At 35.4% G+C, this 72089-nt stretch overlaps 2 protein-coding genes, 1 long non-coding RNA gene and 1 pseudogene across 3 annotated transcripts in view; 2 read left to right on the top strand and 2 right to left on the bottom strand.

Moving 5' to 3' along the window:
• Positions 1-17177, top strand: part of LOC138321794 (uncharacterized) — a 108284-nt gene extending 91107 nt beyond the window's left edge. The window contains exons 9-15 of the mRNA XM_069265760.1: positions 11529-11543; positions 11866-11889; positions 13109-13129; positions 13398-13421; positions 14193-14213; positions 15341-15815; positions 17053-17177. Of these exons, the coding sequence (XP_069121861.1) occupies positions 11529-11543; positions 11866-11889; positions 13109-13129; positions 13398-13421; positions 14193-14213; positions 15341-15418 (183 nt within the window). The 3' untranslated portion in view covers positions 15419-15815; positions 17053-17177. The remainder of the gene's footprint in view (positions 1-11528; positions 11544-11865; positions 11890-13108; positions 13130-13397; positions 13422-14192; positions 14214-15340; positions 15816-17052) is intronic.
• LOC138321792 (uncharacterized) overlaps positions 1-20932 on the bottom strand; it is a 39339-nt pseudogene extending 18407 nt beyond the window's left edge.
• Positions 20933-47469: 26537 nt separating this feature from the next.
• Positions 47470-50467, top strand: LOC138322525 (uncharacterized). The gene is made up of 4 exons (XR_011208414.1): positions 47470-47612; positions 48722-48736; positions 49132-49155; positions 50377-50467. It is a non-coding gene; the product is annotated as an uncharacterized lncRNA (long non-coding RNA).
• Positions 50468-52412: 1945 nt separating this feature from the next.
• Positions 52413-53324, bottom strand: LOC138322315 (putative acyl--CoA ligase YdaB). The gene has a single exon (XM_069266351.1). The coding sequence runs from the start codon at positions 53322-53324 to the stop codon at positions 52413-52415; it is 912 nt and encodes a 303-aa protein (XP_069122452.1).
• Positions 53325-72089: the final 18765 nt, after the last annotated feature.

Here is a 72089-nt window from a genome sequence, read left to right as displayed (position 1 = left end):
AATCAAACACGGATCTGTCAAGTGGGCAGAGATATCTCAACCTTGACCAGTTGACAGACTCATGTCAGATACTATTAATATCTTATCTCAGGCAGGGATATCCTACGTTTTACCAGTGTGGGATTTTTCTTTCTGTCCCTAATTTAAAGACAAGCTACCCGAGATCTTTGCACGTGTTCAACAATTGTATGACGTCACGATAACAGTATCATGACGTCACGACAATTAATATTATATCTTCACGACAAAAAATGAAATGACGTCACAACGACGGCGACGACGATAATTCATTGAGGTCACTCCATCCTCACATGTAAATTATGCATATCTGAAATGTAGAAGTTCTGTAGTTTGGTGGTATGTTCTGTAGTGGTGTGTATATGTAGGACTCAAACACGTGTTGGTAGCTTCTGGTGTTTATTCGTGGAGTCCTTAAGAGCGACTCCCTTAACTTGAAATCTTGGTTTATATAGAGATACATGGACATTCAACATCAATCAGTTTTATAATAAATGTCAGAGTACATATCCTTCTTAAGTAATCTGACCACTTCTTGTCACGAATACGCACTTAAGTAATAGTGTATCGAAACCCGATGACTTGGTCATGATAGCTACAAGGCATATACATGAATAACCGTCTATAATGGTCTGGTCACTGCGACCTGATGTCTAAGGCTATACATGTAACTATAATAGACTAAGTGTATTCATTGAATTATACTTAAAGTTAAATGAAATGTTGAAGTTCTGTAGTTTGGTGGTATGTTCTGTAGTGGTGTGTATATGTAGGACTCAAACACGTGTTGGTAGCTTCTGGAGTTTATTCGTGGAGTCCTTAAGAGCGACTCCGTTAACTTGTAAAATCTTGGTTTATATAGAGATACATGGACATTCAACATCAATCAGTTTTATAATAAATGTCAGAGTACATATCCTTCTTAAGTAATCTGACCACTTCTTGTCACGAATACGCACTTAAGTAATAGTGTATCGAAACCCGATGACTTGGTCATGATAGCTACAAGGCATATACATGAATAACCGTCTATAAATGGTCTGGTCACTGCGACCTGATGTCTAAGGCTATACATGTAACTATAATAGACTAAGTGTATTCATTGAATTATACATAAAGTTAATTTTCTAAATATTTAACATTTCCATATAATGGCACATTCGTCTCCATGTTATAAATTATAACAATTTAGCTATAAATTGGTATAATATATTATGAAATTTTCTAAATCTTTAACATTTCCATACTCTATATTATTGTCATTATAAATTATGACAATTATATCCTATATTAAAGAATTTCAAAACTTTTGTACAAACAACATATGTGTGTAAATAGCATACCATGATATTAAGATTTTAAAATAAGAATAACATACTCTTCCAAATCATTTCCAATATTTTGAAAATGAAATATATACATCATAAAACATAATTGATAATGAAAACATAGTGAAAGGAAAACTTCATTTGAACAACATACATTATAGTATGTAAACGTAGTAAACATATGAAATGTGAAAACACTGTATTCAAATATAAAAACAACTTTAAAATGTCAAACGTAGATATATAAATGTTTATCATATGCCGTCACGTGATGAAATTTAATGAGTGTTGACAACGATGTACAACCATCTTGAAATCAACGATGAAATCTCGCACAACAAGGCTGAGAAAAATAAAATGAATGAGTTCCATTAAAATGTTAAATATAAATTGAGTGTAGTAGTGGATCCTCTTCGGAGATGAAAATATAATACATGTTTCCCCTGGCATTAGACTGCATCAGGTATTTCCAAATCCGTTGAGTTGTAAGCGATGAATGTTGATGTGTTGACGTGGTGTGTTGATGTTCATGTCTTCGAGTACAGAGATATATAATATAAAATGTGCGTGAAATAACACGTCACAATCTCTGTACTCTGACATAGCCTGGCATAGTCCTAATTTACGATAAAAAACCTGGTGAGGAATCACATCAGGGGGACTATCCAGAAGATGTAAAATATGTTTGATGTGTTGGTATTGATGTAGAAGTTTCTTCCATGAATGTTGAAAATGTAGTAAAATGTTGTAAAAGTTTCTTCGATGAAGATGTAGAAGCAAAGTTGAAACTTGTGGTATAACACGTTCAACAAAAGTTTCTTCGATGAAGATGTATAAATAGGGAACTCGATGATAATACATGAAGACGGCATACATAAACAAGTCGATAATAATGAAGACATAATAAAGTTATTGTTATAAGCAATTACTGCTCCACTTCTATCGCTGGAGGTGGCATTAAAGATGTCAGGCGTGGATACAACGTTGAATTGAGGTTCTGGTATTCGTAGCGGGGTGGTATGAGGACTTCCGTTGTGTTGGATGAAGATGGTATTTTGATCGGACTGTTGCTTCCTTGCTTACATACACCATATTTTACATGTTTAGCAGATTGAACATTCTTTTTACATTTGTGTGAACATTTGCAATACAAATATAACGAAACTACAAATAAACAAATGATAACTATTACTGAAACAATTGGAATAATGTATTGCTGTATACCCGAAAAATTACTATCAACAGGTTCTATAGATGAGGGTTCAGAAATTAATGATGTCATTGATAGTTTGTCCATATGTTTTAGGTGATTAGGTTTGGTTATAGCTGAATAGTTTGGAAATTTCTGATGAAAAGGTGTCCATAAAGAACTCATAGAAATATTAAGGTGTTCGTGTGTAGGAAACGTAATATTCAGTGCATGCGTTGTAGAAGATTTTTGAAAAGAGGCCGCCAGCGGAGCATGAATAAGGCACATGAATAATTTGAATAGGAGGTTTAACAAGTAATTGGGAAGTTTTATCATGTTGCTGGCACACAATTGAAAATCTCATTTCTATGTTAGTTGTAATGGCCCAAGAACCATTTTCTATATGAAAACCCAACGGAAGTTGTGAGTCTGGTACAACAATTGTAATACAATATTTATTTATATTTATCTTATTGTTTGTAAACAAGGCAACTATACAATGGGTACTTAAATTAATTGGATATACAGGGGAAGTAAGCTGACACTGCTTATAAAAAGGATGAGAACAAATTTGGGTATTATGGCCTTCTAAAAACATATATTTAGACACTTCAGGGTTCATAGCTAAATAAGACGTTTCTAATTGATATTTGGCTACTAATTTACAAGCTCCACAATCTTGTTGATTTGAAGATTTAGAATTGGAAGGTAGAGGCATAGCGACTGGAATATTAAAAACTTGATATACACGAAATTTATTCACTGCATCCATTAATGGTATAGGTATAACAATTACAATTTGTTCCGAGTCTATTAATGTAGAACAAGTTGAATATTGATAGTATTCCCAGATATTAGATTGTGGATTGGATGGGAGCTCTAATGTGCGTGGTAGTCTGTTTTGAATATCTAAGAGTGTTTGTCGAAGTTGAGATGGTGTGATAGTGCTTGGTGAAAGGTGATTTAATGAGAGCATGTTGAGTTGAAGTTTTAGGTTTTGAATGTGAATTATTGCATTTTCAAGAATAAGCCTAACATGTGAAATAAAGGAAGATACATGAGCAAAGGTCATGGTGAAATAATAATTATTTGATACGGCTCTGTGTAAGAAATTCGTACCGGTAAGAACAGTTTCTTTAAATTTACGAAAAGAATCTACAAGTGAATTTATTTTCTGGCGATTAGCCTCAACATCAAATCGTGTGGCGTTTAAAATAGATAAGTTTGCTTCCAAAACATGTTTAATTTTTTGTTGATTTTTCGAAATGGTATTGATATGTGTCTTTATAGATGAAAGATCACTTTCGGATGTGGTGCCAAAAAGAAAACTAAGTGCACTACCTACAAAGGGAAGAATGGATCGTTTTGTGATATGTAAAGATTTGAAATCAGTGAGAGTTGATAGCAAGTCGTCGTGTTCTGTGGTAAAGAGATCTAACTGTTTTTGTAATTGTGAAAATATAATGGGTACTTCAGGTCGTGTGGTGTGGTTGATAGAAAGATGCTGTGTTGATATCATCAAAGATAACATTGATGAACCTGTGGTAGTCATTGAAATTTATGGCATATGATATTAACCATTTGGATTTTGTAGAAGTTATGGTATCAGTTTCTTTGAATACAACATTTTCATTAATTTTGATTGCTATTGCTACGGTGAGAAAGCAAGAAAGAGTTAACAGTCTCATTGCGAATTTTCTAATTTCTGTAATAAAAACAAAAAGTAAACTTAGTTAAAAATATATTATATCAATTACAATGTATAAGGCCATAATATGTGTATATGAGAATAATTGATTGACAGTTCAAGGTAATAAATTGAGCAATGCTTCGTGTGTTTTTAACATATGTTGCATCGCCGCCTTGTAAGATTGTGTATGTTCGCTATCTGTACTGCCTGGGGCTGTATTTGTATCTGTCTGTGTGGAGGTGTGAACTACCTTGTTCTGGCTGCAGTCAATGGAAGTGATGTTTGTGCTGTTCTGTTGCTTTTTATGTCTGTGACTGCGAAGTTCCATGTGGGGAACAGGTTCATCATCTGAGGAATTGTCACGTTGATGTTTAGTGCGATTTACAATTTGTGAGTTGTTTTTTCGAACTTGTGTTTTTGTGCGGGGACGGTTTGGTGGTGGTTGAGGAATGTCATTGTCTGTGTCACTGTCGCTTCCGTCATCGCTGGAGGGCGGACAAGCATAATGTGCTTTGCGAGTAGGTCTGTCTGTACTGTTTGGTTTGGGGATATCCCATTCAAGTTTTGCTGGCTGTAAATGTTTCGCGTGTGTTTTGTGTATGAAGCCATCTAGCTGGTTTTTAATGATAAATGTGGATGGAGATGTTTGTTCTATGATGCGATAGTGTGGTGTCCATTTTGGTTCAAGTTTGGTGTTGCGTTGGTGATTTCGCAAGTAGACTGCGTCATTTACCTTAAATGATGTTTCTTGTAAAGTGTTGTTAGCTTGTTCTGTGCGTTTAGTTTTAGCTGCTTTGAGATTTTTAACAACTCTTGTTATTGTGACGTGTTGATCTTGAATGACGTGTTTGTGAAAATCTTCACCTAGGTATTTCCTGGTTTCAAAAGTGTGTCAAGAGGCAATACTGGGTCTCTGTGATATAACAAATAGAATGGACTGAATTTTGAAGTTTCATTGACATGAAATCTCATGCTAGCTAATGCATGAGGTATGTTTTCATCCCAGTCATTTGAAGTTTCAAGTAGAAGTTTTGATAAAATTCCATTTAGAGTTCTGTGGCTTCTTTCCACCATGGAATTACCTGTGGGGTTGTAAAAACTAGTTGTGATGTGATTGATGTTTAGATAAGTCAAGACATCCTTTACAATTTTGTTTACAAATTCCTTTCCATTGTCAGAGACAATATGTAGAGGGCAACCAAAACGTGGAAAAATTTCTGTCATAATAATGTGTGCAACATTGACAGCTTCTTTTGTAGGAAGAGGGAAAGCTTCTACCCATCCTGTGAGACAACAAACAAAGCTTAATATGTATTTGTTGTTACTGTGAGTTGTGTGATGTGGCCCTGAGATATCCATCTGCACTTTTGCAAAGGGAAATGCTGGTGTATCTGTTTCTTGTTGGGGAACTTGTGGTGTAAATGTGGCTGTCTGTCGACATGGGAGACAAGCTTTGATGTATTTGTCTAGGTGTTTGAAAATGTTTGGCCAATAGTATTTTCTTTTGATTGCCTGATAAGTCCTATCTATACCTTGATGACCTGTACGATCATGATATTGTGTAATGACAGCTTTTGTCAAATGTTCTGGTATGTAAAGTCTGAGTTCTGCTTCTGAGTCTGGTTTTGTTATGTAATATACTATGTCATCACATAATATAAATTGACGTGTTTGTTTGTCTTCCCTTCCTTCTTGTATTTTTGTTTTGATATGGAGAATGTTAAAGTCTTTAGATTGTTCATGGGCCATGTTATAGTTTTTAAATGTATGACTGTCAATGTCTGGAATATCCTCAGTGGGCATTCTGAAATCTGAAAACTGTTTAGTGTTGAAAGTATTGGAATTCAGAGCATTGACCTGAAATGTGTTGTCAGAGATATCAACAACGTGTTCGTCATTTTCATCATTGCTATCAGTTATGGTATCTGTGTCAGGAAGTCTAGATAGCATGTCAGCAATAATATTCTTACCGCCTTTGATGTATTCAATGTTTGCATTGTGCGACATGATCGACAGGGCCCATAATTGTACTTTGCGATTCTTGACATCGGAGTTTAGCAAAGCCTTGAGGGGTTTGTGATCAGTTTTGATAGTAAATGTAGCACCATGCAAGTAATGATGAAGTTTGTTAAGGGCATAGTGAATAGCATAGGCCTCCTTTTCAACTGTGGACCACTTGCTTTGTGTTTTGTTAAGTTTGTGGGATAAAAAGTAGATAGGTTTCTCATTTGTTTCTCCAGGGATTATTTCTTCTCCAGGATCGCAAGGTTGTGTAAGAACAGCACCTATACAGTGATCAGAAGCATCTGTGTATAAGGTATATGGTTTTGATACATCAGGAAAACTGAGTAGAGGAACAACTGACAAACTCTCTTTTAAAAAGTTAAATGCTTGTTGGCATTCTGATGTCCAAAGAAACTTTGCATACTTTTTAGTAAGATTGATCAAAGGAGCCGCAATAGCTGAAAAATTGGGAATAAACCTTCGATAGTAACTACAAAGTGATATGAATGACCGACACTGTTTCACATCTGTTGAATGTTTCATCGATTTTATTGCTTCAACCTTATTGTTATCTGGTTTTACTCCTTGTCGATTGATTTGAAATCCCAAGTAATTGGTTTCTTGTTTAAAGAAGGAACATTTTTTCAACTTTACGCGGAGGTTATGCTTCCGAAGCCTTGAAAAAATTTCTTGAATATGTGACATATGGTCCTCTTCTGACTTAGAGAAAATTAAGATGTCATCAAAATAAGCTACGGCGAATGCCTGTGCACCGTTTAACAGTTTAGCGATGGCTGACGAGAAAACCTGCGGGGCATTCATAAGACCAAATGGACATACGTTAAACTCATAAAGACCCTTATGACAGGTGAACGCAGTCTTTTCTCTATCTTCTGGCTTGAGAGGTACTTGCCAGTAACCGCTTTTAAGATCAAGGGATGTGAAATAAATAATCTTTCCTAGTCTTGCTAAAATATCATCAATAACAGGAAGTTGAAATGAATTTGGTTTTGTGATAGCTTTAAGCTTCCTGTAATCTATACAAAATCTAAGACTACCATCTTTCTTTTTGACTAAAACACATGGAAAACTCCAAGGAGAACTAGAAGGTGAGATAATATTTGCTTCTAACATGTCGTCAATAGCGTCTGATATTTTCTCTTGTTGTTGTAATGGTGTACGATATGGACGTAGTTTAATGGGTGAATTGTTACCTGTGTCGATAGTCATTTGAACTAAGTCAGTGCGTGTGAGATCTGTGTCTTTTTCAGCAAAAATATCTATGTTGTCTTCAATTAGTTGTGTCATCAAATTCTTATGAGTGCTTGGTGTGTCAAGATGTTCAAGTGAAATTTGTGATTGCTCTGGTTTGGATTCTTTTGAACTATTGTCTGATATGACAGATGATATCTCATTATCATGTGTTTCTGTAATCCTAGCGATTGCACATCCCCTGTGTAATATGATTGTTCTTTGTGAAGAATTGACAATCGTGAGAGGAAGTTTTGCTTTGTAATCAGAAATGGTACAAATTGATTCAAGTACCTGTATGTCTGGTTCATATGGTGCTGATGTAGAATGATTGTGTTCTATGTGAAATAATTTAGAATCATGAAATTGTCTGTAATGAGGAAGTTTACCTGTACACAATGTGCTAGATTGAGGTGGTAAAACAACTTTTTGTGGTAGACGGATAATAGACGATACAAAATAATCATCGATGATCGGTACTAGGATGTTCCTAATTTTTAAAGCATGTTTTTCAAAATGAAGACTAACTCCTTCTTTAACAAACCAATCTCTGCCTAAAATGAAGTTTCTAGACATGTCCTTTGATACGCAAAAAGTGTGTGAAAATTTAACTCCACGAATTGTGAAATTTAAGGATATTTTCCCCGAGACATCAAGCTTGTTACCATTTACAGATTTCAAGTAAACAGAACTTCTTTGAATAGAATGTGTAAGATGTAATTGTTCAATAACTCTGTAATGAACGAGGCTCAAATCAGCACCGCTATCTAAAAGACTCCGATATTTTTGTTTACTGATTTTAATCTGACATGAATTAGGAGTACTGCCTACAGTATTAATTGTATAAGATAGCCGATTTGATTGTGACCCGATATCTGCCTCGCGAAACCGAGCCAGGGGGTAATTTTGGACGTAACCCCTAGGGCGATGGTATTGAGATATGTTTTGACTGGAATTGTATACATGTTGTCGACCTGGGTTAGGTAATAATGGTCGACCCGGAGGGTGGTGTGTATTGCTATGCCGATATGGGTTTTGGTGTGGACTGTGTTCATAAGGCTGTGGATTAGAATTTGTGTATTCCCTTGGATAATGACGTGTATGGTGATATCCGTCGTTGTATTGGGATGTATGGTAGTGGTTGTTAGGATATTGGTGTGGTCGACTCTTTGTAGTGTTTGAATGTGTTTTATTGTGATCATAGGTAAATGCATTAATTGATTTTAATCGTGCGGCGTCAATTTCCATTGGTTCTTCTTCCCTAATTGGCTGATTATGTGTAAATGGTGTGGTTTGTGTAAAGTTTGTTGATGGTGTTTGTGGTAATGGACGGTCTTGACAACGAATGTCAAATTGATGACGAATGTTCATTTCGCGCATTGCACAATTTACTGCCCTATCAAAACTAGTAAATTCCCCCCGCATCACTTTCAGTCGAATATCTGGGAGTTCTAAACCATCCTCAAAAAATCTTACTAACTGTTGTTCAACAATAGGAGAATCTAGGTTATGCCCCTCATATACTTTCTCAGCTAAGGAAAGGATACGTTGTGCAAATAATTGCACTGGTTCGTTTGGCCTTTGTGTGATTTGTTTTCATAGAGCAAAAGCATGTGACGCACCCTGAATGTCGCCAAAACAACGAGTAAGTTGGTTTTTTAATTCTGTCCAATTTGGACTTTAGATGAATTCACAAACGGGACCTGTGGAGGATTGAAGCGCTAGTAAATGTTTTTTGTTGTGGTTGCCAGTTATATGTGCCTGTTTATCAATCTCCCGCATCCATTATTCAAATTGGGAGCGGTCCCCACTAAAAAGTTTTCCTGCACACCAAGAATTGTCTGCAAGTATTAATTTATTAGTTGTGTTTTCTATCAGTTTAAGTCTCTGAGACTGATTATGAATTAAATTTGTGACACTTGTGGCGTTGGCCGTTAATAGCTCAATGGCGTAGGTTGTGGGTGTGTGTTGCGGTTCTGCAGACTGTTCAGTTGACATTGTTAATGTGTGATGTATAAAATTGGTACGTAAATGCGAAATTAACAAAAAAAAAATCTAGGTGGACAAACTAAGAGCAAATGCTCACAAAAATGGATCAAGAATGCAAAATCCACATACCTGTAAACCGGTGATCAGCAGTTAGCGGTAGTACTTTCGATGTGGCCAAGACAACCCAGATCCAAATCGGACGTCACAGCATCAATGAAATGTAGAAGTTCTGTAGTTTGGTGGTATGTTCTGTAGTGGTGTGTATATGTAGGACTCAAACACGTGTTGGTAGCTTCTGGTGTTTATTCGTGGAGTCCTTAAGAGCGACTCCGTTAACTTGTGAAATCTTGGTTTATATAGAGATACATGGACATTCAACATCAATCACTTTTATAATAAATGTCAGAGTACATATCCTTCTTAAGTAATCTGACCACTTCTTGTCACGAATACGCACTTAAGTAATAGTGTATCGAAACCTGATGACTTGGTCATGATAGCTACAAGGCATATACATGAATAACCGTCTATAACGGTCTGGTCACTGCGACCTGATGTCTAAGGCTTACATGTAACTATAATAGACTAAGTGTATTCATTGAATTATACATAAAGTTAATTTTCTAAATATTTAACATTTCCATATAATGGCACATTCGTCTCCATGTTATAAATTATAACAATTTAGCTATAAATTGGTATAATATATTATAAAATTTTCTAAATCTTTAACATTTCCATATAATGGCACATATCATTTGTTCTGGGATTATGAATTTCAGGAGTAAATCACGTGATTTTTTCACACATATGATTTTTGCATGGAAAGTTCATGTTATTAAAAATATCAAATTATTATGCGATTTACATGATATTCTTGCAACATGTGAAAACATGAATAGGTATATATAGTCACATGCGTAAGTAGTCACACATCTTCTACAAATGCGGAATTTATTTCGCACATGCACGATATTTGTACACATGGTATACGGGTGTGCATTATTTTTGGTACTTTTGCCTGTGTACATCTGTCCAAATTTACAAAAAAGAGGCGGAATTCAAATTCATTTTATTATAATCACAATGTTAAGGCATTTAGCGGTAAAATACAAACAAACATACAAAAGTATAGTATTTTGATAATGGAAGTAAGTTCATATATATATAATTTAATTTCATATCTTGCAATCGTTTCTATTGGTTAGATCTTTGAGGTTGTTTTTCCATAGATCGAGTATGTCAAGTAATGTGACGTCAAACATACAATTTTTTTCGAGAGATATTTTAACAAGAGGCCAAAGGGCCTAAACGGTCATATGACTTCCTTGGCAAAAGTCATATAAGAAATTAATTAGATAAGGTATCATGGTAGCAATCTTCGATTTGGGATCAACAAAGATGTAACAACATTGTCAAGATCATTTCAGGATAATTGCAGGCAAGTTTCAGCCAAATTGCAGCAGTATAACTTAAGAAGAAGTTCAAAATGTGTTTTCAAGATAGCGGCTGTGGCGGCCATCTTGGATTTCGGATCAACTGAAAAATAACAACAATTGGTCGAGACCATGTTAGGATCATTTCATGCAAGTTTCAGCTAAATCGCACTGGTAGAACTTGAGAAGAACTTCAAAATGTGAAAAGTTAAGGCACGGCGCACGGCGGATGACGACGGACGAAACATGATGACTATAGTTCATCCTGATCCTTCGGGTCAGATGACCTAAAAACGTCACAGTCAGTGGCCAAACAGAACTATTATATGATATATCAATGCACCTAAACTCAATTTGTTTCATCGTAGAAGTAAGTAAAATCACTGCATTTATGCATAATCAGTACCTGATTGAGTTATTTAAATCAAATTATAAGCATTATTTTCAATATCTTTTGGGTTTATGAGGTCATAGATAAAACACGGATGGACATTTTTTTTTCATAGACGCTTCGCGTCTTTTCAGAATGCCCTTCCATTTTTTGTCTTCATAGACATAAAAGATATTGAGAATAATACTTAAGTAATAACTTTTGTCCTAACTATTTTCTTCGTATATTTCAGTGTGGTATACCAATGGTAAGATATTGTTTGATGTTTAAATAAAGTGATTTCGATAGAAGGTTTTGAGTTTTCTTGGAGTCTACTACGGTCTTAAAGGAAATATGTTTTCAACACACCTTGAATGATTTCAGTAAATGTGGTAGACAGTACGGATTATTAACGTATATTTTTGACAATTTTTTATCCCTAGTTTCGGACATTACATCCACATTAGACCGATTATCTATAGTGTATGTCAATTTTCTAATTAGAATACTTTATCGATTGTACTTTTTTTCATTTGAACATTATATATGTCGACATATAGTTTTATCTATAAGTTCTAATTTCATTACAGGATGACCGCATCGTTTGTAAAATGGTAAGTCATTACGCTGTTTATTATGTAATAATATTTCAAATTTGCTTATAACAAACATTAGTACTGTTTTAAAACATACTGTGTCATTCCATAACGTAAAAAAGACGTCGGTGTTTATAACACTGTCTTTGAGGGCTTAAAAACTATAAAAAAAACCCCAGAATTTTACAGGTTTAGATTAAATAATAAGGATAGCAAACACAATAAACAATGAATTAACCCAATCTATATAACGCATTAAAGATGTTCCACCGCCGAGAGAAGTAAAATTAAAAGCTCAAACATTTAAATGTTGGCAATGGTGTAAAGTAAGTAACTTTTTAATTGAAGATAAAAACGAATTCGTCTGTTCAAAATACAGTTTGCCAGCGGTGTAGCATCTTCAAATCAAGAAGTTAAATACCTTCTTTAGACATATAGTGACTCAGGATTCTAAAACTATCTCACTAAAGTATAAACACAATATTCCTTTTAAATATAGTTGTAACAGGAGCGTGTTGGGCCCGGTTTGAAGCGATGTCAAACTACGCCCGACACCCCCTTGTGTATAGCAACCCAGGTTCGATGGATATTATTGCTTGTCTGTCTATTGAGAAGAAGGACAAGCTACTATTTTTGGGACAATTACTATTCATTACAAATATAAAATTAACTATTTACAACATAAATCACACAGATAATATGCCCCCCATTCCCGCACCTAATTTCTTACATAATGTATGACCGTTTCCATCTCTACCCGTTCCTTAATTATCTAACCAAATAAAAAATCACGAGGAATAAATGCACGACACAAACACTACCACAGTATAATGAAAACAAAGGTCACAGTTCAGGTACACAATACATGTACAGATACAACAGCTTGAGTAGTTAGCTGTCCTAGAATGTATACATATAAATTTATATTCCCTGCTACATAGCTTTTTCAACCCATGCCTTAATCAAATTTTCTAGTCATCACATAAACACACAATGAATGAAAATCATTTTGTCACATAATTAAAGAAAACCTTTTTTGTGCGAGATTAAATGTATGAGAGGTCAAAACGGAATTCGCCAAAGAAAATTCCATTAACCATGAAATCGCAAAATGGCTTAACGGTACTAGTATTTCATTTAAAACAAAGAGTTTTAAGAAGTGCGTCATTGTTTTATGTTGGATTTGCAGAAAATTTCTCACGTTTATGGTATCCTAATTTTGGTTTTCTCATTTCAGATTGTGGATACGTTAATCGAGGTATGGTTTACTATTAAAAAGATCTTGGTAATGTTTCTTTCCGTTTAAATTTGTTTCAGTAAATGTGCTAGATATTATGGATTATTAACGTATATATTTGACAAATTTTTATCAGTAGTTTTGAACATTACATCCACATTAGGCCGATTTTCTATAGTGTATGTAAATTTTCTAATTTGTACACAATGGCAATTGTACTTTTTTCAATCGAGCATAATATATTTCGACATATGACATATTTTATCTATTGGTTCTGATTTCATTGCAGGATGATAACATCAATTGTAAAACGATAAGTCATTACGTTGTTTATTATGCAATAATAATTCAAACTTGCTTATGACAAACATTTGTACTTTTTTAAAAGATACTGTGTAATCCCATAACGTAAAAATGACGTCGGCGTTTGTAAAGCTGTCTCTGAATGGCTAAAACAACGGCACAGTGATTTCAGAAAAACAGAGTCCCTCAAAAAATTAAGAATTTTACAGGTTTAGATTGAATAATAAAGATAGCAAGCACAATAAATAATGAATTTACTCAATCTATATAACGCATTAAAGATGCTTCACCGCCGACAGAAGTAAAACTAAAAGCTCAAACTTTTGAATGTTGACAATGGTGTTAAGTAAGCAACTTTTTAATTGAAGATAAATACAAATCCGTCTGTTCAAAATACAGTTTGCAGCATTTTTCAATCAGGTATTTAAATACCTTCTTAAGACATATAGTGACTCAGGATTCTAAAACTATCTCATTAAAGTATAAACACAATAATCCTTTTATAAATAGTTTTTTCCGAACCCATGCCTTAATCAAATTTTTTAGTTATCACATAAACACAATTGTTTGGAAATCACTTTGTCACGTAATTAAAGTAAAACTTTTTGCGCGAGATTAAATGTATCAGAGGTCAATCGGAATTTGCCAAAGAAAAATCGATTAACCATAAAATGACTTTACGGTAATAAAATTTCATTTAAAACAAACAGTTTTAAGTAGTGCGTCCTTGTAGAACATTTCTCACATTTATGGTATCCTAATTTTGGTTTTGTTATTTCAGGTTGTGGATAAGTTCAACAAGGTAGGGTTTACAATTATTTACTATTATAAAGATATTCTATGATGATTATATCCTACTTCTTTCTTTCTGATTAAATTTGTTTCTGAATTCATTCGAAAAAAAAATCAAGCTGCATTTTTACATAATATATGATTATGAAACTTACTGTTTTCATCACTTGAGAGATACTTTTTCCATATATTTGGAATTTTGTTTCTTTTCTATTTTATATGCCTTGGATTTCAATTAAGTATTATACCATCACATCCTTTATCTCTAGGAGGTAGCGATATTGATGTATTGCTGCAGCACGTCTTATGTAAAATCCTTTAACATAATAATTTTACATTATAATATACGTCTGTGCATAATTCGTTTACCATGGCAAAGTAACATTAAAACCTCTTTTGAACCAGGGAGAGTTTCGTCCTTTTGTCTGTGCCATGGTAAAGGGGCAAATCGCATCGACAATTTTTCTTGGCCTTACAATTGAAATTATTTCCTTCTTTATTTAAACGTTCAATCATTTTGAATAGGGCTTTAGGGAAAAGACCTATACTCAGTGCCTCATGACTAATTCATGTAAGAGATTGAAATTTGATATTTATAATTTGGGCATTGATAGTTAGTATAATTGTTATCGCCATTGTCTGCCTGTAAGATCATATTTCTATTATGGTTACTAAAGTCCCATTTTATCATAAAACGTTTATGCGTACTAGAACTAAACGTTCAGTAAAGTAATCTTTTTGGAATGATAATGAAAATGAAAGTAAAAAAAAATATTTTCGGTTTTCGCAATATTTTGTGACAATTGCTAAACTTCGGATGGAATTTTACTTAACTTTGTTGACTTTCGGCCAATTTGAGTGACGGATTGTTTTTTCTAAATTACTAAATTCCCATTTATAACGATGACAACAAAGAAAGTTGAAAGTTACCTTGGAAAGGTTCATATTATTCATTATTAATCATTTATTCGATAGTTTGATGCAGTGTACTTTGAGAGTTTTATAACGAAACTAACACATTTCCTAAACTATCGAATTCCATAACATCTTGAATTTTTTAAAGCATTCGACGAAAAACAAAAAACTGTGTTTAACTATTTAAACTCTATTATAATCCACTGATGATTCTTTTTTCAGTGTATCTGCGATGGGGTAAGAAATAGTATATCTTTATCATTTATTCAGTTTGTTGCTTATGTGTCAAAGAAAATATAAAATTAAATATATTTAAGATTTAAGATTACCTTTTGTTTAATACCACCTAGGAGTATGAAAAATGCTTTGAAAACTGTGTGGCATTAAACTCCGAAGCAGATTATCATAAAAGTTAACTTAAATATATTTTTCATTACCCAACGAAATGACATCTATGCTTACGATTGATGTTTCCGACTACAATAAGTTTTAATATACAATTCGGTTCAAGATATTATTTTTTCTAAACCAATACGCATCTGTCATCAATGGCTCTATTCTGGATTTCTAGTCCCTATCACGATAACGACGGTTTTTTTAGGTCATTCTCGATTTTTGACGTCATTCTCGAATTTTGACATACACTCTGTATATTCAATACATTTCATTTCAGAAAAGTGTGGAGTTCTGCAAGAAGGTATTGTTTCTTTTCGAACCGCACATATATAATGCTTTCAATGATCAATGAATATGTATTTTCTATACCTGTGGATAAAATGATAATCTATTCATAAAAAGTAACCAATCTGAGTTAGGATATATGTACTCAACTTTAAATCCCCTGAGACCAAAGCTCACGTGACCTATATGTATTCAACTTTAAATCAGGTGAGACCAAACTTCATGTGACCTATTACAATGGTATCTTGTCGATCGTCGTGTAACAATTTTCAACGTCGACTTCTTCTCAAAATCCACTGAAGCAACTTTGCACAGACCTTCTTTGACCCAAGTCTAATTATAATGAAATGGCTTCCACTCAACTGGGGGCTTTAGTAGGGATTAAAAGAAGTGATTAAAAACTCGTAAATCTTCTCACCTCACAGACGTGGTGGTAACTCTTCTTGGATTGAAGGTCTTAAAACCCTTTACAAACAATGTAAGTGTCATGGCCCTTAGGTCTTACTCGTAGCTTTTCACCAAGGAAATTTACGATAGTTTATATAGGGAAAACACATTTTTGAGGATTATTTGTTCCATTTTTTTCAAGATATTAGTCGAATTGTTAGAACTATTAGCATGATATAGCATGTCAACATTATAGCCATATTAGGCCCGGATGACCCCAGTGCCTGAGGGGCGGGGCAATAAGGGGTCAAAATGACTATAATTACAAATATCCAAAGATTCATCGGCATTATGACCATATACAAATTGTGAATTTCATAGCCCTGGGGATCCATGATAGAGGGTTTAAATTGTTTTATATAACCACATTGTCTTTGGGAAATGAGTCAACTTGGTTAGAATTATTAGAAATAAATAACATTTTAACAATATAACTATATTGGCATGACTGACTCCAGGGGTCTGATGGACAGGGGTAAATAAAATAATTATCTATATAGCTAAACTTTCTCATCAAACATTTATCATAGATTGATAGGTAAAATAGATGAAATCAGTTACTTATATAGAGATTCTTTTTTCTTGGTCACCAAAAAACTTATATTCTGATACATGTACTATGTGTTCATATTAACCAGAATGAAAGGTGCAAGGGACCAAACGATGTTTGCACATCTTTGGGGCATTCTTTATCAGAACTTTAAGGCCTCTTGGATTCTTGTTTTATTTTATCATTATATTTAATATCATTGATAATGAGATGAATTTAAAATATTACTTACAATCATGCTTTTGGCTATTTTAAGATTAGTCGCCCGCATAGTGATGGACAACGCCAGTAGTGTTTGTGCTTGGGCCAACTATCTAAATCAGGATCACAGAGAACCGATTTTGCCTACTTCACAGTCTGAGTTCAAAATATTCATTTTTGTTAATAAATGATTTAATGCATCTATTCATCTTCTCTTTTATCTTTTTACTTATTTATGCTTGTTTTGGTCTAATTTAGATTTCGGAAAGGTCATCTCCCCTAGGTCTTCAAACTGTAACTGAAATGCATAGTTGTAGACATAAGAACCCGATTTGTTCCGTATTTGTAAACTAGAGTTAATTCCTTTGCGGGTAGATAAAGATTGTGACGTCATTACTTTGTGAGAAACATTATATAGTAGACCTGCACATAACTAATTTAATAAAAGGAGTGTATGTATTGGGGCTAACATTATATTTTACTGTTTAATTTTACATTGTTGTTTAGCTGGTAAATTTCGGCAGAATATGCGAAAAATGTACATTTCAGGAAAAGAAGTCCACAGGGTTCGGAACATATTTCTGTCACCAAATACCCATACACTCTACAACTACGTAGGTTCCACGCCAGACAAATTGATGAAATACGCAAATCGCGCATATATTGCATAATACTCTAACCCTGTATGGGAGTCATGCATGCGCATTTACGTAATTTTGGATCTGTGTGACTACGCCATAAGTAATGAATTTTATGAATGCCAATTTACCTTTATTCAGTTGCTAATCCCGTATAATTACGTAAACCACCAGAGCAAACCAGAGTACGGAGATTTGTCCTGAATCTGCCATATCTGTTGTACCTGTACTTCCTCTATGGACATCTGATAACAGTACGTTACAGTACTACAGTGTACTAGTGACTACCCAGGAGAGGCTCACGAGAGGGTGAAATAAAAATTGGGGGCGATATTATACACTTATTTCATAGGTACTGAGGGAACAGTACATTATTTAACCCTCGGTAGTCGGGAAACCCTATGGAACTGTTGTGCTTCTGCCTCGAGCAACAGTTCCTTGGGTTGCCCTGTTTCCGAGGGTCAATGATTTGACTATTCCCGAAGTATCTATGATAGAAGTGATTTATTACCTGACTCTAAATTCACAATTCTAGCAAATGCAATAGTACTATGCAACAGTGGTACTGTTGCACAATTGGTTATAAGCCTATGATTAAAAACATCCACGTGTGATTTCTGTGAAAATAGTCAAAAATATTCTTAAATAGTCAGGTAAATAAAAACGGAATTTGGGACATTGCAGACATCTTTACATGTCAAGGCAAGATATTCCATTACACTCCCTACTAGCCTTGGCGGAATCCGCCACTTTGACGGTGGTTTACTACTGCTGCCATCTGGTGGCAAAATTTTTCACTGCTGTCCCGTTACTGGTCGATGACGTAAATTCTGACCAATCAGAGCGCTCGTTTCTTTCTTGAAGGTCGCTAATTTTAGCGCTACTTTCGCTTTCAGACAGCCACGCTGTTGATTTGTAACGGGCGCCACATTATACCGAGTTAACGTGATATGTTTGAAGATTTCTATTATAAAACATAACATAACTTGCTAGTTTACGATAATATGGAGTGTAAGCATTCGTGTAAATTATACTCTGTTAGCCGTTCTAGTAAATAACCTCGTGTGGAAGGCCTTCTCGGTAATGTTAAATTACTTTCACTTTCGATCTACGTATAACTCGCCTTCCATACGAAAGGTTGGACATATTTAGTCACTATACAAAACTTTTCTCATTCCCAAAAGGTTGTTTGATAAAATTTGGCCAAAATTTATCGACTACTAGCTAGCTTTTTCAAAATAATTTCCTCATCTTCTACTTTTAGGGCCCGCCACTCCTGCCCCAGAGCCATCATTTATACAAAATCATTCCACATTCCCCCCAAAGATGTTTCTTACCAAATTTGATCAAAATCCAATAAGAACTTTATGACTAGTAGTGTTTTGAAGGAATTTTTCTCTATTTCCCCTATTGGTCCCCGCTTCTCCTGTCCCTGGAGGGTCAGAGTCACCATTTATACAAAACCTATTCATCTTCCCATACAGATATTTTAGATCAAATCTGGTTGAAATTCTTTCCAAACGTTATGAAAAGTAGCATTTTGAAGTATTTTTCCCTATTTCTCCTATTGGGCCCTGCCCCTCCTGCCCCAGGAGAATCAAAGCCATCATTTATAAAAATAAATCATGCCACATTCCCCTCAAAGATGTTTCTGACCAAATTTGATCAAAATCCAATAAGAACTTTATGACTAGTAGTGTTTTGAAGGAATTTTTCTCTATTTCCCTATTGGGCCCGCTTCTCCTGTCCCTTGAGGGTCAGAGTCACCATTTATACAAAATCTATTCCCCTTCCCATAAAGATATTTTAGACCAAATCTGGTTGAAATTCTTTCGAAATTTAATGACAAGTAGCATTTTGAAGTCGGATCAGATGACCTAATAAAATATGATTCTCCGAGAATCAATTTTGTACATAATTACGTGTCTTCGTCCGAAGCTTGAATCTTAGTGTAAGGATCAATTACATAAAAAAGGCATCTTAATTAATATTTGGAATGAGTAGAGTTTCACTTACAACACGTTTTGACACATACATTGTATGTACAAATACATCTGCTTATATTATAACAATATGTTTTTGCCACACAAGTTCTCCGAACAAATCTTGTTGACGAAAACGTGACATAAGTAACATTATTTGTGTCAATTCGTTTTCGTCCATCATACGTTACAGGGTAAAGACATATCATGTCCTGCCCGATGAATAAATGACACGAATAGGGAAAGGTATGACAGGGGATTGTAAGGAATGAAAATTGTTGAACATTATGTGAATGTTTTAGTCTACATTGTGCTTTACATAGGATATACATTTCGGGACTATATAAATGAAATATGTATCAAGAGTTTCATGAAAGGTTAAACTCACGGAAGTTGAACGATAAACTGACAATATCAATTACATATATATATGTAACAAAGGTAGGGAGATAACATCTATTTGTCACTTTTCGCCGAGATACAACGTGTCCTAAAATATTACCATTATGAATTCACCATCATAAAATGCTTCTGGTTTTTCTCTTGATTGTGTGATTAAATTTGACCTCGCTGACCTTGACAGTTCAAGGTCAATCCATTTTAACAAACAAAATAATAGCAACACATTTAGGACCAAAAAGGAGTTTCATAAAGATAACAGATAGTGTAATGAAATAAACCGATATTATACCAGCCACAATACTTAGGGAGTTTAGTTATTTTTATTTTCAATTTAATCAATATCAATACCGGTATGTCACAGGCGTAAAATTCAAGCCAAGCGACCAGTTGAGTGGTAGGCATTTGACGTTAGGATTTACGATCTAGCTGATGTAAAGAACTAACAAATATCGAGATACAATCATATAACAGCTTATCTTAGACTGTTAATAAACATGCCATTGAGTACACTATTATAAACGTGTCCAAGTACTGCATTCAGTATAATACTCCACTTGTTGAACCGTTTATCATGTAGATTTATTATTTTACGTTTACGTGTGAAATACAAGCAATGAACACGTAACCAATCGACAAATAGCCTTGTAATTATAGGCCTACCCGATATATATAAATGCTATGTATTACATCCGCTTTCGGTTTGTATAGCCACAATATCACCACAACAACTGACCTAATACAGATGTACAGTTGAATATACGTTTTTGTAGTTAAGACACTTCTTACCGTAAATATTTGCAAAACTTAAACTTCATGTCAGTTGATTATAAGCGTGTCTGTCTCGATCGGCGACCTTTGAGTGATATTCGGCAATCCTCGGTCAATTCCGGTAATCATTAGTCGACACTTACTATATCTTGCGTTCGGCAAAACTCGGTGGATTCTAAAAAAATAAGGAAGTAAGGAATTTATTTGTTAAATGATGACATAAACACATGTGTATTTTAGAGTATTATGAAGATAAAAGGTATGTGTATTATAAAAGTGATTACACATGGATATAATCATCCTCGATACTCCAGGGGTTACGATCACTAACGCTTTATATACTCCTGTAATATTTCATAGTAAAAAACTGGAAGAAACAGACACCGTTTAATAATGCACTGTGGTTGACTCATCCTCGATATTCCAGGGGTTCCGATCACTTACGATCTCTACACCCCTGGACTATCTCATAGTTAAACTGGAGGCAACAGAATAGAACAGGTAACTTAGTTATTTGATGTACATCAAAAGAGACGTATAAACAGTACACTGTGGTTGACTGTGTGGCTTTGATGTTAGGCGTCGCTCTCTCTGTAGTCTTCAGATGAAATATTTGCTAGGCTGTGATTGGTCAAATGTTTTCCGCTGAGCTGCCTTCAATTTCACTATGAGATAGTCCAGGGGGTGTAGAGATCGTAAGTGATCGGAAGCCCTGGAGCATCGAGGATGTGGTTGACTGAGTGACTTTGACTTTGATTTTCGGTCTAGTCTCCGAAGGAAGTCTCTGCAGGCCTATGATTGTTCAGTGTTTTTGTCCTACACAGCCTCCAGTTTTACTATGAGATCGTCCAGGGGTAGATATGATATCAGTGATAGTAACCCCTAGGGTATAACTCCACCATAGCCGGTCACAAACCTACGTTAATGGAGAAACTCGAGTAGAGGGTGTAACCTAAATCCTGTTTTTAAATCAACAAACCAATATTTATCATGCAATACCGGTTGCAAATATCAAAGACAAAAACCGAACCTGTATTGATTAATTTTGCTATTTTGTAAGTCTTTATAATCTTTAAAATTACCCTCTGATATCGATGCACAAAAACCTCATTTTTAATCTCTCACTTTGGCGATCGCTATTTCCGGAACGCATACAGTTCAATTCGACTACTATGATATAGTCTGTTTAAGAATCTTATTTATGAAACCCAGTTTTTATATTATAGAATGCAATACATATATACTGTAAATCAACTTTCATTCGCCGGCTATCAAATTTCGCGATTTCCATTTCAAAACAAGTTCGCGAAGATAAGTATATCTCTCGCGGATTTGATGTTTTGTTTGTTGGATTTTGTTGGTGTGGATTAATTTGATAATTGTTAATTTTTTCGCATATTTGCACAACGTCTAGCAAAATTCAACGACCAAGAGGCCTCATGAGTATATCTTGATTGTGGGACCTAGACCCAATTTAAGCAGCGTGGTGGTCGAGTAGTGAAGAGGTGCGGAAGGTGCGTTGGATTTACGAGAAACTGCTGTATGTTGGTATTGTGTCTTCTTGTAGAGATGGAACTTGTTGATAATAGTTTCATAGTGCTATAAGTCATCTGTGAGAGATTCCACGAAAAGACACCAAGTCAATCGCATCCCAGCACTCTCGACGTGACTCATGTGATGACATGACAAACGAGCGGAAACCAGTTAGTCTCCAGACTCACCGTAGTCTTTGCCTGAGATCAGCGTACAAGCAAGAGCTGAAACGTACCACTGAAGATAGGAAGTTTTGGAGTGGATCTTCGTCCAGAGGACAATAAACCTAGCTAGCCTTCTCTCACAGGGGCGAACTGATCAACTCGCAAAGGGCCCAAAAAAAAAAAGTGGGGAAAGGCCTGTTTCCACGAGGGCAAGCTTCAGGAATGATAAAGGTCAGTTAGAAAGAAGGAAAAAGAGAGGAAAATCCTAAAAAGTTATTGAATGGCCTTTTTACGATACATAAGCCGATAGGTGTCAGCAGCCGAACAATACAAACGCCGAGGCCCGAGGCTAGGGATCTCAGACTATCGCAGATGGGGATAAACTGTTCGTACAAATTGGGACGATTGATGCTGTCAAAAATATCGCGAAAGTAAATCGCTACCGCGAAAGAAAGTTGAATGATACAGGTTAATAATATATATCAGAGACTTTTTCTGTGATTTTAATCATTCTTTGAATATAACAATAGATGACCATATTCACATAATTTTATACCTGTTTAATCATTTAGATTGTGTAAATGATATTTCATGGTTTACTGAAGTATATATGTAATAACTGATATTTTGATAATCGTTTATCAATAAAATGTCGCTAATAAATAACCTTGTCCATATTTTCATCGTGTTAGCCTTTTGATGATAAAAGATAGTATCGATTATATGTACTATGATCATTCCATCCATTCTTTCGGACTGATGTACATGTATTACCAAAAGTGCAATTTATTATCTCAATAATGACCTCAGGGACATATACAAGGATAATTGTACGTGCTTTGTACTTGATATTAATATGTGGACATGGTTAAATGTGGACCTGATGGAAGTATTTTAAACATAAAGTTATAACTTACCGACAACATCAAACAGAAACGTAAACCATATATCAGGTAATAATTGTAATGGTGTGACTGTATCGACGACCCTTGAGTGATGTTCGGAGGAGTACTCGGAAATTACTGTTATCTTACATTCGGGAAACCTCGGCGGATTTCCTTTATCAGATATTAATCATTATATAGTTTATGCTTTCCTAAAAACATCAAAGGCAAACAATTCATTTAATGTTAGATAACATTGATAAAGTAATGAAGGAAACATGGCTAGTTGTATGACCTGATACCATAGGTGGTATCTCCATAAGTATGAAGACAGTCATTGCTATACAAAAGTCCTATAGTGTGAAGGATGTATTAATTAAAAATTGTTTTAATTGTGGATAACTCTACGATGTATTCCCATTAACTGAACGCTTTCTTGGCTCTACATTTCTAGACAAATGAACTAATCGTAGTCGATCTAAATTTTGGCAAATTCACTGCAAAATGTTATTTATTTCGAGCCAAATTACCATCAACCGACTGTAGGCAATAGGCAAGGTAAAATTAGACAGTTATTCGTTATTTAGTATAATGAATAAATGTCTTACTTTAATTTATCCAGCCAAAAGTAAAGTTAACTATTAGTTATTCAAAAAGTAACCAATTGTGATGGATATAGCGAGATTAAAAATATTAAAATGTATCCAATAGTTTTTTATTTATTATTAATTTTTTTCGGAGATTTCAAGTAAATATTTAAAGCAATGATGTCTTTAAATCATGTCAGAGTTTTGCTCACGATACAAGTTTATTTCCTGACATAAAATCGTCAGTTGCGCTCAAAAGTTACTGTTTTATTTCGATGGAGAAGTAGTAATATTTAACAATTAAAAAGATAAATAATTCATTTTAAGGCTATTATCATTACTATTATTTGTAATCTGGAAAACATAGTAAATATTAAACGCCTAATATGTTATACACAGATTATCAACCGTATATGGTCCCATTGCGTTAACACCCACATGTTGGATCTTTTTTGCTAATGCAATACAAAAATTCTGGAAGAAAAATGGATCTATTCAACTTCCCAAAAACAAATGGGGACATTTTGAACATCTTTACATAAACTGGACACATAAGGTTTAAAAGTCCATGAATTGGAACTTGATTAACTTTATTTATGATTGAATTCGTTACCCTTTTTTAGCCATGGGAAGAACATGCCCCATTGTTCAGATAGGAAGGTCCCTGTTAATCTACACTATACAGTTACTCATTTCGGTTAATGATATGAAAAAAGTATATACGGTAATCAAAGAATGAATGAATGAATGAATGAATGAATGAATAAGTATGAACGAAAACAGTAACGTGCGCATCAAGGATATTTTATAAGCACACCTATGCTAGATCTGATAGTATGATATATGGGGTGCAAGAGCCCCTTGTGAGTGGACATTATTTATATATGAAGTCTGACCCCAAGGTCCCAACCTTTGCAGCCATCAACTATAAATGTGTGGGAAATAAAGTATATGTAACGTTTTTTGGAAAAAAAGTGAGATCCATGCTCGTAAAAGAGTTTTGAAAGTGGCGGCAACCGCAGTGGTTCAAGTGAAACGTTCAATTTTTAATCGGTTTCTGATTTTTAAGCATCATTATGTAGATATGACTGTCCGTGTCATTACTAAATATTTATGTTGAATATTGGTGTATTATTACAAGGTAACATCTGATAGGACATTATCTAGATAGAGTGTAGTATCAAAATTTCGTAAACTGTTTTAGATTATTGTGGAAGTTGATACTGCTAATGCATATTTATGTTCGAAATAGCTTAATGATGTCGTTGTCTAGATAGCATCAACGTTTCCAAACTGTTAAGATTGTCAAAAGTTGATATTTCTCCTGCATATTCATGTTCGTAATACCTTAATGATAAGTCATCAATGTACGTACTGTATATATATATAGGTTTGTGAGTTGAGTTTAAATGCGCATTTGTAAACCGGCATTTAGCTGAGATACATTGGCTTTCGAATCGAAGACGAACATCATGGCTGGTATTATCCACGTTGTTATATTAATGCTAGGTATGTCCTCCATGGTTGTCGCCTTATCAAACGAATACGATGACGTAAGTATATCTTTTGTTAATATTTCATCAACTGTGATCGAGCATATCGTCAGGGTAATTGGATGGTGTAGTGGTTAAATATAAGCCACTCGCCATTCACCTTGCAGGCCGGGGTTCGATCCCCGGCACAGACGTGAAAAGGTCAGGAGTCACCTACTCGATCACGTTGGTTTTCTTCTGTCACTGCGGTTTCCTCCCACTCTAAGACACCTGGCGCGATTTCATCCAGGCCATAGAGAGTGATTTTTATAAGTTGTATAACTTGTTTCGCAATTAATATAAAATAAATTAAGTTTATTTTTAAAAACGGTACTTGAGTAATCCCGCTTTAATCTATCCACAAGGGAGGTTACTGTGTAATAAGTAAATACGGAGTCAGAATCATCCATACGTTTTGATTACTACTGATCTATGTCTTTACATTACAGATGTTTGACATGGTATGTTATTTGTTTGTTTATTTATATTATTTATTTATTGTATGTATGTTGTGGTGAACAGTAACGTTTCTACGTGTGTGTATAATCTCTAATTAAGCACATAACTGTACCGAGAGAAGGCGTTGTAATAATTTGTGTCCAATCCTTTGTTGTCTGTAATTTCAACAAACAATGTTTAAATAAACTATGATGTTTGACATTAACCCTAAATGTTCGCATCAAGTAACAGGTCTGGTTGAGGTAATGATGAAAATGTTAGATTAGCTCACAATATATATGCCTTTACATATGTGATTTATAATGTAATATGATATATATTGTTATATATACATGTATGTTTCTCAAATATACATTTTATTGACTATCCAGAATTTTAATATCTTTGTATGTTAGTATGTACAGTACAGGAATATGTATCCGGCCATCAATGGCTATTGTTGTGTACCTGTTGAGAGCTGAAAATACATGTTGAAGAAGATAGACGCTCTTTTTAATCACTGGAATGTAAGCTAGTCAGTCCCTTTATATATAGCTTTTAAAGACTTATTCTTAAGGTCAACATTAAATATTTTCTTGGATTAAGTGCTTAGTATGTATTAAGATATTGAGCCTTATTTTATTTATTTTTAGTGCTTGGAAATGGTAAGTACAATACTTTAATCAACATATAGACCAATGTAACTCATCAATCTACTTACTAAAACTGTTTTGAGGAAATCATTTCCTTCGTTTGCATGATTTGTTTGTGTTTATTTTACATTCTATAACATGGATTTCGTAATCATGTAGAACTGGTGTATATTTTAACACAAAATACCATCAGTTCTTAAAAAATGCAGCTATGTTATCGATTTTCTCTTTACGTTCAAAGTATTAGGAACTATGGCTTCTTCAGTTAACGTGTAAAAGCTCTGACAATTATATGGCCAAACAAACTTCAGCTAAGGAAAAAGACGCTCGTTACTATAAATCATTTTATTTTTGCGCGCAATAAAATTTCCCAGGTATCTTGGGCGATTTGAATTCTTTCAATCAAAGCAACTGTCGAAGATTCAAAACTGTAAATAGTGAAAATAAATAACCGTGACACATCGTAAGGAAGGAGACCGTGATAATAAGTCATAACTGGAAAAGGTAAAAATAAACAACCATGAAAACAAGTTAGCGTGAAAATAATTTACGGTGAAAATGATTTACCGTGAAAATAATTTACCGTGAATATAAGTTATGGTGAAAATAATTTACCGTGAATATAAGTTATCGTGGAAATAAGTTATCGTGAAAATAAGTTATCGTGAAAATAATTTACCGTGAATATAAGTTACCGTGAAAATCATTTACCGTGAAAATAAGTTACCGTGAAAATAGATAACCGAGAAAATAAATAACCGTGAAAATAAGTTTACCATCGCCGTGAAAGTGTATATAAAAACTTCACTCGTCACTCGTCACATCTGATGAATTTTGTCTCTACAACATGTATGATTCTGGTCATAAGTTTTACACAATAGGTAATAATCTAGAACATACGCATTATAACTCAACTAGAAAATTCTTATCAACAACTTAGGTTATCATTGACATTCTAATTATATGTGTATATTATTGTACAAAATGCTAATGTTGATCTTCTTTTTATTTTGATATAGAGATTTCCGACTTTTTGTCTAAAGGTAGGTTTTCATTAATCATTTCCATTGTCGATTATTATCTAATTACTTTAATATGTTATAAATGACTTACATTCAAATCGACAATATATTTTTTTTTTTCAGTCAACCTTGTACAATATTCGTATTCATTTAAGACAGAATATTGACCTTCACCTCCAAACAGATACACAGAGATCTAGACGTAAACATCCCATTTACTGTTCGTCAGCCAAATAGGCTTTTGACATTTATCAACAAAATATTGATTGTAGTACATAGACCACAGTGTTAACATTTTGTAATGTATTGTTAAAACATCTGAATAATAGTTATCTAACGTGTTCTATAATTAAATTAAAAGTTCTCATATAACACAACATAAAAAGGGGGAATCCTTCAGTCAAACTCCAACCAGGGGAGCCATTGTAAAATATGGTGCAGTTTGCATTAACACAATCTTAAAATTATAATGTTTATACTTAATTATTATTAATATTGATATTTTGAACATAAATTTCAATCTGGATTTTTAAATTCATATCATTGTTACCTATGATGATAAATACCTATCAGAAATATTTTTTTTCTTTCGAAATTCATTACCACCAGCCAATAATTGGCCAGGTAAAAATTCTACCCGGGAGTCATTTTTTTATACTGTAAACGTTGATATTTTCGCGAGTGCTTAATTTCGCTATTTGCATGCATAAATCTCTTGTGGTGTTGTTATTTTCGTGAAAGATACATTTTTTATACATGTACAAAACATTAAGAGCGGAGGAAATTTTCCTGATCAAACGACCATTGCGTAATTAGCATAAATTTCCACCTCGCGTAAATTGCCATGTGTACAGTACACGGGGCCATCTCGAAGGTAAATTGTTCATTTAGTTGGATGTTTATACATAAACATAACCCGTTAAAAGACAACAGATTCGAGTAAAGAAAGGTATAATTGTAACTATGCCCAGAAAGATAAATGTACATTGATTATGTTTTATCCCAAAGTTTAAACCTTAGGTTACAAAAAATAACAATTTAGGGTTTACGTGGCTATCGACGTCCAAAAACAAAATATGTTAAATATCGCACGTACATTGTGTGCTACAGTGCCGCACGTGATAAATTATTCTAGTTCTCCTACAAACAGTGAGTATCATCTATGTTGCTGTCAAATTATCGATTAGAGATAAATTAACGTGTAACTGTTTATGTATGTAAAACTTCATTGTGTTCATCTAAACATTTATATTTCTTACCTTTCAGCCTTACTATGAAATGGACATAGATATGGTAAATCATTTTTCTTATTTATTTCTTCTTGTTGCATATAATAAACTTCATTGTGTTTTTTCTCCGTTTGGACATTTTTTTAATAAATTTATCTTTCTTGCGTTTAGAAATTTCATTTTAAAGAAGTGATCGTTTTTGTAAAATACTTTAGTAAGAAAATTAGCATGTGCATGGAGTTTTACACCATAAAAAGTATATGTACATACATTAAGTCTCGTTTTTAGCTTACAAGCCTTTGACGAAGAAACAATTTGCTGGTTTACCCTATTACCATATACGCATTTAGTATGATGCTTCCTTTGGAACAGTTTTATCACGTTTTAGAAGTATGGTATCACTCTTACATGCTTAATTAACTGACTAGTTCACATTTGTTTCAACTCTGTTACCGTTCGCCATTCCTTTGAGCATACAGAGCATATAGTTCGCTGGGGTTTGCGCACAGAATGAATGGATATCATAATAAAAATAATTAAAAAAAAAAATTGCTAAAGCACCGAGAAAAACCTACCCTACCACTTAGCATCTATATACTAATTTCGTTAACGGAATGATGATTTGGCGCTTTCGAAAAAAAATAGTTTGCTTGCTTTAACACTAAATAGCATATCATTACGTCACATTAAAGCATGAAAACCACTAAAATGATATTATCGCTAAACTGTAAACGAACATTTGAAATATATATTTCTATATTAACGGTATATTTGTGTATATAATCCTGTATTACGATGTAATTGTATATATAGCCCTGTATTAACGCTGTAATTGTATATATAGCTCTGTATTAACGATGTAATTGCATATATAGCCCTGTATTAACGATGTAATAATATATATAGCCCTGTATTAACGATGTAATTGTATATATAGCTCTGTATTAACTATGTAACTGTATATATAAACATGTATTAACGATGTAATTGTGTATGTAACCCTGTATTAACGATATACTTACGTTCATTTACTATAACATCTCCCTATTTTACTTCAGATAACTCGGGAGTACAAAAAGGTACGTCAAAATCATCAGACTATTGTATCATCTTATTTGGTATTTCTTGTGTCTACATCTTCTGACATTTACATCTACAAAATTAGCTTTGTATCAGGAAAAAAAAACATTCATGCAAAAGCAAACTTGATGAAGATGGATGTTGTATAATGTATATTTGCTTAGTTTCGAAAATATTATTGATATTATTTCTTTTATTTATTACAGTTCCTGAAGAACCCAGAGGTAAGAAATCATAAGACATGGTACAATTCATCAATAGGGATCTACTGATCTAATGCTAATTACCAAGAAAATGACATGGCCTACTGGTGGCCAAATGGTTAAGATGTCTCGACATATCACCAAAAGCCTTGTACCTCTAGGTCACGAGTTTGAATCCCACTTGGGGCAGTTGCCAGGTACTGGTCGCTGTCCGGTGGTTTTAGTCTGGGTACTCCGGGTTTCCTCAGCCAACAAACCTGGCACGTCTGTACATGACCCTGGATAGTTTTTAATCAGAATGATCGTTATAGTTCTGATATATATCTTAATCATTAAACATTTTTTGATTAAAATGTAATTGCCATGTGAACATTTAAATTATATGTCTAAACCAGCACTAAATCATAAAGGAATTCATATTAGTTAATACGCATGTATAATTACAATATGTTTGTTTTATGTTTTTAACTGAAAATTTAAAGAACATATATAATTGTACATAACCGTTTGGGTTTCAGCTTATGAAGGATAACTGCCACGTAAGTTTATTAAATCATTTATCTTAACAACTTTTGAGTTACTTGTTAAACCAGGAACTTTGTGTTATTTACATAAAGCTACAACGTTCACCTTTTGAAGTTCGTTTTCCTATTATATTATGACAACTACTTTTGTTTATGCTTTAGGATGCTCCCAGAATCTGAAAAAAAAAAACAATTAAATTTTTGTTTTTAAAGTAAGTGTTGAACTGGACACACCATTGTTTTTCTGTATAAGACTGTCATTAACATATTTCTATCGAAGGGGCTAATTCACGTACCATTTGATACCTGATAATGTTTATGCGGGACAATTGTTTCTATTGGTGATGGAATGACCTAAATAATGATATCCCACACTAAAGTCATTTTAGCAGGAAAATTACAAAGAGTTATATTACGGCCCATCACCACTGGAGATACTTGTCCCGCACAAACGTTATCGAGTGTCGCGAGGTAAATGAATAAGTCTGATTGCAGATTCTATTCTTTGTTGAAAATGGGGTAAAATCGTGGCATTATCAACAAAATGCTTTAAAATCAATGCAATCAAATGTACTGTTCAGTTGAAACTATTATGCAGTCAGAAAATATGCCTTGTGAGCTAAATACAAAGGTTGAAGTTTGTTGCTTTGGTCATTACGCAGGTGGTATGTGAATGTGTCAATTTTTACTGTGAACACCAAGTGACTAGACAATAACAGTTTAGGGAATATGTGGCTATCGACGGCCCTAAACACATGTTTAAATGCACGGCCGCACGTGGTGTGTGATACAAGACAGCACGAAACAATATCTAATTATTGCCATTGCCTGCAAACAGCAAGAATATTTCATCATAGCCATTCTCGTCAAATAATCGCTTAGAAATCCTTTAGCAGATTATTGTATATTGCATTGATTTAAACTATGAAATTGATTTTATTACATATCTTTTCAGCCTTCCTATCAAACGGCCCTTGGGGAGGTAAATTAATTTTATTTTGACATTCATCAGTACAAATCAGTATCTATTTCTTATTATTGATTAACGTAAAAAAATATGAACAATATATAATTTTCTTTATTATGCCCAATAAAATGTACCTGTTTTCTTTGATTTATTCTTGTCAATAAAAACTGTGTTTTTTTAATTATTTCTCGATTTTAATTCTGACGACAGGTGTCGTTGGTAACAAGAAAATATAAAAAGGGGAGATAACACTGTATTATTAATTCGTTTTTGTTAGTTTAAACTCACAGTTTAAGCTCGATATCACTGTTATTTGATCTTATCTTTTCAGGTAGACGATTATCTTAAATTGGTATGTTTGAAATAACCAAATAAATGAATGTATTAGTAATGTGATCTTTACGATAAAGTCATTAAAGCAGAACAACCCATCAAGAAGAATAATATAATCTTTAATCCTGTTGAAGGCGAGACAGGTAAATCTTAACCGATGGGTAAGATTCCTAGGTGGTCAAACACGAGAATTATTAAGAATGTTACCCCGAGGGTTGGGATTCTCCTTGTCTGCCCACTCTTTCTTAACCTATCTGACGTATTTACTGTCGACATCGCACAGATTTATGACAACCTTGATGTGAAGCATGGGTATAGTGTTTGTCGTTACTTCACTGCCATAACCTCATGGTAATAGTGTTGTGATGTCATATTGCTATTCTGTGCGTGCAGATTGGCTTGGCCTGGACAAGATAACGGACGGACATTCTTTTCTATAGACTCTTCGAGGCTTTGCAGAATGTCCATCCATTTTTGTCTATGACTTCATGAGCCAAAACGATATTGAGAATAATGCTGAAGTATAAACCTTTTTCCTGAATATTTTCTTTTTATATTTCAGCGTATGATGGATATGGTAAGATATTGTTTGATGTTTTAAAACCAAGTAATTTCTATAGAAAATTTTGAATTGTCTCGGAGTGTACTACGGTTTTAAGGGAAGTATGTTTTCAACATAGCTTGAATGATTTCAGTCAATGTGGTAGACATTGTGGATTATTAATGTATATTTTTGACGAAATCCTTATCTGTAGTATCGAACATTACATCCACATTTCCCTATTATCTATAAAGTATGTCACTTTTCTTGTACACTGTAGCGATTGTACTTATATCAACATATGATGTATCATTATCTATAAAAAATCTGATTTTATTGCAGGACGATCCTATCACTTGTAAAACGGTAAGTCATTACGCTGTTTATTATGCAATAATAATTCAAACATGCTTGTAAATAGCAATTTTACTGCTTTAAAAAATGACTTCGGCGTTTGTAACGATTTCTCTGATTGGCTAATTACGGCGCAATGATTTTAGAAAAAAACCGTCTCTCAAGTTTAGAATTTTAAAGGTGCAGATTTAATAATACGGACAGAAAACACAATAAGCAATGCACAAATTTAAGTTATATAACATGGAAGATGCTCCACCGCCGACATTTATATACATGATACTCTTCAATTGAACAACCATTGGTGTCAAATCGTGTGTATATATTTTCAATTAACACAAAAAATTATATAGGTTTGAGCAATCAGTACTTCATTCTATATTCATGGTATCCTAATTTTGATATTGTTATTTTAGGTTGTGGATACGTTCATCAAGGTATAATTTACTTTATAGATTTATAAGGTTTCGGTGATGATTTCATTCTACTTTTTTGTGTTTAAAGGACCTGTTACAGCTACCACAGGATTTTGCCCACGAACAAATTTAACAAATCGCAAGTGCATTTTGTAGTACTATAACAAGTAAGATACCATTGAAAAATCAAAAGGCCTCAGGGAAGATAATGTTGCCATTTATTTTCACTATGGTCACTTACTATTGTGAAGTTTGCAAATATAAAAAATGTGTTGGTGTACAATAACCGAAAGTGGGAAACCATTGGAATAAAAATTCGAAAAAAAAAAAAAAAAAAAAAAAAAAAATCCCCATATAATTCCCAACATTTTTATTGAAACACCACAAGGCTGCCATTACATTATCTTTATCAATCACATTTTTTTGAGCATTAGATGGAATTTTGCCATTTTTGTTATTAAACATTTTCTTTATTTTTTTTCAGACACACGTATTTAGTCAAAATGCAGAAATATGTACTCTAGAAAATAGTATATAGTTTTGGACCCAAAAGGGAACCATGGTGTACACCTTAAAAGGGGCAACATTAGGTCATTGGGCATTTTGATTTTTAAAAAAAATGTTTTACAGATTCTCTGTCGTAGTACTGGCAAAATGCATAATTCAATGGTAGCTGTAACAGGTCCTTTGCCTTTGAAATTATTCGTAACTTAAAATTTTAATTAAGAGATAACCAATCCATATTTCATATTTCTATGGGCGGTTACTAAAGCCTCTTTTTATCATCAAAAAGATTATGCATGCTAGAACTAAACTTTCAGTAAAAGAATAGTTTTCGAATGATGATAGAAGTGAGGGTAAACAAATATTGTCGATTCTCGGAATATTTTGTGACAATAGGTAAGATTTGACTTGAATTAATGAATTTTGTTGAATTAATAGATGAATAACTTTTGGCAAACTTGGGTGACGAGCTTTTCTTCTAAATAACAAAATTCCCATTTATAACGAAGGCATCTAAGAAAGTTGTCTCGGGAAGGTGGAAATATGTAGAAATCGTAAATTTCGAGATTGATGGAAATATGGCATGGCCGATTTTCAGTGTTAAAATTAGAAATCGTTTTTTTTTCAGTGTATCTGCGATGGGGTAAGAAATATTTTATCTTTATAATTTATTCAGTGTGTTGCTTAGTTGTCAAAGAAAATATAAAATTAAATATATTTAAGAATTAATATTACCATTTTTTAAATTCCTTCTAGGGGTTTGAAAAATGTTATGAAAACTGTGTGGCATTAAATTCCGAATCGAATTATCATAAACGTTTGTTAAAATATATTTTTCATTACTAGATAATGAAATCAATACTCATGGTTGATTTTCCGACTACAATTAGTTTTAATATACAATTTGGTTCAAAAGATTATTTTTTTTTTAAATCAATACGCATCCGTCAATAATGGCTCTATTCTGGATTTCTAGTTTCTATCAAGATAACGACGTTTTTTGACATACACTCTGTATATCCAATACATTTCATTTCAGAAAAAGGTGGAGTTCTGCAAGGAGGTATTGTTTGTTTTCGATCCTTTTCACATATATAATGCTTTCAATGTTCAACGAAAATGTCTTTTCTATAACTGTGGATGAAATATTAATTTATTATTAAAAAAGTTACCAATTTTAGCTAAGATATATGTACTCAACTTTAAATCACCTGAGACCAAACTTCATGTGACCTATTACAATGGTATCTTGTCGATCGTCGTGTAACAATTTACATCGTCGACTTCTCAAAAACCACTGAGGCGAAATCACTAAAACTCTGCACAAACCTTCTATGACCCAAGTCCAATTATTATAATGATATGGTTTCCTCTCAACTGGGGGCTTTAGTAGGGATTAAAAGAAGTGATTAAAAACTCATAAATCTTCTCAACTCACAGACGTGGTGGTAACTCTTCCTGATGTAAGGTATCAAAGCCCTGTACAAACAATGTGATGCTCATGACCCTTGGGTCTTACACCTAGGTTTTCCTCCAAGGAAGTATACGATAATTCATATATGCAAAACATATTTTGGGGATCGTTTGTTCCATTTTTTTCAAAACATTAGTCAAATTGTTAGAACTATTAGCATCGGATAGCATATCTGACCCCAGTGCCTGAGGGGCGGGGCCAAAAGAGGTAAAAATAACTATAATTACAAATATCCAAAGACTCACTGGCATTATGACCGTTTACAAATTGTGAATTTCATAGCCCTGAGGACCCATGTTTTCCCATTGAAAAGGTGTTTAAGTTGCTTATATATAAATTATACATTTTAATAATACATTCTAATTATTTCTATGGGAAATGAGTCAACAAAGAAATAACATTTTGACAATATAGCTATATTTGTATGGCTGACCACAGGGGTCTGATGAACGGGGTAAATAAAATAATAATCTAAATAGCTAAACTTTCTCATCAAACATCCATCATAGATAAAAAGGTCAAATAGATGAAATCAGTTACTGATATAGAGATTCCATTTTCCTTGGTCACCAAAATCTTCTATTCTGATACTATGTGTTCCTATTAACCAGGATGGAAGGTGCAGGAGACCAAACAATGTTTGCACATCTTTGGGACATTCTTTATCAGAATTCATATGACCTATAAGGCCTCTTGGATTCTTGTTTTATTTTATCATTATATTTAAAATTTGAAATATATATTTCTATATTAACGGTATATTTGTGTATATAATCCTTTGTGTATATATATATACCCTGTATTAACGCTGTAATTGTATATATAGCTCTGTATTAACGATGTAATTGCATATATAGCCCTCTATTAACGATGTAATAATATATATAGCCCGATGTAATTGTATATATAGCCCTGTATTAACGATGTAATTGTATATATAGCTCTGTATTAACGATGTAATTGCATATATAGCCCTGTATTAACGATGTAATTGTATATATAGCTCTGTATTAACTATGTAACTGTATATATAAACATGTATTAACGATGTAATTGTGTATATAGCTCTGTATTAAATATGTAACTGTATATATAAAACATGTATTAACGATGTAATTGTGTATGTAACCCTGTATTAACGATATACTTACGTTCATTTACTATAACATCTCCCTATTTTACTTCAGATAACTCGGGAGTACAAAAAGGTACGTCAAAATCATCAGACTATTGTATCATCTTATTTGGTATTTCTTGTGTCTACATCTTCTGACATTTACATCTACAAAATTAGCTTTGTATCAGGAAAAAAAAACATTCATGCAAAAGCAAACTTGATGAAGATGGATGTTGTATAATGTATATTTGCTTAGTTTCGAAAATATTATTGATATTATTTCTTTTATTTATTACAGTTCCTGAAGAACCCAGAGGTAAGAAATCATAACACATGGTACAATTCATCAATAGGGATCTACTGATCTAATGCTAATTACCAAGAAAATGACATGGCCTACTGGTGGCCAAATGGTTAAGATGTCTCGACATATCACCAAAAGCCTTGTACCTCTAGGTCACGAGTTTGAATCCCACTTGGGGCAGTTGCCAGGTACTGGTCGCTGTCCGGTGGTTTTAGTCTGGGTACTCCGGGTTTCCTCAGCCAACAAACCTGGAACGTCTGTACAGTTTTTAATCAGAATGATCGTTATAGTTCTGATATACATGTATATCTTAATCATTAAACATTTTTTGATTAAAATGTAATTGCCATGTGAACATTAAAATTATATGTCTAAACCAGCACTAAATCATAAAGGAATTCATATTAGTTAATACGCATGTATAATTACAATATGTTTTTTTTATGTTTTTAACTGAAAATTTAAAGAATATATATAATTGTACATAACCGTTTGGGTTTCAGCTTATGAAGGATAACTGCCACGTAAGTTAATTTTGTGTTATTTACATAAAGCTACGTTTTCCTATTATATTATGACAACTACTTTTGTTTGTGCTTTAGGATGCTCCCAGAATCTGAAAAAAACAATTAAATTTTCGTTTTTATATTTCTATCGAAGGGGCTAATTCACGTACCATTTGATACCTGATAATGTTTATGCGGGACAATTGTTTCTATTGGTGATGGAATGACCTAAATAATGATATCCCACACTAAAGTCATTTTAGCAGGAAAATTACAAAGAGTTATATTACGGCCCATCAACACTGGAGATACTTGTCCCGCACAAACGTTATCGAGTGTCGCGAGGTAAATGAATAAGTCTGATTGCAGATTCTATTCTTTGTTGAAAATGGGGTAAAATCGTGGCATTATCAACAAAATGCTTTAAAATCAATGCAATCAAATGTACTGTTCAGTTGAAACTATTATGCAGTCAGAAAATATGCCTTGTGAGCTAAATACAAAGGTTGAAGTTTGTTGCTTTGGTCATTACGCAGGTGGTATGTGAATGTGTCAATTTTTACTGTGAACACCAAGTGACTAGACAATAACAGTTTAGGGAATATGTGGCTATCGACGGCCCTAAACACATGTTTAAATGCACGGCCGCACGTGGTGTGTGATACAAGACAGCACGAAACAATATCTAATTATTGCCATTGCCTGCAAACAGCAAGAATATTTCATCATAGCCATTCTCGTCAAATAATCGCTTAGAAATCCTTTAGCAGATTATTGTATATTGCATTGATTTAAACTATGAAATTGATTTTATTACATATCTTTTCAGCCTTCCTATCAAACGGCCCTTGGGGAGGTAAATTAATTTTATTTTGACATTCATCAGTACAAATCAGTATCTATTTCTTATTATTGATTAACGTAAAAAAATATGAACAATATATAATTTTCTTTATTATGCCCAATAAAATGTACCTGTTTTCTTTGATTTATTCTTGTCAATAAAAACTGTGTTTTTTTAATTATTTCTCGATTTTAATTCTGACGACAGGTGTCGTTGGTAACAAGAAAATATAAAAAGGGGAGATAACACTGTATTATTAATTCGTTTTTGTTAGTTTAAACTCACAGTTTAAGCTCGATATCACTGTTATTTGATCTTATCTTTTCAGGTAGACGATTATCTTAAATTGGTATGTTTGAAATAACCAAATAAATGAATGTATTAGTAATGTGATCTTTACGATAAAGTCATTAAAGCAGAACAACCCATCAAGAAGAATAATATAATCTTTAATCCTGTTGAAGGCGAGACAGGTAAATCTTAACCGATGGGTAAGATTCCTAGGTGGTCAAACACGAGAATTATTAAGAATGTTACCCCGAGGGTTGGGATTCTCCTTGTCTGCCCACTCTTTCTTAACCTATCTGACGTATTTACTGTCGACATCGCACAGATTTATGACAACCTTGATGTGAAGCATGGGTATAGTGTTTGTCGTTACTTCACTGCCATAACCTCATGGTAATAGTGTTGTGATGTCATATTGCTATTCTGTGCGTGCAGATTGGCTTGGCCTGGACAAGATAACGGACGGACATTCTTTTCTATAGACTCTTCGAGGCTTTGCAGAATGTCCATCCATTTTTGTCTATGACTTCATGAGCCAAAACGATATTGAGAATAATGCTGAAGTATAAACCTTTTTTCTGAATATTTTCTTTTTATATTTCAGTGTATGATGCATATGGTAAGATATTGTTTGATGTTTTAAAACCAAGTAATTTCTATAGAAAAATTTGAATTGTCTCGGAGTGTACTACGGTTTTAAGGGAAGTATGTTTTCAACAAAGCTTGAATGATTTCAGTCAATGTGGTAGACATTGTGGATAATAAATGTATATTTTTGACGAAATCCTTATCTGTAGTATCGAACATTACATCCACATTTCCCTATTATCTATAAAGTATGTCACTTTTCTTGTACACTGTAGCGATTGTACTTATATCAACAAATGATGTATCATTATCTATAAAAAAATCTGATTTTATTGCAGTTCGGTCCTATCACTTGTAAAACGGTAAGTCATTACGCTGTTTATTATGCAATAATAATTCAAACATGCTTGTAAATAGCAATTTTACTGCTTTAAAAAGTGACTTCGGCGTTTGTAACAATTTCTCTGATTGGCTAATTACGGCGCAATGATTTTAGAAAAAAAAAGGCTCTCAAGTTTAGAATTTTATAGTTGCAGATTTAATAATACGGACAGAAAACACAATAAGCAATGCACAAATTTAAGTTATATAACATGGAAGATGCTCCACCGCCGACATTTATATACATGATACTCTTCAATTGAACAACCATTGGTGTCAAATCGTGTGTATATATTTTCAATTAACACAAAAAATGATATAGGTTTGAGCAATCAGTACTTCATTCTATATTCATGGTATCCTAATTTTGATATTGTTATTTTAGGTTGTGGATACGTTCATCAAGGTATAATTTACTTTATAGATTTATATGGTTTCGGTGATGATTTCATTCTACTTTTTTGTGTTTAAAGGACCTGTTACAGCTACCACAGGATTTTGCCCACGAACAAATTTAACAAATCGCAAGTGCATTTTGTAGTACTATAACAAGTAAGATACCATTGAAAAATTCAAAAGGCCTCAGGGGAAGATTAAATGTTGCCATTTATTTTCACTATGGTCACTTACTATTGTGAAGTTTGCAAATATAAAAAATGTGTTGGTGTACAATAACCGAAAGTGGGAAACCATTGGAATAAAAATTCGAAAAAAGTAAAAAAAAAAAAAAAAAAAAAAAAATCCCCCATATAATTCCCAACATTTTCTTATTGAAACACCACAAGGCTGCCATTACATTATCTTTATCAATCACATTTTTTTGAGCATTAGATGGAATTTTGCCATTTTTGTTATTAAACATTTTCTTTATTTTTTTTCAGACACACGTATTTAGTCAAAATGCAGAAATATGTACTCTAGAAAATAGTATATAGTTTTGGACCCAAAAGGGAACCGTGGTGTACACCTTAAAAGGGGCAACATTAGGTCATTGGGCATTTTGATTTTTAAAAAAAAATATGTTTTACAGATTCTCTGTCGTAGTACTGCAAAATGCGTAATTCAATGGTAGCTGTAACAGGTCCTTTGCCTTTGAAATTATTCGTAACTTAAAATTTTAATTAAGAGATAACCAATCCATATTTCATATTTCTATGGGCGGTTACTAAAGCCTCATTTTATCATCAAAAAGATTATGCATGCTAGAACTAAACTTTCAGTAAAAGAATAGTTTTCGAATGATGATAGAAGTGAGGGTAAACAAATATTGTCGATTCTCGGAATATTTTGTGACAATAGGTAAGATTTGACTTGAATTAATGAATTTTGTTGAATTAATAGATGAATAACTTTTGGCAAACTTGGGTGACGAACTTTTCTTCTAAATAACAAAATTCCCATTTATAACGAAGGCATCTAAGAAAGTTGTCTCGGGAAGGTGGAAATATGTAGAAATCGTAAATTTCGAGATTGATGGAAATATAGCATGGCCGATTTTCAGTGTTAAAATTAGAAATCGGTTTTTTTTACAGTGTATCTGCGATGGGGTAAGAAATATTTTATCTTTATAATTTATTCAGTGTGTTGCTTATTTGTCAAAGAAAATATAAAATGAAATATATCTAAGAATTAATATTACCATTTTTTAAATTCCTTCTAGGGGTTTGAAAAATGTTATGAAAACTGTGTGGCATTAAATTCCGAATCGAATTATCATAAACGTTTGTTAAAATATATTTTTCATTACTAGATAATGAAATCAATACTCATGGTTGATTTTCCGACTACAATTAGTTTTAATATACAATTTGGTTCAAAAGATTATTTTTTTCTAAATCAATACGCATCCGTCAATAATGGCTCTATTCTGGATTTCTAGTTTCTATCAAGATAACGACGTTTTTTGACATACACTCTGTATATCCAATACATTTCATTTCAGAAAAAGGTGGAGTTCTGCAAGGAGGTATTGTTTGTTTTCGATCCTTTTCACATATATAATGCTTTCAATGTTCAACGAAAATGTCTTTTCTATAACTGTGGATGAAATATTAATTTATTATTAAAAAAGTTACCAATTTTAGCTAAGATATATGTACTCAACTTTAAATCACCTGAGACCAAACTTCATGTGACCTATTACAATGGTATCTTGTCGATCGTCGTGTAACAATTTACATCGTCGACTTCTCAAAAACCACTGAGGCGAAATCACTAAAACTCTGCACAAACCTTCTATGACCCAAGTCCAATTATTATAATGATATGGTTTCCTCTCAACTGGGGGCTTTAGTAGGGATTAAAAGAAGTGATTAAAAACTCATAAATCTTCTCAACTCACAGACGTGGTGGTAACTCTTCCTGATGTAAGGTATCAAAGCCCTGTACAAACAATGTGATGCTGATGACCCTTGGGTCTTACACCTAGGTTTTCCTCCAAGGAAGTATACGATAATTCATATATGCAAAACATATTTTGGAGATCGTTTGTTCCATTTTTTTTTTCAAAACATTAGTCAAATTGTTAGAACTATTAGCATCGGATAGCATATCTGACCCCAGTGCCTGAGGGGCGGGGCCAAAAGAGGTAAAAATAACTATAATTACAAATATCCAAAGACTCACTGGCATTATGACCGTTTACAAATTGTGAATTTCATAGCCCTGAGGACCCATGTTTTCCCATTGAAAAGGTGTTTAAGTTGCTTATATATAAATTATACATTTTAATAATACATAGTAATTATTTCTATGGGAAATGAGTCAACAAAGAAATAACATTTTGACAATATAGCTATATTTGTATGGCTGACCACAGGGGTCTGATGAACGGGGTAAATAAAATAATAATCTAAATAGCTAAACTTTCTCATCAAACATCCATCATAGATAAAAAGGTCAAATAGATGAAATCAGTTACTGATATAGAGATTCCATTTTTCTTGGTCACCAAAATCTTCTATTCTGATACTATGTGTTCCTATTAACCAGGATGGAAGGTGCAGGAGACCAAACAATGTTTGCACATCTTTGGGACATTCTTTATCAGAATTCATATGACCTATAAGGCCTCTTGGATTCTTGTTTTATTTTATCATTATATTTAAAATTTGAAATATATATTTCTATATTAACGGTATATTTGTGTATATAATCCTGTATTACGATGTAATTGTATATATAGCCCTGTATTAACGCTGTAATTGTATATATAGCCCTGTATTAACGATGTAATTGTATATATAGCTCTGTATTAACTATGTAACTGTATATATAAACATGTATTAACGATGTAATTGTGTATGTAACCCTGTATTAACGATATACTTACGTTCATTTACTATAACATCTCCCTATTTTACTTCAGATAACTCGGGAGTACAAAAAGGTACGTCAAAATCATCAGACTATTGTATCATCTTATTTGGTATTTCTTGTGTCTACATCTTCTGACATTTACATCTACAAAATTAGCTTTGTATCAGGAAAAAAAAAACATTCATGCAAAAGCAAACTTGATGAAGATGGATGTTGTATAATGTATATTTGCTTAGTTTCGAAAATATTATTGATATTATTTCTTTTATTTATTACAGTTCCTGAAGAACCCAGAGGTAAGAAATCATAAGACATGGTACAATTCATCAATAGGGATCTACTGATCTAATGCTAATTACCAAGAAAATGACATGGCCTACTGGTGGCCAAATGGTTAAGATGTCTCGACATATCACCAAAAGCCTTGTACCTCTAGGTCACGAGTTTGAATCCCACTTGGGGCAGTTGCCAGGTACTGGTCGCTGTCCGGTGGTTTTAGTCTGGGTACTCCGGATTTCCTCAGCCAACAAACCTGGCACGTCTGTACATGACCCTGGATAGTTTTTAATCAGAATGATCGTTATAGTTCTGATATATATCTTAATCATTAAACATTATTTGATTAAAATGTAATTGCCATGTGAACATTTAAATTATATGTCTAAACCAGCACTAAATCATAAAGGAATTCATATTAGTTAATACGCATGTATAATTACAATATGTTTGTTTTATGTTTTTAACTGAAAATTTAAAGAACATATATAATTGTACATAACCGTTTGGGTTTCAGCTTATGAAGGATAACTGCCACGTAAGTTTATTAAATCATTTATCTTAACAACTTTTGAGTTACTTGTTAAACCAGGAACTTTGTGTTATTTACATAAAGCTACAACGTTCACCTTTTGAAGTTCGTTTTCCTATTATATTATGACAACTACTTTTGTTTATGCTTTAGGATGCTCCCAGAATCTGAAAAAAAAAACAATTAAATTTTTGTTTTTAAAGTAAGTGTTGAACTGGACACACCATTGTGTTTCTGTAGAAGACTGTCATTAACATATTTCTATCGAATGGGGCTAATTCACGTACCATGTGATACCTGATAATGTTTATGCGGGACAATTGTTTCTATTGGTGATGGAATGACCTAAATAATGATATCCCACACTAAAGTCATTTTAGCAGGAAAATTACAAAGAGTTATATTACGGTCCATCACCACTGGAGATACTTGTCCCGCACAAACGTTATCGAGTGTCGCGATGTAAATGAATTAGTCTAATTGCAAATTCTATTCTTTGTTGAAATGGGGTAAAATCGTGGCATTATCAACAAAATGCTTTAAAATCAATGCAATCAAATGTATTGTTCAGTTGAAACTAGCAAGAATATTTCATCATAGTCATTCTCGTCAAATCATCGCTTAGAAAGCCTTTAGCAGATTATTGTATATTGCATTGATTTAAACTATGAAATTGATTTTATTACATATCTTTTCAGCCTTCCTATGAAACGGCCCTTGGGGAGGTAAATTAATTTTATTTTGACATTCATCTGTACAAATCAGTATATATTTCTCATTATTGATTAACGTAAAAAATTATGAACAATATATAATTTTCTTTATTATCCCCAATAAAATGTACCTGTTTTCTTTGATTTATTCTTGCTCTAAACACGACTTAATCGATTCTTTTCAATAAAAATTGTTTTTTTTTTAATTATTTCTCGATTTTAATTCTGACGACAGGTGTCGTTGGTAACAAGAAAATATAAAAAGGGGAGATAACACTGTATTATTAATTCGTTTTTGTTAGTTTAAACTCACAGTTTAAGCTCGACATCACTGTTATTTGATCTTATCTTTTCAGGTAGACGATTATCTTAAATTGGTATGTTTGAAATAACCAAATAAATGAATGTATTAGTAACGTAATCTTTACGATAAAGTCATTAAAGCAGAACAATCCATCAAGAAGAATAATATAATCTTTAATCCTGTTGAAGGCGAGACAGGTAAATCTTAACCGATGGGTAAGATTCCTAGGTGGTCAAACACGAGAATTATTAAGAATGTTACCCCGAGGGTTGGGATTCTCCTTGTCTGCCCACTCTTTCTTAACCTATCTGACGTATTTACTGTAGACATCGCACAGATTTATGACAACATTGATGTGAAGCATGGGTATAGTGTTTGTCGTTACTTCACTGCCATAACCTCATGGTAATAGTGTTGTGATGTCATATTGCTATTCTGTGCGTGCAGATTGGCTTGGCCTGGACAAGATAACGGACGGACATTCTTTTCTATAGACTCTTCGAGTCTTTGCAGAATGTCCATCCGTTTTTGTCTATGACTTCATGAGCCAAAACGATATTGAGAATAATACTGAAGTATAAACCTTTTTCCTGAATATTTTCTTTTTATATTTCAGTGTATGATGTATAAGGTAAGATATTGTTTGATGTTTTAAAACTAAGTAATTTCTATAGAAAATTTAGAATTGTCTCGGAGTGTACTACGGTTTTAAGGGAAGTATGTTTTCAACAAAGCTTGAATGATTTCAGTCAATGTGGTAGACATTGTGGATTATTAATGTATATTTTTGACGAAATCCTTATCTGTAGTATCGAACATTACATCCACATTTCCCTATTATCTATAAAGTATGTCACTTTTCTTGTACACTGTAGCGATTGTACTTATATCAACAAATGATGTATCATTATCTATAAAAAAATCTGATTTTATTGCAGTTCGGTCCTATCACTTGTAAAACGGTAAGTCATTACGCTGTTTATTATGCAATAATAATTCAAACATGCTTGTAAATAGCAATTTTACTGCTTTAAAAAATGACTTCGGCGTTTGTAACGATTTCTCTGATTGGCTAATTACGGCGCAATGATTTTAGAAAAAAACCGTCTCTCAAGTTTATAATTTTATAGGTGCAGATTTAATAATAGAGAGCAACCAACTAAATGATTTTACATAGACCACAGTGTTAAACTTTGTTAAAGTTTTGTAATGTATTATTAAAACAAATAAATATTAGTTAGGTATTGTGTCCTATAATTAAAGTCTAGGTTCTCATATAACACTAAATAGAAAAAAAAGTTTGGGTCCTTCTGCTCAAACTCCAACCAGGGTAGCTTTATTGAAATCAGGCGCATTTTGCACTAAAAAATACTGAAATTCTAATGTTTTTACCTATTCATTATCAAAGTTGATATTTTGAACCTAAATCTCAATGTGAATTTCCAAATTCATATCATGGTTATCTAGGAATAATTACCTGTCAGAAAACATCTTTTTTTTATTTAGTTGGTTGATCCCTATAGCAGAAATTAAAATTCTAATACTCACCTATGATGTAAAGTGTATTTCGGCTGTATGTCAAATCTGTAATATGAACTTAATCGGTCAAGTGGTTTGTCCAGGACAGGGCTTCACCTTCGGACAGTCACCCGCGGAGTAATTCTGAAAACATGAAATATTGAACTTACACACTGTGTTGATTAATTGCAAATTATGTATTAAATATTGAAATAGTATTAATGTTGTTTAAGTTAATTATTGGTTACATCATTAAACTTTCTGAATATAATGAAAAAATAGGAAAAGTCCCCAGCCAAGGGGAGATAATCCATTACATAATCAGGTACCCCTATAATATAGAAAATGTCAAGATTTTGGAAGAAAACCAGATATACCAAATCTTTTACATATTCAAATTTACCAGGAACATGGTTCCAGAGCCTTTCTGTTTAAAATAAACAAATTAAACAAAGATCAAACCTGTAATGAGCACAAAAGATGCATGTCTTTGTCCATGACGGGAATCTGTGCAACCAACACATATTTCCGGAAATCTTGAATGACCCTGAAACACCATTAATATGTTTCATTAAAGGAAAAAAATATTCACAAAATGGTATTTTTCATCATTATAACATAAAATGCATACTTTTGATAAACTAAATTAGCCCTAATATTACAATTAATCAGTACAATTAGCTAAATTAGCTTACCTGAGATGACCCACCCCCACCCCCAACCCTCCCACCCATGATACCTGGCAGGTATAAATACCACACCCCAAACTAGACATTATGTAATACAATGTAATTGTCTCCCCTTAATGTTACCAATTTCAAATGTATAAGCTGTAACTTATGTTTTATACCTTTATGGCTTTCGGCACTCCAATATGGCAGAGACGACTGACCCCCCAATTTCTTGATTTGACCGCTAATTCCTGGTTCACCTAAACTGGAACATGCATACAGTTCCGTGAACTAAATTCTGACAACTGAGGAGACCATGCACCGCGCACCCATGTGATCGTACCCATCTGATGTTAAACGCACAAGACACACGTTTACAGCCGTGCTAATTACCTGAATCTACGTTATATGTACCATAAACTTACTGGCCAATTCTAAATAAACTGCATGCATAGTCACAGTGACACATATTATTCTAAAACTTGGCGACTTACCTTTGTATCCATGGACTCACTCGGCTCCAGTGACTGACTCTTATACTTCCGGTTGCGTTCGCTATAGAGAGCAACCAACTAAATGATTTTACATAGACCACAGTGTTAAACTTTGTTAAAGTTTTGTAATGGTTATCTATGAATAATTACCTGTCAGAAAACATTTTTACTTTTGAAATTCATAATTAGCCAGCCAATCAGCGGCCGGGTTAAAATTCTATCCTGGGCTCAATCTTGTATACACAGGGGCCATTTCAAAGATCTTTTTTTATTTAGTTGGTTGATCCCTAATACGGACAGAAAACACAATAAGCAATGCACAAATTTAAGTTATATAACATGGAAGATGCTCCACCGCCGACATATATATACATGATACTCATCAATTGAACAACCATTGGTGTCAAATCGTGTGTATATATTTTCAATTAACACAAAAAATGATATAGGTTTGAGCAATCAGTACTTCATTCTATATTCATGGTATCCTAATTTTGATATTGTTATTTTAGGTTGTGGATACGTTCATCAAGGTATAATTTACTTTATAGATTTATATGGTTTCGGTGATGATTTCATTCTACTTTTTTGTGTTTAAAGGACCTGTTACAGCTACCACAGGATTTTGCCCACGAACAAATTTAACAAATCGCAAGTGCATTTTGTAGTACTATAACAAGTAAGATACCATTGAAAAATTCAAAAGGCCTCAGGGGAAGATTAAATGTTGCCATTTATTTTCACTATGGTCACTTACTATTGTGAAGTTTGCAAATATAAAATGTGTTGGTGTACAATAACCGAAAGTGGGAAACCATTGGAATAAAAATTCGAAAAAAAAAATCCCCCATATAATTCCCTACACTTTCTTATTGAAACACCACAAGGCTGCCATTACATTATCTTTATCAATAAAATTTTTTTGAGCATTAGATGGAATTTTGCCATTTTTGGGATTCCCGATACTGTAAACATTTTCTTTAATTTTTTCCAGACACACGTATTTAGTCAAAATGCAGAAATATGTACTCTAGAAAATAGTATATCGTTTTGGACCCAAAAGGGAACCATGGTGTACACCTTAAAAGGGGCAACATTAGATCATTGGGCATTTTGATTTTTTTAAAAATATGTTTTACAGATTCTCTGTCGTAGTACTGCAAAATGCATAATTCAATGGTAGCTGTAACAGGTCCTTTGCCTTTAAAATTATTCGTAACTTAAAATTTTAATTAAGAGATAACCAATCCATATTTCATATTTCTATGGGCGGTTACTAAAGCCTCATTTTATCATCAAAAAGATTATGCATGCTAGAACTAAACTTTCAGTAAAAGAATAGTTTTCGAATGATGATAGAAGTGAGGGTAAACAAATATTGTCGATTCTCGGAATATTTTGTGACAATAGGTAAGATTTGACTTGAATTAATGAATTTTGTTGAATTAATAGATGAATAACTTTTGGCAAACTTGGGTGACGAACTTTTCTTCTAAATAACAAAATTCCCATTTATAACGAAGGCATCTAAGAAAGTTGTCTCGGGAAGGTGGAAATATGTAGAAATCGTAAATTTCGAGATTGATGGAAATATGGCATGGCCGATTTTCAGTGTTAAAATTAGAAATCGGTTTTTTTTCAGTGTATCTGCGATGGGGTAAGAAATATTTTATCTTTATAATTTATTCAGTGTGTTGCTTATTTGTCAAAGAAAATATAAAATGAAATATATCTAAGAATTAATATTACCATTTTTAAAATTCCTTCTAGGGGTTTGAAAAATGTTATGAAAACTGTGTGGCATTAAATTCCGAATCGAATTATCATAAACGTTTGTTAAAATATATTTTTCATTACTAGATAATGAAATCAATACTCATGGTTGATTTTCCGACTACAATTAGTTTTAATATACAATTTGGTTCAAAAGATTATTTTTTTCTAAATCAATACGCATCCGTCAATAATGGCTCTATTCTGGATTTCTAGTTTCTATCAAGATAACGACGTTTTTTGACATACACTCTGTATATCCAATACATTTCATTTCAGAAAAAGGTGGAGTTCTGCAAGGAGGTATTGTTTGTTTTCGATCCTTTTCACATATATAATGCTTTCAATGTTCAACGAAAATGTCTTTTCTATAACTGTGGATGAAATATTAATTTATTATTAAAAAAGTTACCAATTTTAGCTAAGATATATGTACTCAACTTTAAATCACCTGAGACCAAACTTCATGTGACCTATTACAATGGTATCTTGTCGATCGTCGTGTAACAATTTACATCGTCGACTTCTCAAAAACCACTGAGGCGAAATCACTAAAACTCTGCACAAACCTTCTATGACCCAAGTCCAATTATAATGATATGGTTTCCGCTCAACTGGGGGCTTTAGTAGGGATTAAAAGAAGTGATTAAAAACTCATAAATCTTCTCAACTCACAGACGTGGTGGTAACTCTTCCTGATGTAAGGTATCAAAGCCCTTTACAAACAATGTGATGCTCATGACCCTTGGGTCTTACACCTAGGTTTTCCTCCAAGGAAGTATACGATAATTCATATATGCAAAACATATTTTGGGGATCGTTTGTTCCATTTTTTCAAAACATTAGTCAAATTGTTAGAACTATTAGCATCGGATAGCATATCAACACTATAGCTGCATTAGGCCCGGCTGACCTCAGTGCCTGAGGGGCGGGGCCAAAAGAGGTAAAAATAACTATAATTACAAATATCCAAAGACTCACTGGCATTATGACCGTTTACAAATTGTGAATTTCATAGCCCTGAGGACCCATGTTTTCCCATTGAAAAGGTGTTTAAGTTGCTTATATATAAATTATACATTTTAATAATATATTCTAATTATTTCTATGGGAAATGAGTCAACAAAGAAATAACATTTTGACAATATAGCTATATTTGTATGGCTGACCACAGGGGTCTGATGAACGGGGTAAATAAAATAATAATCTAAATAGCTAAACTTTCTCATCAAACATCCATCATAGATTAAAAGGTCAAATAGATGAAATCAGTTACTTATATAGAGATTCCATTTTCCTTGGTCACCAAAATCTTTATTCTGATACTATGTGTTCCTATTAACCAGAATGGAAGGTGCAAGGGACCAAACAATGTTTGCACATCTTTGGGACATTCTTTATCAGAACTCATGTGACCTTTAAGGCCTCTTGGATTCTTGTTTTATTTTATCATTATATTTAATTTCATTGATAACGAGACGAATTTAAAATATTACTTACAATCATGCTTTTGGACATTTTAAGACTAGTCGCCCGCAAAGTAATGGACGACTCCAGTAGTGACTGTGCTTGGGCCAACTATCTAAATCAGGATCACAGAGAACCGATTTTGCCGACTTCATAGTCCGTGTTCAAAATATTCATTTTTTTGTGAATAAATGATTTTATGCATCTATTCATCTTCTCTTTTATCTTTTTACTTATTTATGCTTGTTTTGGTCTAATTTAGATTTCGGAAGGGTTACCTCCCCTATGTCTTCAAACCGTAACGGAAATGCATGGTTGTAGACATACTAACTCGATTTTTTCAGTATTTGTATACTAGAGTACTTTTTTAACCAAAATTACATAACACAATTACATAATAAGTACATGATTTAGATAATAAGATTAAGATTGTATGCATTGGAGCTAACATTATATATTACTGTAGACTCGTACATTGTTGACACAAGTCCACAGAGTTTGGAATATATTTCTGTCACAAAATAACCATAAATTGTACAACTGCGTACACGTAGGTTCAACATCAGACAATCTGATGAAATACGCAAATCATTGTGCGTGATTCATGTACTTGCATGATTTTTAGGTCATTTGACCCGAAGGGTCAGGATGATCTATTGTCATCATGCACCGTCCGTCGTCGTCGCCGTGCGCCGTGCGTAAATTTTTCATTCAAACGACTTCTTATCAATAACCGAAAGGCCCAGGGTCTGATATTGGACCTTTAGCATGCTGGAATAAAGGGCTACCAAGTTTGGTCAAATGAATGACTTTGACCTTCATTTAAGGTCACAAGGGTCAAAAAGGCTAAAATCTTTAAACAACTTTTCAATAACCAGATAGTTCAGGGTACTGATATTGGGCCTGTAGCATGCTGGGATGAAGGGCAACCAAGTTTGTTCAAATGAATGACTTTGACCTTCATTTAAGGTCACAGGGGTGAAATAGGCTAAAATCCTTTACACAACTTCTTGTGAATAACTAAGAGGCCTAGAGACCTGATATTTGGCCCCTAACATGCTGGGATGAAGGGCTATCAAGTTTGTTCAAATGAATGACCTTGATCTTCATTCAAGGTCACAGGGGTCAAATAGGCTTAAATCTTTAAATGACTTTTTCTCAAGAATCGGAAGGCCCAAGATACTCATCTTGGGCTTACAGCATGCTTGAATGAAGGGCTACTAAGTTTGTTTAAATGAATGACCTTGACCTTCATTAAAGGTCACAGGGATATAATAGGCTTAAATCTTTAAACGACTTCTTCTCAAGAACTGAAAGGCCCAGGATACTCTTATCGGGCTGCAGCATGCTTTGATGAAAGGCTACCAAATTGTTCATATTATTGACCTTGACTGTCATTCAAGGTCACAGGGGTCAAAAAGGCTAAAATATTTAAACGACTTCTTCTCAAGAACCAGAACCCCAACCCCCCACCCGAGAACTGATATTGGGCCTGTAGCATGCTGGGATAAAGGACTATCATGTTTGTTCTAATGAATGACATTGGTCATCATTTTAGGTCACAGGGGTCAAATAGGTTACAATCATTTAAACAATTTCTTGTAAATAACTAACAGGCCTAGAGACCTGATATTTGGCCCCTGGCATGCTTTGATGAAGGGATACCATATTTGTTTAAAAAAAATGAACTAGATCTTCATTCAAGATCACAGGGGTCCAAATGGCTAAAATCATATGTTGTATTGTGCTAATAGTCAGATGACCGTTAAGGCCCATGGGCCTCTTGTTGTGACCACACTTTAGAAATAAATTCCATAAATGCTAATTTACCTTTATTCAGTTGCTAATCTAGTATGCATTATAGTTATGTAAACAACCATAACAAATTAGAGTAAAAATTTCTTTGCCGAATGTGAAATAGACAATTTTGTTGCTTTCAGAACTTATTTACTGTCTCAAATTATCCATGTTTGCCATATATTAAGCTGCATATACGTTTGGTTTTTGATAGCAATTAAAGTAGCCATGGTGTCCAATTCGGGGATACTAATTCGATTGTTTTAGGAATGAAATGGCCTTTACTATTTGCCACATTAGTCTTTTGATAGATGTAAACGTCTAACAGCCTCGTTTTGAATAGCTCTTCTGTTCAGTTTGCTATTTGGCAATGACGCAAACTCTTCAAACTTGACGTAGTATGCAGGCAAAACACCAAGACCGTCAAGTGTGCAGTCTGCGAAGAGGTTTTCCTCACAGAACTTTTTGACGTCATCTTCCATGAGTTCTGACATTTCGAAGCTCACGAAGCAGATGCATACTTCTTCCATCAACCTTTTGTCAGGGACAGGCACAGTACATACATACTTGATCGATGACATATGTTTGATGAGATCTTCTAACAATCCAGGGTATATCTTCCGCCCGCCTCGTGAAATAACGTCCTTTTCCTTCCCGAGAATCGCAAGACTCATATTACTGCTAACTTTCCCAATGTCCACTGTTCGAAACCATGACCCCGGTGCAAAGGCATTCGCCGTCAGCTCTTGATTACCGAAGTATCCCTTCATCGTACAAGGACCACGAACTTGTACCATGCCGACCGTTTCTAAGGGTACCGGATGATCTTCCTCGTCCACAACTCGGACCTCAACACCAGGGTAAGGCTTCCCAACCTCTCCTGGTCTCAAAGACTGTCCCGCGGCTAAAGGACCGTACATGTTTAGGCCAAATACTTCAGTACATCCATAAACAATAACCATGTGTAAACAGAATCTTTCCATTATCTTGGTGCAGTGATTGTCGATAATTTGGCCACCAGTAGAAACATGACATAACCTGAATCCATCTTCAGTTGTACTTTCTGGAAGGGCAAGGAGATCGCTGATCACATATGGAAATAACAAGGCATCTGTGCACTTTTCTTCTTTCATGACTGCCCATAAAAACTCTGCATTATTTACAGTCACCGTTAAAGAAGCGTCAATGAATACCCTTGATCTGCGCATAAGTAAATGTAATTCAGGCGAGCCACCTATCCAGCTAAAGGGCCTATCATTGAAATCAACACTTTCATATTCCAAATCAGGATACCACGATAATGGATAACAGGCAATGTTAAAATATGTGTGACAACCATCTTTGATTTGCCTGTGCTACCAGATGTGCATAAAATCACCGCTTTTTCCTCTGGAAATGTGCTGAAATGTGCTTGGCATCTCTACTGCATCTAGATCCATTCCATTTATGTCTGTTAGTGTTACTGGTTTGTCAAATTCTTTCAAATCCATTTCGAGAAGGAATAATACCCTGATATTTCCCTCTGCGGTGTCGTTAGAACTACAATGCTTGAGCATAGCTTTCGTAGGTTGTAATAGTTCATACTGTTCTCCTGGGTCAACGATGACAAATTTTGCGCCTGTTGTTTCTAACGTTTGACGTGCATCTGCAGCATTAGACATCTCAATTTTAACATTCAAGATGACAGCACCAGCGCTCAGGATCCCCACGTAACCAATAACCATTTCTAGTGTGTTTGGGCCAATCAAAGCAATCTTATCACACTTTTGTATGCCTTTTGATACCAGATATCTAGCGAGATGATTACCTCTCTCATATAATTCTTTGTTAGTTATGCTACTTCTTGATCCATCGGGCCTTCGGTGAATGAATATCTCTTGATCTGGGTGACTATCTGCGCTGGCTTCCACCACTCTTGGAAGAGTTGTGTAGTTGAATGATTTTGCTGGACTGGTATACAGATAGCTAAGTTGGGTAGGTGATGCCATGTTCAATTTCTGAAATTAAAGCATTGTTTTGGTTACAGACACCGGTTTCCTAAAATGGGTAAGTTTTTACAACCTGAGTAAGAATCCGTTTATTAAGGGAAAGATAAAAATAACAAAAACTCAGATGTACTAATTTATTTATCTGTAATAGGAATATGAGTACATGTGAGGTATAGGTATAGAAAGTGGAAAGTACATGTGAGGTAGGTATTTATAGTGGACAGTACATGTGAGGTAGGTATAGATAGTGGAAAGTACATGTGAGGTATTTATAGTGGACAGTACATGTGAGGTAAGTATTGATAGTGGAAAGTACATGTGAGGTAGATATTGATAGTGGACAGTACATGTGAGGTAAGTATTGATAGTGGAAAGTACATGTGAGGTAGATATTGATAGTGGAAAGTACATGTGAGGTAGCTATTGATAGTGGAAAGTACATGTGAGGTAGATATTGATAGTGGACAGTACATGTGAGGTATTTATAGTGGACAGTACATGTGAGGTAGGTATAGATAGTGGACAGTACATGTGAGGTAGGTATTGATAGTGGACAGTACATGTGAGGTAGGTATAGATAGTGGACAGTACATGTGAGGTAGGTATTGATAGTGGACAGTACATGTGAGGTATTATTGATAGTGGACAGTACATGTGAGGTAGGTATAGATAGTGGACAGTACATGTGAGGTAGGTATTGATAGTGGACAGTACATGTGAGGTAGGTATAGATAGTGGACAGTACATGTGAGGTAGGTATTGATAGTGGACAGTACATGTGAGGTATAGGTATTGATAGTGGACAGTACATGTGAGGTAGGTATAGATAGTGACAGTACATGTGAGGTAAGGTATTGATAGTGGACAGTACATGTGAGGTATAGTATAGATAGTGGACAGTACATGTGAGGTAGGTATTGATAGTGGACAGTACATGTGAGGTATTTGATAGTGGACAGTACATGTGAGGTATAGTATGATAGTGACAGTACATGTGAGGTAGGTATTGATAGTGGACAGTACATGTGAGGTAGGTATTGATAGTGGACAGTATGTGAGGTATATTGATAGTGGACAGTACATGTGAGGTAGGTAAAGATAGTGGACAGTACATGTGAGGTATACATGTATTGATAGTGGACAGTACATGTGAGGTAGGTATAGATAGTGGACAGTACATGTGAGGTAGGTATAGATAGTGGACAGTACATGTGAGGTAGGTATAGATAGTGGACAGTACATGTGAGGTAGGTATTGATAGTGGACAGTACATGTGAGGTAGGTATTGATAGTGGACAGTACATGTGAGGTAGGTATAGATAGTGGACAGTACATGTGAGGTAGGTATTGATAGTGGACAGTACATGTGAGGTATAGGTATAGATAGTGGACAGTACATGTGAGGTAGGTATTGATAGTGGACAGTACATGTGAGGTAGGTATTGATAGTGGACAGTACATGTGAGGTAGTAGATAGTGGACAGTACATGTGAGGTAGGTATTGATAGTGGACAGTACATGTGAGGTAGGTATTATAGTGGACAGTACATGTGAGGTAGGTATAGATAGTGGACAGTACATGTGAGGTAGGTATTGATAGTGGACAGTACATGTGAGGTAGGTATAGATAGTGGACAGTACATGTGAGGTAGGTATTGATAGTGGACAGTACATGTGTGGTAGGTATAGATAGTGGACAGTACATGTGAGGTATTGATAGTGGACAGTACATGTGAGGTAGGTATAGATAGTGGACAGTACATGTGAGGTAGGTATTGATAGTGGACAGTACATGTGAGGTATTGATAGTGGACAGTACATGTGAGGTAGGTATATTGATAGTGGACAGTACATGTGAGGTATGTATAGATAGTGGACAGTACATGTGAGGTAAATATAGATAGTGGACAGTACATGTGAGGTATAGGTATTGATAGTGGACAGTACATGTGAGGTATAGGTATTGATAGTGGACAGTACATGTGAGGTAGGTATTGATAGTGGACAGTACATGTGAGGTAGGTATAGATAGTGGACAGTACATGTGAGGTAGGTATAGATAGTGGACAGTACATGTGAGGTATTATAGATAGTGGACAGTACATGTGAGGTATTGATAGATAGTGGACAGTACATGTGAGGTAGGTATAGATAGTGGACAGTACATGTGAGGTATAGGTATAGATAGTGGACAGTACATGTGAGGTAGGTATTGATAGTGGACAGTACATGTGAGGTAGCTATTGATAGTGGACAGTACATGTGAGGTAGGTATTGATAGTGGACAGTACATGTGAGGTATAGGTATAGATAGTGGACAGTACATGTGAGGTAGGTATAGATAGTGGACAGTACATGTGAGGTATAGGTATAGATAGTGGACAGTACATGTGAGGTAGGTATTGATAGTGGACAGTACATGTGAGGTAGCTATTGATAGTGGACAGTACATGTGAGGTAGGTATAGATAGTGGACAGTACATGTGAGGTATAGGTATAGATAGTGGACAGTACATGTGAGGTATAGGTATTGATAGTGGACAGTACATGTGAGGTAGGTATAGATAGTGGACAGTACATGTGAGGTAGGTATTGATAGTGGACAGTACATGTGAGGTAGGTATTGATAGTGGGACAGTACATGTGAAGGTATTGATAGTTATTGATAGTGGACAGTACATGTGAGGTAGGTATAGATAGTGGACAGTACATGTGAGGTAGGTATAGATAGTGGACAGTACATGTGAGGTAGGTATTGATAGTGGACAGTACATGTGAGGTAGGTATAGATAGTGGACAGTACATGTGAGGTAGGTATTGATAGTGGACAGTACATGTGAGGTAGGTTTAGATAGTGGACAGTACATGTGAGGTAGGTATGATAGTGGACAGTACATGTGAGGTAGGTATTGATAGTGGACAGTACATGTGAGGTAGGTATTGATAGTGGACAGTACATGTGAGGTAGGTATATGATAGTGGACAGTACATGTGAGGTAGGTATTGATAGTGGACAGTACATGTGAGGTATGGTATAGATAGTGGACAGTACATGTGAGGATAGGTATAGATAGTGGACAGTACATGTGAGGTAAGGTATTGATAGTGGACAGTACATGTGAGGTATATAGATAGTGGACAGTACATGTGAGGTATAGTATAGATAGTGGACAGTACATGTGAGGTAGGTATAGATAGTGGACAGTACATGTGAGGTAGGTATAGATAGTGGACAGTACATGTGAGGTAAGGTATGATAGTGGACAGTACATGTGAGGTAGGTATTGATAGTGGACAGTACATGTGAGGTAGGTATAGATAGTGGACAGTACATGTGAGGTAGGTATAGATAGTGGACAGTACATGTGAGGTATATGGATAGTGGACAGTACATGTGAGGTAGGTATTAGATAGTGGACAGTACATGTGAGGTATAGTATAGATAGTGGACAGTACATGTGAGGTAGGTATAGATAGTGGACAGTACATGTGAGGTAGGTATAGATAGTGGACAGTACATGTGAGGTAGGTATAGATAGTGGACAGTACATGTGAGGTATAGGTATTGATAGTGGACAGTACATGTGAGGTAGGTATAGATAGTGGACAGTACATGTGAGGTATAGGTATAGATAGTGGACAGTACATGTGAGGTAGGTATAGATAGTGGACAGTACATGTGAGGTAGGTATTGTATAGATAGTGGACAGTACATGTGAGGTAGGTATAGATAGTGGACAGTACATGTGAGGTAGGTATTGATAGTGGACAGTACATGTGAGGTATTGATAGTGGACAGTACATGTGAGGTAGGTATTGATAGTGGACAGTACATGTGAGGTAGGTATTGATAGTGGACAGTACATGTGAGGTAGGTATGAGTGCGTATGATAGATGGACAGTACATGTGAGGTAGGTATAGATAGTGGACAGTACATGTGAGGTAGGTATATAGATAGTGGACAGTACATGTGAGGTAGGTATTGATAGTGGACAGTACATATGAGGTAGGTATAGATAGTGGACAGTACATGTGAGGTAGCTATTGATAGTGGACAGTACATGTGAGGTAGGTATAGATAGTGGACAGTACATGTGAGGTAGGTATAGATAGTGGACAGTACATGTGAGGTAGAGTGTAGGTATTGATAGTGGACAGTACATGTGAGGTAGGTATTGATAGTGGACAGTACATGTGAGGTAGGTATTGATAGTGGACAGTACATGTGAGGTAGGTATTGATAGTGGACAGTACATGTGAGGTATGGATAGTGGACAGTACATGTGAGGTAGGTATAGATAGTGGACAGTACATGTGAGGTAAGTATAGATAGTGGACAGTACATGTGAGGTAGGTATTGATAGTGGACAGTACATGTGAGGTAGGTATAGATAGTGGACAGTACATGTGAGGTAGGTATTGATAGTGGACAGTACATGTGAGGTAGGTATTGATAGTGGACAGTACATGTGAGGTATAGGTATAGATAGTGGACAGTACATGTGAGGTAGGTATAGATAGTGGACAGTACATGTGAGGTAGGTATTGATAGTGGACAGTACATGTGAGGTAGGTATAGATAGTGGACAGTACATGTGAGGTAGGTATTGATAGTGGACAGTACATGTGAGGTAGCTATTGATAGTGGACAGTACATGTGAGGTAGGTATTGATAGTGGACAGTACATGTGAGGTATTGATAGTGGACAGTACATGTGAGGTAGGTATAGATAGTGGACAGTACATGTGAGGTAGGTATTGATAGTGGACAGTACATGTGAGGTAGGTATTGATAGTGGACAGTACATGTGAGGTAGGTATTGATAGTGGACAGTACATGTGAGGTATTGATAGTGGACAGTACATGTGAGGTAGTATTGATAGTGGACAGTACATGTGAGGTAGGTATTGATAGTGGACAGTACATGTGAGGTAAATATTGATAGTGGACAGTACATGTGAGGTAGGTATTGATAGTGGACAGTACATGTGAGGTAGGTATTGATAGTGGACAGTACATGTGAGGTATAGGTATAGATAGTGGACAGTACATGTGAGGTAGGTATTGATAGTGGACAGTACATGTGAGGTAGGTATTGATAGTGGACAGTACATGTGAGGTAGGTATTGATAGTGGACAGTACATGTGAGGTAGGTATTGATAGTGGATAGTACATGTGAGGTATAGTATTGATAGTGGACAGTACATGTGAGGTAGGTATTGATAGTGGACAGTACATGTGAGGTAGGTATATTGATAGTGGACAGTACATGTGAGGTAGGTATTGATAGTGGACAGTACATGTGAGGTAGTATAGATAGTGGACAGTACATGTGAGGTATAGGTATAGATAGTGGACAGTACATGTGAGGTAGGTATTGATAGTGGACAGTACATGTGAGGTAGGTATAGATAGTGGACAGTACATGTGAGGTAGGTATAGATAGTGGACAGTACATGTGAGGTAGGAGGTATTGATAGTGGACAGTACATGTGAGGTAGGTATTGATAGTGGACAGTACATGTGAGGTATAGGTATTGATAGTGGACAGTACATGTGAGGTAGGTATTGATAGTGGACAGTACATGTGAGGTATAGGTATAGATAGTGGACAGTACATGTGAGGTAGGTATAGATAGTGGACAGTACATGTGAGGTAAATATAGATAGTGGACAGTACATGTGAGGTAGGTATATGATAGTGGACAGTACATGTGAGGTATATAGATAGTGGACAGTACATGTGAGGTAGGTATAGATAGTGGACAGTACATGTGAGGTAGGTATTGATAGTGGACAGTACATGTGAGGTAGGTATTGATAGTGGACAGTACATGTGAGGTATTGATAGTGGACAGTACATGTGAGGTAGGTATAGATACAGTACATGTGGGTAGTGGACAGTACATGTGAGGTATAGGTATAGATAGTGGACAGTACATGTGAGGTAGGTATTGATAGTGGACAGTACATGTGAGGTAGGTATAGATAGTGGACAGTACATGTGAGGTATAGGTATAGATAGTGGACAGTACATGTGAGGTATAGGTATAGATAGTGGACAGTACATGTGAGGTAGGTATTGATAGTGGACAGTACATGTGAGGGTATTGATAGTGGACAGTACATGTGAGGTATAGGTATAGATAGTGGACAGTACATGTGAGGTAGGTATAGATAGTGGACAGTACATGTGAGGTAGTTATTGATAGTGGACAGTACATGTGAGGTAGGTATAGATAGTGGACAGTACATGTGAGTTAGCTATTGATAGTGGACAGTACATGTGAGGTATGGTATAGATAGTGGACAGTACATGTGAGGTAGGTATAGATAGTGGACAGTACATGTGAGGTAGGTATAGATAGTGGACAGTACATGTGAGGTAGTATAGATAGTGGACAGTACATGTGAGGTAGGTATTGATAGTGGACAGTACATGTGAGGTATAGTATAGATAGTGGACAGTACATGTGAGGTAGGTATAGTATAGTGGACAGTACATACTGTGAGGTAGGTATAGATAGTGGACAGTACATGTGAGGTAGGTATTGATAGTGGACAGTACATGTGAGGTAGGTATAGATAGTGGACAGTACATGTGAGGTAGGTATAGATAGTGGACAGTACATGTGAGGTAGGTATAGATAGTGGACAGTACATGTGAGGTAGGTATAGATAGTGGACAGTACATGTGAGGTAGGTATAGATAGTGGACAGTACATGTGAGGTAGGTATTGATAGTGGACAGTACATGTGAGGTAGGTATAGATAGTGGACAGTACATGTGAGGTAGGTATAGATAGTGGACAGTACATGTGAGGTAGGTATAGATAGTGGACAGTACATGTGAGGTAGGTATTGATAGTGGACAGTACATGTGAGGTAGGTATAGATAGTGGACAGTACATGTGAGGTAGGTATTGATAGTGGACAGTACATGTGAGGTAGGTATAGATAGTGGACAGTACATGTGAGGTAGGTATAGATAGTGGACAGTACATGTGAGGTATAGTATAGATAGTGGACAGTACATGTGAGGTAGGTATTGATAGTGGACAGTACATGTGAGGTAGGTATTGATAGTGGACAGTACATGTGAGGTAGGTATAGATAGTGGACAGTACATGTGAGGTAGGTATTGATAGTGGACAGTACATGTGAGGTATAGGTATTGATAGTGGACAGTACATGTGAGGTAGGTATAGATAGTGGACAGTACATGTGAGGTAGGTATTGATAGTTGGACAGTACATGTGAGGTATAGGTATAGATAGTGGACAGTACATGTGAGGTAGGTATTGATAGTGGACAGTACATGTGAGGTAGGTATTGATAGTGGACAGTACATGTGAGGTAGGTATAGATAGTGGACAGTACATGTGAGGTAGGTATAGATAGTGGACAGTACATGTGAGGTAGGTATAGATAGTGGACAGTACATGTGAGGTTGGTGTAGTATTATACATGATAGTGGACAGTACATGTGAGGTTGGTATAAGATAGTGGACAGTACATGTATAGTAGGTATAGATAGTGGACAGTACATGTGAGGTAGGTATAGATAGTGGACAGTACATGTGAGGTAGGTATAGATAGTGGACAGTACATGTGAGGTAGGTATTAGATAGTGGACAGTACATGTGAGGTAGGTATTGATAGTGGACAGTACATGTGAGGTAGGTATATGATAGTGGACAGTACATGTGAGGTATGTATAGATAGTGGACAGTACATGTGAGGTAGGTATAGATAGTGGACAGTACATGTGAGGTATAGGTATTGATAGTGGACAGTACATGTGAGGAGTAAGGTATAGATAGTGGACAGTACATGTGAGGTAGGTATTGATAGTGGACAGTACATGTGAGGTAGGTATAGATAGTGGACAGTACATGTGAGGTATAGGTATTGATAGTGGACAGTACATGTGAGGTAGGTATTGATAGTGGACAGTACATGTGAGGTAGGTATAGATAGTGGACAGTACATGTGAGGTAGGTATTGATAGTGGACAGTACATGTGAGGTAGAGTATTGATAGTGGACAGTACATGTGAGGTAGGTATTGATAGTGGACAGTACATGTGAGGTAGGTATTGATAGTTGACAGTACATGTGAGGTATAGGTGTAGATAGTGGACAGTACATGTGAGGTAGGTATTGATAGTGGACAGTACATGTGAGGTAGGTATTGATAGTTGACAGTACATGTGAGGTATAAATATAGATAGTGGACAGTACATGTGAGGTATAGGTATAGATAGTGGACAGTACATGTGAGGTAGGTATAGATAGTGGAAAGTACATGTGAGGTAGGTATAGATAGTGGACAGTACATGTGAGGTAGGTATAGATAGTGGACAGTACATGTGAGGTAGCTATTGATAGTGGACAGTACATGTGAGGTAGGTATAGATAGTGGACAGTACATGTGAGTAGTAGGTATTGATAGTGGACAGTACATGTGAGGTATTGATAGTGGACAGTACATGTGAGGTATTGATAGTGGACAGTACATGTGAGGCAGGTATTGATAGTGGACAGTACATGTGAGGTATGGTGTATAGATAGTGGACAGTACATGTGAGGTAGGTATTGATAGTGGACAGTACATGTGAGAGGTAGGTATTGATAGTGGACAGTACATGTGAGGTAGGTATTGATAGTGGACAGTACATGTGAGGTATAGGTATAGATAGTGGACAGTACATGTGAGGTAGGTATAGTTAGTGGACAGTACATGTGAGGTAGGTATAGATAGTGCACAGTACATGTGAGGTAGGTATAGATAGTGGACAGTACATGTGAGGTAGGTATAGATAGTGGACAGTACATGTGAGGTAGGTATAGATAGTGGACAGTACATGTGAGGTAGGTATTGATAGTGGACAGTACATGTGAGGTAGTATAGATAGTGGACAGTACATGTGAGGTAGGTATTAATAGTGGACAGTACAGTGGACGTAGGTGAGGTAGGTATAGATAGTGGACAGTACATGTGAGGTTAGGTATAGATAGTGGACAGTACATGTGAGGTAGGTATAGATAGTGGACAGTACATGTGAGGTATTGATAGTGGACAGTACATGTGAGGTATAGGTATTGATAGTGGACAGTACATGTGAGGTAGGTATTGATAGTGGACAGTACATGTGAGGTAGGTAGATTGATAGTGGACAGTACATGTGAGGTAGGTATAGATAGTGGACAGTACATGTGAGGTAGGTATTGATAGTGGACAGTACATGTGAGGTAGGTATCGATAGTGGACAGTACATGTGAGGTAGCTATTGATAATGGACAGTACATGTGAGGTAGGTATAGATAGTGGACAGTACATGTGAGGTAGGTATAGATAGTGGACAGTACATGTGAGGTAGGTATTGATAGTGGACAGTACATGTGAGGTAGGTATAGATAGTGGACAGTACATGTGAGGTAGGTATAGATAGTGGACAGTACATGTGAGGTAGGTATAGATAGTGGACAGTACATGTGAGGTAGGTATAGATAGTGGACAGTACATGTGAGGTAGGTATTGATAGTGGACAGTACATGTGAGGTAGGTATAGATAGTGGACAGTACATGTGAGGTATAGGTATAGATAGTGGACAGTACATGTGAGGTAGCTATTGATAGTGGACAGTACATGTGAGGTAGGTATAGATAGTGGACAGTACATGTGAGGTATAGGTATAGATAGTGGACAGTACATGTGAGGTAGGTATTGATAGTGGACAGTACATGTGAGGTAGGTATTGATAGTGGACAGTACATGTGAGGTAGGTATTGATAGTGGACAGTACATGTGAGGTTAGGTATGGTATAAGTGGACAGTACATGTGAGGTAGGTATTGATAGTGGACAGTACATGTGAGGTAGGTATAGATAGTGGACAGTACATGTGAGGTATAGTATTGATAGTGGACAGTACATGTGAGGTATAGTACATGTTGAGGTTAGTATTAGTGGACAGTACATGTGAGGTAGGTATTGATAGTGGACAGTACATGTGAGGTAGGTATTGATAGTGGACAGTACATGTGAGGTAGGTATGATAGTGGACAGTACATGTGAGGTAGGTATAGATAGTGGACAGTACATGTGAGGTAGCTATTGATAGTGGACAGTACATGTGAGGTAGGTATAGATAGTGGACAGTACATGTGAGGTAGGTATTGATAGTGGACAGTACATGTGAGGTAGGTATTGATAGTGGACAGTACATGTGAGGTAGTATTGATAGTGGACAGTACATGTGAGGTAGGTATAGATAGTGGACAGTACATGTGAGGTAGGTATAGATAGTGGACAGTACATGTGAGGTAGGTATTGATAGTGGACAGTACATGTGAGGTAGGTATATGATAGTGGACAGTACATGTGAGGTAGGTATAGATAGTGGACAGTACATGTGAGGTAGGTATTAGATAGTGGACAGTACATGTGAGGTAGCTATTGATAGTGGACAGTACATGTGAGGTAGGTATAGATAGTGGACAGTACATGTGAGGTAGGTATAGATAGTGGACAGTACATGTGAGGTAGTTTGATAGTGGACAGTACATGTGAGGTAGGTATAGATAGTGGACAGTACATGTGAGGTAGGTATAGATAGTGGACAGTACATGTGAGGTAGGTATTGATAGTGGACAGTACATGTGAGGTAGGTATAGATAGTGGACAGTACATGTGAGGTATAGGTATAGATAGTGGACAGTACATGTGAGGTAGGTATTGATAGTGGACAGTACATGTGAGGTAGGTATAGATAGTGGACAGTACATGTGAGGTATTGATAGTGGACAGTACATGTGAGGTAGGTATTGATAGTGGACAGTACATGTGAGGTAGGTATAGATAGTGGACAGTACATGTGAGGTAGGTATTGATAGTGGACAGTACATGTGAGGTAGGTATAGATAGTGGACAGTACATGTGAGGTAGGTATATTGATAGTGGACAGTACATGTGAGGTAGGTATATTGATAGTGGACAGTACATGTGAGGTAGGTATTGATAGTGGACAGTACATGTGAGGTAGGTATTGATAGTGGACAGTACATGTGAGGTAGGTATAGATAGTGGACAGTACATGTGAGGTAGGTATTGATAGTGGACAGTACATGTGAGGTAGGTATAGATAGTGGACAGTACATGTGAGGTAGGTATTGATAGTGGACAGTACATGTGAGGTAGGTATAGATAGTGGACAGTACATGTGAGGTAGGTATTGATAGTGGACAGTACATGTGAGGTATTGATAGTGGACAGTACATGTGAGGTAGGTATAGATAGTGGACAGTACATGTGAGGTAGGTATTGATAGTGGACAGTACATGTGAGGTATAGGTATAGATAGTGGACAGTACATGTGAGGTAGGTATTGATAGTGGACAGTACATGTGAGGTAGGTATTGATAGTGGACAGTACATGTGAGGTAGGTATAGATAGTGGACAGTACATGTGAGGTAGGTATTGATAGTGGACAGTACATGTGAGGTAGGTATAGATAGTGGACAGTACATGTGAGGTAGGTATTGATAGTGGACAGTACATGTGAGGTAGCTTTTGATAGTGGACAGTACATGTGAGGTATTGGTAGTGGACAGTACATGTGAGGTATAGGTATAGATAGTGGACAGTACATGTGAGGTAGGTATTGATAGTGGACAGTACATGTGAGGTAGGTATAGATAGTGGACAGTACATGTGAGGTATTGGTATAGTGGACAGTACATGTGAGGTATAGGTATTGATAGTGGACAGTACATGTGAGGTAGGTATAGATAGTGGACAGTACATGTGAGGTATAGGTATTGATAGTGGACAGTACATGTGAGGTAGGTATAGATAGTGGACAGTACATGTGAGGTAGGTATAGATAGTGGACAGTACATGTGAGGTAGGTATAGATAGTGGACAGTACATGTGAGGTTAGGTATTGATAGTGGACAGTACATGTGAGGTAGGTATTGATAGTGGACAGTACATGTGAGTAGTATAGATAGTGGACAGTACATGTGAGGTAGGTATAGATAGTGGACAGTACATGTGAGGTAGGTATGATAGTGGACAGTACATGTGAGGTAGGTATAGATAGTGGACAGTACATGTGAGGTAGGTATATGATAGTGGACAGTACATGTGAGGTAGGTATAGATAGTGGACAGTACATGTGAGATATTGATAATGGACAGTACATGTGAGGTATAGGTATTGATAGTGGACAGTACATGTGAGGTAGGTATTGATAGTGGACAGTACATGTGAGGTAGGTATAGATAGTGGACAGTACATGTGAGGTATAGGTAATGATGGTGGACAGTACATGTGAGGTAGGTACATGTATTGATAGTGGACAGTACATGTGAGGTAGGTATTGATAGTGGACAGTACATGTGAGGTAGTATTGATAGTGGACAGTACATGTGAGGTAGGTATTGATAGTGGACAGTACATGTGAGGTAGTATTGATAGTGGACAGTACATGTGAGGTATAGGTATAGATAGTGGACAGTACATGTGAGGTAGGTATTGATAGTGGACAGTACATGTGAGGTAGGTATTGATAGTGGACAGTACATGTGAGGTATGGTATTGATAGTGGACAGTACATGTGAGGTAGGTATTTGATAGTGGACAGTACATGTGAGGTAGGTATAGATAGTGGACAGTACATGTGAGGTAGGTATAGATAGTGGACAGTACATGTGAGGTAGGTATTGATAGTGGACAGTACATGTGAGGTATAGGTATAGATAGTGGACAGTACATGTGAGGTAGGTATTGATAGTGGACAGTACATGTGAGGTAGGTATTGATAGTGGACAGTACATGTGAGGTAGGTATTGATAGTGGACAGTACATGTGAGGTATAGGTATAGATAGTGGACAGTACATGTGAGGTAGGTATAGATAGTGGACAGTACATGTGAGGTAGGTATTGATAGTGGACAGTACATGTGAGGTATTGGTATTGATAGTGGACAGTACATGTGGGGTAGGTATTGATAGTGGACAGTACATGTGAGGTATAGGTATTGATAGTGGACAGTACATGTGAGGGGTATTGATAGTGGACAGTACATGTGAGGTAGGTATAGATAGTGGACAGTACATGTGAGGTATAGTATAGATAGTGGACAGTACATGTGAGGTAGGTATTGATAGTGGACAGTACATGTGAGGTAGGTATTGATAGTGGACAGTACATGTGAGGTAGGTATTGATAGTGGACAGTACATGTGAGGTATAGGTATAGATAGTGGACAGTACATGTGAGGTATAGGTATTGATAGTGGACAGTACATGTGAGGTAGGTATAGATAGTGGACAGTACATGTGAGGTAGGTATTGATAGTGGACAGTACATGTGAGGTATAGGTATAGATAGTGGACAGTACATGTGAGGTATAGGTATTGATAGTGGACAGTACATGTGAGGTAGGTATTGATAGTGGACAGTACATGTGAGGTAGCTATTGATAGTGGACAGTACATGTGAGGTAGGTATAGATAGTGGACAGTACATGTGAGTTAGCTATTGATAGTGGACAGTACATGTGAGGTAGGTATAGATAGTGGACAGTACATGTGAGGTAGGTATTGATAGTGGACAGTACATGTGAGGTAGGTATAGATAGTGGACAGTACATGTGAGGTAGGTATAGATAGTGGACAGTACATGTGAGGTAGGTATAGATAGTGGACAGTACATGTGAGGTATAGGTATAGATAGTGGACAGTACATGTGAGGTAGGTATTGATAGTGGACAGTACATGTGAGGTAGGTATTGATAGTGGACAGTACATGTGAGGTAGCTATTGATAGTGGACAGTACATGTGAGGTAGGTATAGTGGACAGTATAGTGGACAGTACATGTGAGGTAGGTATTGATAGTGGACAGTACATGTGAGGTAGGTATTGATAGTGGACAGTACATGTGAGGTAGGTATTGATAGTGGACAGTACATGTGAGGTAGGTATATGGACAGTACATGTGAGGTAGGTATGATAGTGGACAGTACATGTGAGGTAGGTATGATAGTGGATAATACATGTGAGGTAGGTACATGTATTGATAGTGGACAGAACATGTGAGGTATAGGTATAGATGGTGGACAGTACATGTGAGGTAGGTATAGATAGTGGACAGTACATGTGAGGTAGGTATTATAGTGGACAGTACATGTGAGGTAGGTATAGATAGTGGACAGTACATGTGAGGTAGGTATAAGATAGTGGACAGTACATGTGAGGTAGGTAAAGATAGTGGACAGTACATGTGAGGTAGGTATTTATAGTGGACAGTACATGTGAGGTAGCTATTGATAGTGGACAGTACATGTGAGGTAGGTATTGATAGTGGACAGTACATGTGAGGTAGGTATTGATAGTGGACAGTACATGTGAGGTAGGTATATGATAGTGGACAGTACATGTGAGGTAGGTATAGATAGTGGACAGTACATGTGAGGTATGTATAGATAGTGGACAGTACATGTGAGGTATGTATAGATAGTGGACAGTACATGTGAGGTGGTATAGATAGTGGACAGTACATGTGAGGTAGGTATAGATAGTGGACAGTACATGTGAGGTATAGGTATAGATAGTGGACAGTACATGTGAGGTAGCTTTTGATAGTGGACAGTACATGTGAGGTAGGTATTGATAGTGGACAGTACATGTGAGGTATAGGTATAGATAGTGGACAGTACATGTGAGGTAGGTATAGATAGTGGACAGTACATGTGAGGTATAGGTATTGATAGTGGACAGTACATGTGAGGTAGGTATTGATAGTGGACAGTACATGTGAGGTAGTATTGATAGTGGACAGTACATGTGAGGTAGTATTGATAGTGGACAGTACATGTGAGGTAGGTATTGATAGTGGACAGTACATGTGAGGTAGGTATTGATAGTGGACAGTACATGTGAGGTTTAGGTATTGATAGTGGACAGTACATGTGAGGTATAGGTATAGATAGTGGACAGTACATGTGAGGTAGGTATTGATAGTGGACAGTACATGTGAGGTAGGTATTGATAGTGGACAGTACATGTGAGGTAGGTATAGATAGTGGACAGTACATGTGAGGTAGGTATTGATAGTGGACAGTACATGTGAGGTAGGTATTGATAGTGGACAGTACATGTGAGGTAGGTATTGATAGTGGACAGTACATGTGAGGTATAGGTATAGATAGTGGACAGTACATGTGAGGTAGGTATAGATAGTGACAGTACATGTGAGGTATAGGTATAGATAGTGGACAGTACATGTGAGGTAGGTATAGATAGTGGACAGTACATGTGAGGTAGGTATTGATAGTGGACAGTACATGTGAGGTAGGTATATAGTGGACAGTACATGTGAGTTAGCTATTGATAGTGGACAGTACATGTGAGGTAGGTATTGATAGTGGACAGTACATGTGAGGTATAGGTATTGATAGTGGACAGTACATGTGAGGTAGGTATTGATAGTGGACAGTACATGTGAGGTAGGTATTGATAGTGGACAGTACATGTGAGGTATTGGTATTGATAGTGGACAGTACATGTGAGGTAGGTATAGATAGTGGACAGTACATGTGAGGTAGGTATAGATAGTGGACAGTACATGTGAGGTAGGTATTGATAGTGGACAGTACATGTGAGGTATTGATAGATAGTGGACAGTACATGTGAGGTAGGTATAGATAGTGGACAGTACATGTGAGGTAGGTATAGATAGTGGACAGTACATGTGAGGTAGGTATAGATAGTGGACAGTACATGTGAGGTAGGTATAGATAGTGGACAGTACATGTGAGGTAGGTATAGATAGTGGACAGTACATGTGAGGTAGGTATTGATAGTGGAAAGTACATGTGAAGTATAGGTAGGTAGGTATAGATAGTGGACAGTACATGTGAGGTAGGTATTGATAGTGGACAGTACATGTGAGGTAGGTATAGATAGTGGACAGTACATGTGAGGTAGGTATAGATAGTGGACAGTACATGTGAGGTAGGTATAGATAGTGGACAGTACATGTGAGGTAGCTATTGATAGTGGACAGTACATGTGAGGTAGGTATAGATAGTGGACAGTACATGTGAGGTAGGTATTGATAGTGGACAGTACATGTGAGGTAGGTATTGATAGTGGACAGTACATGTGAGGTAGTATAGATAGTGGACAGTACATGTGAGGTAGCTATTGATAGTGGACAGTACATGTGAGGTAGCTGTTGATAGTGGAAAGTACATGTGAGGTAGGTATTGATAGTGGACAGTATGAGAGTACGTTTGAAATATTTCCTACAAAATTTTGTTGTCTTAACATCCCATGATAAAAGCATTGTATAATAGTATCTACAATGTATTGCTATCGTTAATAGTGGATGTACGTTCAAAGGGAGGTCACTTGTCTTGTCATAAACGAGTATACGAGGTGAAAAATAAATATGGACAATTAGCTGCTAATAATTTGCATATGGGGACTATCCATAAATAAATTCTTAAAATGAACTCTTATATTATTTGTATTTAAGAGTTCGTTGTTTAGCAATTACCTACAGTACATGTTGCATGTACTTGAATATCAACAGGAAATCGCTTACGTACAGAATTGTAAGAAAAGCAAGTTGACAGCTGAGAATTTGCTAGATGAAATTCATAAAGAACCATCTTCATTGCAGGAAGGGTTTTTTTTTACGGATGAAGACCCCCTTCAGTTATAATCACTTTATTATTTAGATAACTCGATGCGACCTTCCATACATATCTTCAGATTTTAAATTTGAGGATGATGCTCTCTATCTTATTAAGCACGAAGCAGAATTTGATGGGAAAAGTATGAACTTTGGTAAAATCATCGTCAAGAAGGAACAAAGACAATTTAAAGATGTTCTAGGCCTAACCAAACCTTTATCAGAATGTGAATTTAAGGAAGTAAGAAAAATGTGAATATAAGAACGGAATCAGATTGGTTCGATTGTTTTGCTCGTGAAATTGTTATCGCTCCTGACGGTATGGTTGTTGTAGGAGATTATAGCAATCAGAAACTGAAATTAATCAACTCTGACGGATATTTTGTGGATGAGCTAAAGGTGGATGTAGGGTCTTGGGATTTGTGTTTGGTAGACAATACAACAGTTGTAGCTGCGATAGTGTACATGTGGTGACAATTACATCCTCTAAACTTACATTATCAAATGTAATAAACATTGATAAACCATGTCACGGTATAACGTACAGAAATGGAGAGTTCATATTGAGTTCAGATACTAAAGTGTACCGGGTGACAAAGGACGGTAAGACACAGATACTACACAAAGGTCATAACACTATATACACGTTATCTCATGACCCCCGTACTGGTACACTCTTCATCCCATACTTTACCTGCACAGCGGACAGTACGGCCGTCGGTAGTCTGTCTACTGACAATCTACACAAGGACGTGTTGAAGGTCGGTGTAGTAAGTTACCCGTAGTAAGGTGCGCGGATGGAGTGGACTTAGACGGGGAGGGAAACGTCTATGTCTGTGGACATGAATCACGCAACGTGATGTAGATGTCTGGGGACTCGACAAACGTCAGGGAACTGTAAACGTCAGCAGACGGTATCAACAGTCCACAAGCTATATCTGTGTGTGGTGATAAACTTGTTATGACAAATTTTGCTGACAGCAATTATATACATTTATATCAGTTTCTTTGATCACTTTGATAGAATAACTTTTGTGATGGCATTTTCCCTTTATAGTTAAATATTTATAGTTTAATATAGGTTTGTTACTTTTCTTCGGATAAAAATGTAACGCCATCAGATTAAACGTTTTTCAATGTGCAGTAAGTGAAACCTTTAAAATTATTTACTGAGTGATTGAAAGATCAACAATGCTTGTTAAACACATTCTCCCTTAATATTTTTAATCTGTAATTTTGCTGAAGAATTTTACATTCCTTCCTTTATAAAA

The sequence above is a fragment of the Argopecten irradians genome, chromosome 4 (assembly GCF_041381155.1).
Source record: "Argopecten irradians isolate NY chromosome 4, Ai_NY, whole genome shotgun sequence".
NCBI classification, from domain to species: Eukaryota; Metazoa; Mollusca; class Bivalvia; order Pectinida; family Pectinidae; genus Argopecten; species Argopecten irradians.
Note: the sequence above shows the minus strand (reverse complement) of the source record. Positions and strands in the feature narration are given on the sequence as shown.

Coding starts and splice junctions, on each gene's coding strand:
- LOC138322315 (XM_069266351.1), bottom strand. CDS start 53,324: ATGCGCAGATCAAGGGTATTCATTGACGCTTCTTTAACGGTGACTGTA.